At 37.2% G+C, this 68188-nt stretch overlaps 3 protein-coding genes across 16 annotated transcripts in view; 2 read left to right on the top strand and 1 right to left on the bottom strand.

Annotated features, from left to right (window-relative positions):
* The window catches only part of LOC127860067 (uncharacterized), a 27747-nt gene extending 24764 nt beyond the window's left edge, over window positions 1-2983 (top strand). For 10 of the 11 annotated variants that reach the window (XM_052397841.1, XM_052397847.1, XM_052397844.1 and 7 more), the window contains 2 exons: window positions 17-79; window positions 284-2983. In XM_052397841.1, the coding sequence (XP_052253801.1) occupies window positions 17-79; window positions 284-2091 (1871 nt within the window). In that variant the 3' untranslated portion in view covers window positions 2092-2983. The remainder of the gene's footprint in view (window positions 1-16; window positions 80-283) is intronic. The other variant, XM_052397852.1, reaches the window with a different exon arrangement.
* A 7191-nt stretch (window positions 2984-10174) lies between these two features.
* Window positions 10175-30444, top strand: LOC127860068 (cilia- and flagella-associated protein 91-like). The gene is made up of 15 exons (XM_052397859.1): window positions 10175-10350; window positions 11366-11442; window positions 12260-12417; window positions 12796-12885; window positions 13914-13970; window positions 14257-14438; window positions 15085-15262; window positions 16584-16741; window positions 17429-17751; window positions 21817-22005; window positions 23751-23897; window positions 24877-25098; window positions 26902-27050; window positions 28734-28825; window positions 29055-30444. Exons 1-15 carry the CDS (start codon window positions 10281-10283, stop codon window positions 29192-29194), a joined length of 2232 nt encoding a protein of 743 aa, XP_052253819.1. The 5' UTR covers window positions 10175-10280; the 3' UTR covers window positions 29195-30444.
* Window positions 30445-32636: 2192 nt separating this feature from the next.
* Window positions 32637-62930, bottom strand: LOC127860071 (homeobox protein PKNOX1-like). 4 transcript variants are annotated; one of them, XM_052397862.1, is made up of 10 exons: window positions 62869-62930; window positions 60317-60509; window positions 59037-59144; window positions 52418-52589; window positions 42572-42934; window positions 41248-41386; window positions 40545-40675; window positions 38102-38178; window positions 36669-36886; window positions 32637-36096 (listed from the first exon to the last, which is right to left on the bottom strand). In XM_052397862.1, the coding sequence occupies exons 2-10, from the start codon at window positions 60436-60438 to the stop codon at window positions 35927-35929; spliced, it is 1500 nt and encodes a 499-aa protein (XP_052253822.1). In that variant the 5' UTR covers window positions 60439-60509; window positions 62869-62930; the 3' UTR covers window positions 32637-35926. The 4 variants fall into 4 exon arrangements, with proteins under 4 accessions (XP_052253822.1, XP_052253823.1, XP_052253821.1 ...); XM_052397863.1 differs by lacking the exon at window positions 62869-62930 and adding an exon at window positions 62410-62430; XM_052397861.1 differs by lacking the exon at window positions 62869-62930 and adding an exon at window positions 61474-61621.
* Between the last annotated feature and the right edge of the window lie 5258 nt (window positions 62931-68188).

Below are 68188 nucleotides of genomic sequence, written 5' to 3'. Positions count from 1 at the left end.
ATGTTGATGCTTATAGTTTTAGGAGGACGTTCTGACTCGTGTGTTATTTCTGGACGCAATTCAGACCCAGGGGTCGCAGGTTCGTGCAACCAAGCAGTTCTAAATATGTTTAAACGTGCATTTACATTTTCATAGTTATTGTATAATCATGTAAAGTGCGTTCAAAGAAATCATTTAGTGAAAACATGCATGCATTAATTGTCATGTGTACTAAACGTTCATATATTGATGTAAGAAACTGCTGGAATAAGCTATTTTTTGTATTTTCTTTTATCTAAAATAGGAACTGGTGGCGATGTCCCAGACATGTATTTGTCCTTCGCAATGATGTATTGCCTTAAACAGCAGATTATTCAGCCTCTTGTTCAACAACAAATTCACAGAATAACGAATTTTTACCGGTTATATAATCTGTGTACAGACCACTCTGATGCTCTTTACGTCGGGATTTTAGGATCCAATCAGGAAACACGTTCTTTCAAAGAGGATCTGTTTATTATCCCACTTGAAACAGTTGTGGATGATGATTTCACATCTAGTGAATTGCACAAGAGGAATCAACTAAAAGCTGTTAGACAAGAGAATGGTAATACCATAAACCTTGTACCTGAAAAGCCTGAAAATTGGATGAGATGTCTTAACCAAGAACACTTTCTGCATCATTTACAAATTCCCTCTGACATGATGGATTCCCCTCGATGGATTGCATTCCAAACAAAAATGCCAAATACCGAAAGATGGCTCGAAAGAAGCCGCCGGCACGGTTGGCCACCTAACAGGGCAATATATGATTTATTAACTGGGGATGGATTTCTCGTGGTCCCTGAGCCCAAATGTTCTAAATATGCCTGGAAATACGATTTTAGATTGGCAGAAGATATTCTCCTCGCGAAGGCTTTTACAGATTATCAAAAAGATTGTTTCAAGATTATGAAAATCCTTTTGGACCAAACACAAGTCAGTCAGTACTTACCGTACGTTTGTGTAAAACACGCGTTCTATTATCAATGTCAAGAAACACCGGCTAATGTTTGGAAGTCGGATCCTACGCTCTGTCTTCGGTCATTGATTGGTCGATTCATATCCAACATAAATGATGCATGTTTCCCCAACTTTTTTGATAGCACGTTGAATTTGATGCCAAATAAGCTCTCACCTGACGAACGAAGTCAAGTTAACCAAGGACTGTTTATTGCACAAAAGCACACATTTGTCTGTCTGTGTAATGCGTTCAGTACTCCAGCAACGGACTTTGAGGATAGATGGTCGAGAGCATTTGCCGCCATGTTCCATCGACTGGTAGAAAGCATGCCGTCGAGCGATACTGAAAGAGTTCTCGAAGAATGCTTTATACCAACAGCTGTAGCCGGCATACAAGAGCTTGTGGAACGTGAAAGGTTTTCATTAGCATACGAACGATGCACAGAAGCTGTAGAGGAATTGAATCATGTTTGCAAGGCTGAGTTGGCTGTCAATTACATAGTCAACCTGGTCGTTTGCCCTGCTTCTTACAATGTGCGACATTGGTTGTTTGCATTCTACGTGGCCTTTGTCACGGGGCACTATTGGTTCGATGAAGTAAATAAGGATTTAGACTCAGTTATACTTGTTGATGTCTTTGGAGAAAATCTTTATCAAATTTTAGAAGATACATTTGGGAAAAAAGTAAGCATCCCGACTCATTTTATTGAGCCTGAACGTATTTGTCAAACAACCTTAGCTTTGGCAAAGGTTCTGGAGCAATGTGACATTTATCAAGGTGTCATAGCCAACGTAGAATTGGCAGCACTTGATTACGTAATAATTCAGCTGCAAAACTGCACATCAACTGTACGTGTTCTCGATATAAATATTGAAGATAATATGAGAGAACTTCAAGCGGATGTGCGAAAACGAATAAACGTGATGGATGACCAAAGAGACAGAAAATTGATGGAAATTGCTAACATCCGAAAGGAGTTTGAACAATACAAACGAAAAATTATAGTAATTGATAACATACGGAAGGAGTTAAGAAAATGCGAATTACAAAATGATCTGACGGGAATGAAATTGATTTTTTCAAAACTGCAGGATATTAATATGGAATAAAAAAAATACTAACCTGTATATAAAGTACATAAACTGGTAATTATGCCAGTGCAGCAATGTTGTCATCCTTTCTTACTTATTCCAGACATTAATTAGTAGGCTTGGACAAGAGTGTTTATATAGTGTTATTAATCGTTAGATGCGATTGGTGGATAACTGCTTCCCAACATAATCTTTTTTTTTTAATTCCCAATGTTTAATTGATGAGTCACAATTTTCAAATTGAATACATTCAGTTGCGTTTAACGTTTATGGACCATTATAACATTCTTACCATACATGATCTCTGTGTCATTATGTATATTGTAACTGTAAATAAATAATATTTTTCTTTCAAACAAAGGTATTATGTTCATAAAGCATGAAGCATATCTTTAAATTTATTGATGGTACACAATTGTAACTAATAATTTGTTTATTTTATTTCAACTTTCAATTTCAATTTTATTTATTTTTTAGTCTAAACGCTATGTTAATATAATAAGTGTTTCTAATTTACTTTTTAAAGGCGTTACAATCACCTTATAATGCTACCGATTTCAATTTATGATTATCCATAAAACAACCGATAGTGAAAAAAAATTCACGAGAAGTGCTATGTTTAGTGTTCGAATATAAATATAATGAAATTATTCTTTCAATATGTTTTTATTGCCATTGTCATTTCGAAAACTGTGAAAAAGTCCTTTTAAATATATTCACTTTCCTCTGCAATGTATGTATGTTGGATCAACATGTATAACCATGCAAGCAAACGCGCATGCATTTGTGTTTATTGCATCGATTTCATTAGAAAACAAATATGACTGCATCCAATATTTATTATACTGTATGTATGTGGTCATTTGTGCAGTTAAAAGTATCTCTAAAATTAAAAGAATAACGTTGACAATTGATTTTTGTATTTTCAATGATTAACTATATATTTAAGGCGCATGCAGAGTTTGCGCGTGTTTGTTGCATCGTTCTTGTATTTAAATCACGAACACAAAAAACGTAGCATCAATGAATCACATTCTATATTGTTTAAGACATTGCGAAAAACACACATAAGAACAAGTACGCATGAAAATGTTGCAGAAACTTCAGCATCAGAAACTTGGTGCTTAAACTTCAGAATCAATTTATATCCCAAACGTGTTCACTTTCTTATTGCTTGTTTTAATTAATATCTTAAAACAATTTAATTGTACTGTTAAGAAATGATATGGATATGTTTCCACTATCCAGACCGATCATACTTGTTGTAGCCGGCCCTACACTTATTCGGCATTGCAGATTGAGTTTTCGATTATGTTTCTATAATGTTTGCTACTTCTTATCCCATTTGCCCAATTAACTTTAAAATATAGACAACAATTTTGAAATAAACATTCTTATTGAAGTGAAATATAACGTATGTATAGGGCAAAATGTTAAAGTAAAAAAAAACGATGAAGACACTGTTATCCTCTATGATTAATCCATCAGCATCTGCAATAAGCAATAATAAAATGGCTTGGCACCACTAAACATAGACCAATAGACCTTAATAAAAGCGGTATCAAAATCCAACATGTTGAACAAACTTATTGAATCTGCTCCAATCCTTCGCCACATAGCCTATGGCAACTAACAAAAAGTTAAATAGAAACATCAATATCAATATATATTGAGGAGTTGACAAACTAATTACTGGACTAAGCAAGCTCAAATTGCAAGTTCGCGATAAAAACACAGATCTACACAAAGAAATAGCACTGATTCTCCGTATTGTATTATGTTTTGTTATGGTTAATAGACATGGCATTGTTTACATGGCCACCGTAACACCACTATACTAGTAAGGTTCACCATAAAACCCAAGGGATGGGTCCTTTGTCAATGTCCTTTTCTTGCTTACATCACTTACCTAATAGAAAGTGTCAGGATTATTTTCCGTCCGTTGAAACAATTTTTTTGTTTTAATATCACACAGATATCACAGGTTAGAGAAAATAATTTTTGAATATGTGAAAAATACAAGTAAATGGAGTTTAAACACATAATAAAAAGTTCGAAGTAGAAGGGAAACAAACTAACCAAAAGGTCAATGATCGAATGATGGCTTTAAAACAAAAACGCCTTATGTTTCACCACCAAACAAATTAATATATGACATATTAAATGGAAATGAAATCCTGGTTGCGCATGGTTCCTGAGTCAAAATGTTCAGTATATGCCTAAAAGAATTATTACAGGTCAGTTGATAATATTCTCGAAAACACTTGTAAATTTTCATCAAGATTGATTCGGTATTTCAAAAGTAATCATCGACTTGAAGTCAGTCAGTACTTATCGTACTTTTTTGTAAAGCACGCATGCTATTATCAATGACAAAAAATGTCAGCTGATATTTTGAAGTGACACAGCTGTCTGTCTTCAGTCATAGATCGTGCGAATCGTATATAACGTTATTCATTATTCCCAACGTATTCGATAACATGTTATATTCGTAGGATACGGTCTCATATGACGCACAAAGGAAACCATAGCTATTGCGCAAGAATAAACCTAAGTCATGCTTACAGCACGCCATCTACGAACACGTTATATTATGGATGCACATAAATGTCTGATATTTTGTCTGTGTTCAGTCGTTGATCGTTTGACTCGTATCTTACATCATTAGTTCCCCCAACTTCTTTTCTAACGTTTTGAATTTGTATGATACGGTCTCGTATGACGCACGAAATCACCTTCGTATGCATTTCCTTTCCTTGAGCACACTATTAACGGACTGAACATGCAATCAAGCAGCACTCCAACCGTTCTCTTAAAATGTTTTACACCTATCTCTTTAACGGCAAGTTGTAAAGGAAAGATATGCACAAGCGTAAGAAGCTGTAGAGGAATTTAATCATGTTGGCAGTTAATAATATTGTAAATGAAGTATTAGGTTCTGCTTTTTACAACGTCCTTATTTGACTGTTCACATTTCATGTTTCGTATGTCACCGCATAGCATTAACATGATGATATCAGATAAAACTTTTATTCAATCCCACGTATTGATGTATAAAAATCAATAACATAGTATATGATATATTGAAAAATCCGAACAGAATTCCGAAACAGTTTGTTGAATCTGAAATATTGTTTTAAATCAACGTCTGCTTTTCCAAAGGCACTAGATGTATGTGGTTATATGAATATGTTATTATGATGCTGGCTTTGCAGCAAGGAATTATAGTAAAATGAGACAACGATGAAGTCAACGTAAATGTGCGTTATATAAGGGTAAATGACAAGTTTTGTGAGCTTGATTTGCAGAGAGAATAATCTCACGAAACGTGGATTAAAAACAACGATATATTGATTGTAAAAATCATGCAAAACATAACCCCATTGGAAGACGTCGTAACATACGGGAAAAGTAACGAAAATGTAAGCAAAATGATTGATCACTAAAATACATTAAATAAATCCGCCCATACGGCCCCTTTCTTTTTTTCGGAGATTTGCGCAACAAATTATAATTGAGTGAAACTTAATTGGAAATTTAATCATCAAGAGGAGGTTTACACGATCACGGTCCCTATGTCCTAGTTAAATGTCACAGTAAAAGGTTGAGATGCCAACACATTCTCAACAAATCTCGTTAATTGACTTAACATCATAAACGTTCATATGTATTTAGAATTAATCACTCCAGATTTGATAATTATAAACTAATTGAAGACAGTCTGTCAGTTCCCAGGGCGGATGTGACAAGTTAGCTACTGAAGTTTATCCAGCGATCAACTTGGCAACAAAGGCAACAACCATAGAAACATGGAACGTAGGAAGACCGAATGCGTGCGGAAAGATCAAAGAACTGACGCACGAGCTGATGCGCTACCGCTATCATAGGACTAGCCAGGGCCAGGTTGCTAGGCTTCGGAGAAACATCAACAGACGAAGCGCACAATATGGTTCAGCGGGGAGGATTCAATACATCAGTACGGGGTTGCTGTCATCGTTATGAAGGCGGTAGTAACCACGTCATCATTTGCATCCCAGTCTCCCGTATGCTCACCTCCATCCGTATCTCAACGAGACCTCACAACACGACCATCATCTAGGTCTATTGACCAGGATCACACTACAAAGACGAGATCAACAAAAATATGAAGAGCGCTTTCATTACAAATGCCCCGAAGAAAGACATCCTCATCGTCCAATGCGACTTGAACGCCAAGGTTAGACCAGATGCCTAAAAGGCTGGATATGGACAGTATGTAGATTTGGCATATGAAAGATCAACGACAGAGGGCTCATACGTCTTGGGGTCGCTTGAAGCCTCCAACTCACCCTGGTCAAAACGCTTCCGCCAGACAAATCTTCCAGTACAACGACTTGGCATTCAAAAGGGAAAGTACACAACCAGATCGATTTCATACTAGTCTAGCATCACTAAAAAGAACACAAGACCGTTTCCTAGCGCAGACATCGGCAATGACCATGACTTAGTACTCACCATCATCAAGCTGAAGGTAAAGAACAAGCGCATCGCCAAGAACCCTCGCATTAGATTTGACTTAGCAGAGGCGCTTGAAACACGTATATGTTGTACGTTTGCAGCCCTATTTATCTCAGACAATGACATCGACACCATCACCATTGAATCCTTCCGTCATCGTTCGATGAAGCTCTCGGTGGTGAGAGAAGTAAGAACAGTCTATGGGTAACGACCGATATAATGGACCTATGCGACAAAATGAGCTAAGGCATAAAAGGTACACGAGACTCGACTCTAGGACAGAATACCAGAAAGCGAAAAGAGAGGAAATGAAGAAGATGGATGAAGCCAAGTAGGAGTGGATTGAGATGCAATGTATAAATATTAACAAAGAGACGACCACAGACAACAGTAAGAAAGCCTACAGCACTCACAATACCCTCACGAAGACCAGTTAGCCCAATGCCAGTGTTTTAGCAGGCCCTGACGGGAATCATCTGACCGAGAGTGCCGCAGTCCTAAACAGGTGGGTCGAATAATGCAGCAACCTCTATAACTACCCGCTTAAACAAGACCCAGTCCCCTTCATAACGATCACATAGTGACCAGAAGCCGACGACGCATGTCTTCCCATACTTAAAGCAGAGGTGAAAAAGGCAGTGCACTGTCTGAAGGCAAGAAAATCTCCTGGAGTGGACAACGTCCCTTGCGGGCTGATTAAAAATACGAGAGAGACATCGACGGCAGCAACTACATCATTAAGCCAGACGATCTGGGAGGAGACGTAGTGGACCAAGGTGTGGAGACGGTCTGGCTACCGGGAGATGAGCGAAAATTACCACACCATCTGCCTCATCTGCCATCCCAGCAAAGTCATACGACCGATTTAAGATTAAGGCCGATGAACAGCGGGCGGAATAGCAGGCTGGTTTTAGAGTTGGACGGAGCACAGTGAAAAAAATCATCAACTTTAGAGTCATCTTTGAGAAATACCTGCACCGCTTATATGAGCTCTTCAACAACCTAATCGACTTTAAGAAAGCGTTTGACGTGATGGCCTATGGTAGATTTTTAGAGGATTCAATAGTGACAAATGGTTAGTGAAAGTCATCCAAGAACTCTACGAAAACGCCAGCAGCGCAGTACTTCTCAATGAATAGATTGTTGAGTTCTTCAATACATCATTGGGCGTCAGTCAGAGATGTCTGTTTTACCTTTTCCTTGAAAGAAAAATGCACGAGACCCTCAAAGACCACCATTCTTCCGTCCCCATCTGTTTCAGATCTATCTTCAATTAGAGTTTCGCTGATGGCATTGACCTTATGGGTTGCACCAGCAGTGAACTGAAAGACCTCACCAACAGGCTTTATGAAAGAGCAGCCGCATACAGGATGGTAGTCGGAAATCAACAAGGTGAAGTCTAAGATCATGTTGAAAAGCACGAACAACACCAGTGTAAACATCACCATGAACGGCAAGTATCTGAAACAAGTGATCAGTTTCAAGTACATGTACTTTGAAGCAGCCCTGTCCAAAGAAGGTACCAATACCACTGAAGTCCGAAAAAGAATTACAATGGTGACTGAAGCCATGGTAAGACTGAGCAGGTTGTGGGTATTCGGCTTCATCAGCTTCCCCACCAAGCACAGGCTCTTTAAGTCCCTCGTAGTCTCCTTCTGTATGGCTGCGAGACCTACCTCACGCGGACACAGAATGATAGAGTCATTTAAACAAAATTGTCAACGCAGACTGATCCGCATCTCCTATATAGAGCACGAGACCAACGAGTATGTCCGGAACAAGACAGCAGCACTTGTTGGTCCACAAGAAACCATACCATAGACCATCAAACGGCGCAAGCTGGCTTAGTTGGGACACGTAAACAGGCAATATTGGGTTCCAGGGCACTCTAGAGGGCGTTTGCCGTCAGGCTGTCAGGACAAAAACTGGATCGACGATGTGAAAGAATGGACGTCCTAAACAAATGGTTGAGCTTCTCCCAGCTTTTCACAACCTAATGGGCGGAGGATATCTCTGACATCGTCCCTCCTTTCCCCAACGACCAACGGCCAAATGAGTGATGATAAGGAGGAGGAGTAGGAGAACAAAAAACACATTTTACACACTGAAAAACTAAAATACATGTAAACAATTCTTCTTAAAGGTACTTGACAGATTCAACAGAATTATTACATATTTGCACCGATCGTCATTCGGACAAACACAACGTTGGGCGTTTTGAGTACTCGAATACATCGCAGTAAGAAATCCCGGACCTGACAACAGGATAATAATCTAACGTATAGATGCTTTACATATATTACATATAGTGGTATTAGATGCGCATGTTAAATTGCAATTCTCTGAGTTGCTCGATAATAAAAAAACTTGTTAAACAAATGTTACTCTTTCTTGATTAAAACATTGTCCAAATGTATTCAAAAATTGTTTACATCAAATGTTGAAAGACATCTATTAGGCGAATGTTTTTGATAAATATGATGGACATGTCATTTTATTCTTTTTTGAGAGGAATTTGAGAAAATTTCACTGTGGCATGTTCATGCAATTTGTAGTTATATGAATACTTGAAAATGAACGTCGTTTATGAACGCGTTTTTGTCTATTTGTATCATGTTTATGCAATGCTTTATTTTTACAATGCTAATCTTTCAGGATTTGCACCAATTTAAATTAGCTGTATTAATAAATTTGTATAATACTGACGGAGATATGTTGCATGTTATAGTCTTCTACAAACCAGAAAAATATTGTAGAGCTCAAAAGACCTTGGACAAACATACGGGGTTTGAAAAAACAATCTATATTGGTTAGAATGTATGTATTCAACTGTCATACTCGAGTATTGACCTCGTGAGCGTCATGTGCCTTTAAGTTCTTTTGGTAGAAAGTAAGGTTTCTTTTTAAAAGTCTTCAGATGTATCAGATCTTCTAACAGATATAGGCAGATGTGTTTTACATTAAGATTGGTGTTGCATATCTCTTCGTTGATTGTATAGTTGTTGTTGGTTTTGGTTTTGGTTTCAGATGTTGACAAACAGCTGAAGCTCCCATCAGTTTACATTTAAATATATTTTACCGTCAACGAATACATATTAAACGATTCAAAGAATTGAGTTTGGTTTTTAACACCCGGACAAAGTTTTAAAAAATACGTACGATTCTGGAATTTTGATTTCAAATTAAATTTAATTGGGAAACGACTTACATTGTTGTCATCATCATGAACGGGAAACGGATAGTATCAATGTGTAGAGCGTTTGTCTAATATTATAAATAAAATGTATTTGATTGTCACAGTTGGTGATGTTTTCAAACAAAAGTTATGTGAATCAATTTAAATACATAAGAGTAATAGTATTTACTATGTTTGTGTCCATTTTTAGCGTGATAGCCCTTTAGTAGAGAGATGTCAACAGCCCTGAAAAGGTATAGTGCAGTGTAACCTACTGTAAAATAGTTTTGCGTGTTTGTTTATTTTTTATTTTTTTGTGTTATTATTATTTATAACATATTGTTCTCGACGGTTCAATATGAGATTATATACAACATTTGTTTGAAAAGTGGCTTTTAATTTCTAAAAGATTTGGTTGTCTCTATGGAAACCTGAAAACGATCGCCATATTGGATTAGAAAACAAACATGGACGACGGAGTTTAACAAACTTTATCTTTTTCATTTCCCCCAAATAATCGCGTTAAAGATCAAAAATGGCAACTCAAACACAAACCCTAAGAAAGGCTCCTGTACAATTGTCAAGAACACATGATTATCTTTACGGTAGGTGCTTAAAAATACTCTTTGCTTCTTGTTTTGCTTATTATTATTGATAATTATTTTACTTATTTCATTAAATTAATCTCATACAACCGAAATTCTTGTATTCATCATTGGTTGTTTTGTTGGTGACTTGTAATGTTGTTTTTGATCGTAAGTATATAAAAAGAAGGAATATTGCATGGTTTTGGTGCACTGATGTGTAGGTCTTCCTGAATAAAGCTTTCAATAGCATCATACATAGCCTGAAATCCAGTATTCTCGTGGTACTCAATGAATAAACATTTCTGCCTAAAATCTTCTGATAGATGATTGAATAGACAATCATATTTGACTTTTCTGCCATTCAGAATTACTTGTTTTAATGAAAAAACATAAATTTTAACTGTAGTCACAACAAAAACAACATCACTATCCGTCCAATATGATTTATATAATCAAATAGGGTATACCCACAGTAAACATTTTCATTGGTTTTAATGGACTTAATCTTATTAAACTCAGGCAAACATTTCATAAATTGTTTGATATCATGAAATCAAAACTTTCAAAAATTATATTTTGTAAACCATTAACATTGTGTGTTTATGCCCCCGAAGGAGGGCATATAGTGATCCCACTGTCTGTCGGTCTGTCTGTCCGTCACACTTTACGTTTAGGTTTCGAAAAATGCTCATAACTTCTATGTCGCTTCATATGTAACCTTCATATTTGGTATGCATGTGTATATGGACAAGGCCTTTCTATACGCACACAAATTTTGACCCCTTTGAACTTGAACTTAAGGTCCGAGTTTAGGTTTCGAAATATGCGTTTAGGTTCCAAAAAATAATCATAACTACTATCAAAGCGTTTTTCGGGGGCCATATGTCATCCTATGGAGACAGCTCTTGTTAAAATTACTGCTGCTTCAATTGTTTGAAGTTATGATATTTAAAAATTAGCAATAAATAGATCCTTTACTGTACAGACTATGACATTATGCTTTTGTAAACCATATTACGGTTTCATTTTGTAGATAATCTCCATGTATTGGCAAGTGAAAGGGATCATGCTAGGGCAACATTCAAGGCACACACAGGGACTGACAGAGTCGTAAGTACCTCTGTTTGCTTAGAAATGTATTTTTTGATAATTCATGTCCAGTTTTAAAAGTTTTATTTAAAGCTTTATTATGTTGATTGAAATGGTAGCATCTGGTTATTATTGCTCTATTGGTCATTGTCGGCTCGGGTACTACTTACATGTACCCAGGGTACTCAAAGTATACTTACATGTACCCTGGGTACAGTAAATATACTAAAACGTACCTGGGAATTTTGAAGCTAAATCGGTCGTTGTCGGCTTTTTTTTTTTAATTAATTATGTTCACATTTATGTAACTTTTCTGTTAAATGACCTCTATATTATCGAAACTCATACTCAAGAAGCATGTTGATGCAGTTTTATTAAAAGAAAAGTTTGTTTATTATAAACAATATCGTTTTTATGGTAATCTGTAGCGCGTTTTAAGACATAAAATTTTTGGCTGGAATACAACTCGGGAACAGTCTAATATCGACCGGGTACCTTTAAGTATTTTTACCTTACCCGGGGTACATGTAAGTATACTTAAGAGTACCTGGGGTACATGTAAGTAGTACCCGAGCCGACAATGACCAATTGAGCTTTATTATTTGTTGGTTAATTGTTATTACAAAAGCTTAAATTTAGAAACAATGCACTTATCAAGTTAGTATCATTGGTATGATTTTTATTATATGACCCTAAAGCCCTTGGTCATGAATATTTTGAAAAAAAATGTTACAAAGCCCACTTGCTGGCTGTGCTCATTAGTTCATTCAAAGTAATTTTCATACACAAAAGAAACTGTAAATCTTCCACTTTAAAGAAATATTTTCCCTTATTTCAGAAAAGGGTCCCTGTGTTCAACACGATGTTCAGTGAGCTACGCCATCACCCTCGCTTTCAAATGAGACTGGACGTGACAGACCCTGTTCCAAAGTTCATTTCCAGACAATGGAGAGGTTATGCTGATCAACACAGGGAACAACTGATACGATATACAACGTAAGATTTTTCAAATCATTTCTGTGAAAAGTAAAATAAACATCCCACAACTGATGAAGAAAAGTGTTAAATTTCAATGATACTTTTCTGCTTAAAAATGTATCAGATTTTTATGAATTTGCAGAATTGGCATCTGACTGTCTGTTTGTAAAATTTTGTATTGTGAACATTGGAATATTTATGTAGTCTTATTTGATTTTGTTTTTAAAAAGTATTAAAGTTCTGAAGTGTACAGTATTAATTTTAATATGATGTCACAACTCACATATAACTTTATGTGAACAGTAATTTCTGTTGCGTCGCCATTCTATATTGTGTGCAAATTGAGAGGTTCAAATGCCACTTAATAATTAGTATTCTACTTGTCTTTTTCCCCAGATTCAACTATGACCCCAGTGTGCAAGTTCCTTCCAAGGAATATTCCTCAGCACATGTCCGCGGTTCAGACAGATTTAAATTCTTCAGAAGGTGATAAAGTAGTTTTAGAATCGCAAGTGTGTAAGTTCGGGGCTTGCACTACGACAAGTAGTGAAATGAGTAACCATATTCGCAAGTTTGTCTGTATTTGTCATCATGTCACATCCATGTAAACCATAAATACCGGTAACAAACAGATATAAAAGTCAGAAAAGAACTAAGTGAAATAATGTTATACCTCTTTTTACCAATGTCTTTAAATATGATATGTTGATTACATTTGAAAACAAACTGACCAGAGACAGAGGTCTGAACTTTCAAGACTTCATCATCATCATTATCATGTACCAACTGATTGTTATAATATTATAGAAATAAACGGTTAGGAAATGTTTATAATCATTTTAATTATGTATTTGTACTATAAATAGTATAGATCTACATAATCCATTTTCATTAGGCATTGGTTAGGCAGGGTTTAGATTAAAGTTTATAATCACTTTTTTGGAAGTTATACCGAGGCTAGTTTAAAAACGTTAAAAACAACCTAACACCTGACAAATAAGGATTTTACTGAAAACTATAGTAACATTTTAAGGCCATTAGACTTTTGTGATGTATTATCAGGTTCAACACACAATGAAATCTTCTTTGTAGGGCCCACTAATGATATTTGCAGGCACTCATTATGCAGGACGTTTTCAGTTGGGGTTTTTTCACTTGTCCAAGTGTGATTTGTACTGCTCTATCTAAAAGCTGGATTTGTTTAATAAACAATGAGTGAATGTAACCTATTATATTTGGTTTTATTGAATATCACAGTAGTCTGATGCACTTATTGTTAAATTAGCAAAATGTTACTATTTTGTAACCCTGTTTTATTTACAATGATTGTTAAATACATTTTTATTAGAGTTCTTGTCCAATTCTCAAGCAGCAAGAATATTCAGCTTAATTAAATTGGAACAAAAAAACTTGCCAGGGCAATAGGACGAGGGGAATCTAAGTGCTGTGGTGGAATTTAAGTTTCTTCTAGGCTTAGTTATGGACACAATTTTAAAAATTGTGTGTTGTTTCAGGCCGATCATTCCATTCCTGCAGCAAGTGCCTCCAGAAGTCCTGCTAGCCACAGCCAGGTGAGTGAAGAGCTTGACATGGGATATGGAGGTTTCATACCAGGCAATCATTTCGTATCGTAAGGTTTTTCACCTCTTTTAAGGAGGTCATTTTCCGCAATTTGTATGCAAATCATTATTTTGGGAAACCTTTCATGTGGGAGGACGAAACATATCTGTAAAAGTTTTTTTTTATTGTATAATGCTTATCTCATTGATATTTTTCAGTATTTCTCAGCTAAGAAACAAAAATAATATTTGTATGTTTGCAATATTTTATAAGCACCCTTTTCCCAAAATGTTGCAGACATGACCCCCTGGCTGGCCCAGACATGCAGGTTGAGAGAGCTCCCACCCCGCTGCACCGTACTGTGCAGATTCAGACTGACTTCAGAGACTCTGAGGCCCAGACGGACCCGTATACACCAGAGTATGTTGTCCGGCCTGGGTCTGCACCAGAACTGCTCACACTTGCCACTTTGTCTTATGGTAAGTCCTTTATTTAGAAAATTTCATAATCAATCTGTGTCTATTTTAGACAGCATGATTTAATTTAACATTAATTAAAAAATTTAATGTATTAAAAAATATGCTTATTGCAACCCGGGTTTGGAACAATTTTCTTATTTTTTCAAAGTGATGGGGGGAATTTCAGCTACTTTTGCATTTCTAGAATAGACTCAGATGAACAATTTTCTTGCATTCTTATGGTAAATGATGAATTTATATACAGCCCAGTCCATACCATATTTACTTTTAAGAAAACATGTTTTTTATTTTAATAGCAATTTTTGTCAATTGGAAAATACTTTTTGTTTCAAACTTTAATTGGAGTATTATTATTTGAAAACTTAAATTTATGGCTCAGAATGCATCAAATTATCACATTTGGTACAAACAAATCTGAATGATACATTGTCTTCTGCCATGCTTTTACTTTAGTTGATTTTTTTCTCCATTTGAACAAGCTCTCTCTTTAAATTTCTTAACTAGAGCATCAATATTGTAAAAATCATGGCACAAAAATGATAACAGGTATCTGAACTACGCCACAAATTTTTATCATAAAACCAAAATCTGTTTTATTCATGGACTTCAAAATAAACACATAAAAAATGTTATTGTTTCGCATTAGGGCGTGGTCTACCGGCAGGCTTGGCGGAGGTTGAGATGATAGAGAGAGCGCGTGCCAAGCGTGCCTGGGAGGCGACGTTACCTCCCCTGAACGATATGTCGCAGCTGGAGAAACGTAAACGTATGATGGACGAGATGGAGAGGAAGGAGTGGGCGCTGAGAGAACAGGAGATTGAGAAGTAAGCAGGCTGTGCATTTAAAATAACACAATGTGTAAAACATAGAAGGAAATAAACAGGGACTGGCTAGGCAATAGCCCTTTAAATTTGTTCAGGTGTGGGCAATTGGCACTGAGAGAACAGAAAATTGAGACTGTGCATTTGAATAATAAGTCCTTTACCCTCTACTACTTAGATATGCATTATGACCTGTTTGTAGTTTTTTAGAAAATAAAATTGATTTTGAGACCTTTGATAATAGATTCAAGTTTTAAAGGCTTCATTTCCATCCATACGATACTGATGAGCAGCAAACAGCATTAAACCTGACCAGCCTGCGAATAACTAATAGGCTGTTCTGGTTTAATGGAATGGGCGTTTTAATAAGCCTAAGGCTTGCGATGCAATTGAGCTAAAATAAAAAGGTTTAAACTTAAACCAAACTGTAGTTTTTTTAATACCAAAATAGTTGAGCAAATTGTTCTTCACTTTGCTGAATCCATTTTTGAATCTTTTTGGATGTACCAAAAGAGCACATTCTATTAAAGTGGATATTATTTGCCTATAGCAGGCACATCATTAAGGAATGCTGTTCACTTTCAACAAAGTTCTTACAGATAAAACAATATCGTTCATTTTCCTGTTCACCATCATAATGCCCTGTTTCTATATGAGAAGGTCCAAAACTTCAGAGCAGAGGTTTTGCTTCCCTGATATGTTTCCAGATTTCCAGCCCTGTTTGTTGCCCCTTATTTTTTCTAAGAAAACACATCCTCTCAGTACAAAAAGTAAGTTATTGAATGAACAAGGGCAAAAATATAAGATTGTAAGCCCAGTTAAGGACCAAATAACTCTTGTTCATACTACACTGGAAAACAATGGCAGTAACTGTTGTTTTTGTTGTTGTTGTTGGCATAGTCCTAAATTTGTTCAAAACTCTACTTCAGAAGTTTCTGTACAGTTATGATGAAACTTTAGGCAAAGCTTTAGTTAATATTGGATTATTTCTAATGTTGGCTTTTGTTCATGTACTTCAATAATTCAATTAACATATCCAGAATATCTTAAGTCCATATTAATGTCCTATGCGTATGGTATCAAGCATGATATCTACCAATAGATTTAACCAATTGTAAGAGTTTGCAGGTGTCGGGTTCTTGTGGCTATTAATACCTCAACTATTTTTCATTGCTAACGGTTATTCAAACATATTTTTTTGCCTCGATTACATTGAAATCCCAATATTTATTAAGCACACATGAGTCCGTTTCCTGGGTAGAACCAGTTCTTGTTGTTATTTCACAATGGTATATGTTAGTTCTAACATTGGGTTCATGTTCAGACTGCAGGAGGCAAGGTTGGAAGTGCTGAAGCAGCTTCTGAAGCAACGTGAGGAGAACCACCAGGAGCTAAACATCAAACGTCTAGATAAGCTCTGGTCCAAGAAGCAGAAAGAAAAGGAGGGACGAATCAAGAAGATCAGAAATGAACACATTAAAAGTGAGCCTTAATTTAATTTTTCCAATCTTTTAAATAAGGAAGATTGCAATTAGTTTAATAACAACTGATTCTGTTTTCTTGTCTACCCTGCATTCTGATGGGATTAATCAGCCATTGTGACGTGCTTTCAGTTGCACTCACTATGTATGCAAATTAAAATGTAAATATTCACGACTGTAATACTTTTTATATACACAAGATGTATCAAATGATAAAATTGTTTTATGTGCATCTTATTGATGTTTATTTCCATTCTTTAATAGCAAAATGTCATAGTTAGGCACGACTGATATGCTGTTTGACAAAATGAAATTCAAAATAAAACAATATTCATTTGCCATTTTATGAAGTCTACTGTGGCCTTAAGAGTGTTGAATAACAGTCAATACTCTTATGTGTTATTTTAAGAAATTGATAGCAATTTTCTTCCTTTTATTTTAAATTTTCCTGATGGGTTTTACAGGGATAAAATGCTGTAAAAGGCTATATAATTCTTTAATAAAATGCTTTAGGAGTAACAATTTTTAGCAGCATTCTTAAAACATTTAGGAAATTATCTCTTTGAACCTTACCTATGCCTTTACATTGAGAACTTTAGTATCTTATTTAAATGCACATTATTTAAATATTTTAATTTCATTATTATGTAACTTAAAAATTCCCTCAACAAATTTTTTACGTTTCCAGCAATCAGAAAGCTCACAGAAAAGAGGCGTAAAGTGGAAGGCAAACTCGAGAGGCGCGATGTGATAGCCGACTATGCCTCGTTTTCCTCACAGTCCTATGCCCCGCTGACGAGGGTCGGAATTTTCCTGGACCGTGGCTCCGAAAACTACGTGGTGAAGAGCCGTCACCTGAACACATACCAGGGCCTTCTGGAGCTTGAGGCTTCCCTCCCGGACTTTGTAACGCAGCCCAGAATCAAGGGTCCGAAGCCAAAAACTGTGACCAAGTCAGGCTTTGTGAAACGGAAGTACAGGCAGGAAATTGAGCTGATGGACATGCATGAGGTGAGAATAGTTTAATTTTCTTTGGTTACCAGGGGTGTAAAAATCCTACAACACCTTACCTGTCCATGCGTTAAAGATCTTTTTGCCTGTTAAAATTGCCTCATGATAATTTTGCATAGAGCATTTGCAGTTTTGGTTCTTTTTCAGGGGTGTAAAATCTTATAAAATCTTACCTGTCCATGTTTGAAAGATCTGTTTGCTTGTTAACTTTTCCTTTTTATAATTGTGCATGAAGGATTTGAGTTTTGATTGTTTTTAAACAGTGTATAGCACTTAAAAAATCAATTGGTAATTCACATGGCCTTATTTGATATTGTTGCTTGTCTTTTCCACATTGTTCTGAATCTACTGAAATCTGGCAGTTTTAGCTTGGCTGTGCCTGCTCAGGGATAAGTGTCCAATAAGGACATAATTGAAACCACCACTGATCGTGTTGTGTTCTTGAATGATTATTGTGATATGTTACACTGAATCATTCAAATTAGTAAACTTTGTCAAATGCCGGCAGCTTTAAATTGTATGTGAATAATATTTTTAAATGCACACTGTATGTTGTATTTTGTTTTAGTTCATTTCAACTCAGTTAATATTTTGTTTAATAGATAAAACATCTGGGAATTCCAAATAGGCATATTTAAGCCATTCTCATTTTAAGTCTCCTATTATAACATACTTATTTAAAATTATTTCTGTTAAAAGAAATTGTTACAAGAATTGGAAAATGCTGAGGTATGCTGCTTATTTATGGATCTGGTTTGATTGATTTCAGGGGATCTTATTTCTATGGCAAAATGATTTTGAATCTTGATAGAGTTTTAGTTATTATATTGTCAATTTTTTTAATGGAAATATGCAAAAATGTTTTATTATTATTATTTTTATTTTTATCCATATCTTCTATTCATAGATGTACACTTTAGTTGTCGTTTAAATTAACATTTGGTGAAAGTCTCTTTATCAAATTTTCTTCATCTGTGTTTTTCTTTTTTTCTTAAATATCAACATGGGTTAGGGGTTTAAAATGTATGATTCTGAAAGTGTATATTAATGTGAAAAAACAACTACTTTATAATGTATATAAATATGAGGAAAAAAAACTATATAAATAATCTTACTGAATTCATCCTTGGATTATGCATGAAGATGAAATTAAAGAATAATTATACTTAGACAATTAAAATATTTTTTTTCTGTAATCATGAGTGGCATAATTTTTCTTCCTTGTAGCTTATTTTCACCTTTATTATATAATTGTTGATTTACACAAGTAGTTAAACTATAGGAAGGGAGCATGTTATTATCGTCACTAAGAGTTTTTATGTCCCCCACCACTATCGTGGGGGACATATTGTTTTTGCCCTGTCTGTTGGTTTAAATTGTTTGTGTTTGCGTCAAACTTTAACATTTGCCATAACTTATGCAATATTGAAGATAGCAACTTGATGTTTGGCATGCATGTGTATCTCATGGAGCTGCACATTTTGAGTGGTGAAAGGTCAAGGTCATCCTTCAAGGTCAAAGGTCAAATATATAGCTTCAAAGCGGCGCAGAAGGGGACATAATGTTTCTTACAAACACATTTCTTGTTCTAAAATTGCACCTGAATATATGATTAAAGACCTGTTCTCATTCTGAGCTGAGTAACTGATGGACCAAAGCCCCCAAAAATGAGTATGCATTTTTTATGCCCCCCTTCAAAGAAGAGGGGGTATATTGCTTTGCTCATGTCGGTCGGTCTGTCGGTCGGTCTGTCGGTCCGTCCACCAGGTGGTTGTCAGACGATAACTCAAGAACGCTTAGGCCTAGGATCATGAAACTTCATAGGTACATTGATCATGACTCGCAGATGACCCCTATTGATTTTGAGGTCACTAGGTCAAAGGTCAAGGTCACTGTGACCCGAAATAGTAAAATGGTTTCCGGATGATAATTCAAGAACGCTTATGCCTAAGATCATGAAACTTGATAGGTAGATTGATCATGACAAGCAGATGACCCCTATTGATTTTCAGGTCACTAGGTCAAAGGTCAAGGTCACGGTGACCCAAAATAGTAAAATGGTTTCCGGATGATAATTCAAGAACGCTTATGCCTAGGATCATGAAACTTGATAGGTAGATTGATCATGACTAGCAGATGACCCCTATTGATTTTCAGGTCACTAGGTCAAAGGTCAAGGTCAAGGTGACCAGAAATAGTAAAATGGTTTCCGGATGATAACTCAAGAACGCTTATGCCTAGGATCATGAAACTTGATTGGTACATTGATCATGACTCGCAGATGACCCCTAATGATTTTGAGGTCACTAGATCAAAGGTCAAGGTCACGGTGACCCGAAATAGTAAAATGGTTTCCGGATGATATCTCAAGAACACTTATGCCTAGGATCATGAAACTTGATAGGTACATTGATCATGACTGGCAGATGACCCCTATTGATTTTCAGGTCACTAGGTCAAAGGTCAAGGTCACAGTGACCCGAAATAGTAAAATGGTTTCCTGATGATAACTCAAGAAAGCTTATGGCTAGGATCATGAAACTTCATAGGTACATTGATCATGACTCGCAGATGACCCCTATTGATTTTCAGGTTACTAGGTCAAAGGTCAAGGTCACAGTGACAAAAAACTTATTTACAAAATGGCTGTCACTACAACTTAGAGCCCATATGGGGGGCATGCATGTTTTACAAACAGCCCTTGTTAGACAATATGGACTAAAAACAACACAATTTTAGTTCTAAAGACTGCCAGTGACTTATTTATTGTATTTTGCAAATTTGAACAGCCATTTACACAAGTGTTTTATCTTATTATGTTGATATGTTTTTATAAATGTCACACAACATCAAATGTATGGTTTCCTGATAAGACAACAATGAACATTAGTCTGACCAATACATTATTTTTTCTTTTATCAACTTTTAAAGATTTTTCACCTGTGGCTTATGTTAAATGTTGTCCCTTGATGCTCTCTTTTCAATATTAATGTTTAGAGATTTAAATGCTTAATGCTTATTCAAAATAACCTAAAACTAGAGACGATTGCAGGTAGAATTTTCAACAATATGTTGATAGAACTTTTAAATATATTTCCTCCAAAAATATCAATACCCAATGCGTTCAAGGCTGTGTACATTTTTATGTCCCCCACTATAGTAGTGGGGGACATATTGTTTTTGCCCTGTCTGTTGGTCTGTTGGTCTGTCTGTCTGTCTGTTTGCGCCAACTTTAACATTTTGCAATAACTTTTGCTATATTGAAGATAGCAACTTCATATTTGGCATGCATGTGTATCTCATGAAGCTGCACATTTTGAGTGGTGAAAGGTCAAGGTCAAGGTCATCCTTCATGGTCAGAGGTCAAATATATGTGGCCAAAATCGCTCATTTTATGAATACTTTTGCAATATTGATGATAGCAACTTGATATTTGGCATGCATGTGTATCTCGTGGAGCTGCACATTTTGAGTGGTGAAAGGTCAAGGTCATCCTTCAAGGTCAGAGGTCAAATAAATGTGGCCCTAATCGCTTATTTTATAAATACTTTTGCAATATTGAAGATAGCAACTTGATATTTGGCATGCAAGTGCATGTCATGGAGCTGCACATTTTGAGTGGTGAAAGGTCACGTCAAGGTCATCCTTCAAGGTCAGAGATCAAATATATGTGGCCCAAATCGCTTATTTTATGAATACTTTTGCAATATTGAAGATAGCAACTTGATATTTGGCATGCATGTGTATCTCATGGAGCTGCACATTTTGAGTGGTGAAAGGTCAAGGTCAAGGTCATCCTTCACAATGTCAAGGTCATCCTACAATGTCAAACATCATATAGGGGGACATTGTGTTTCACAAACACATCTTGTTTCTCTCTTTTTCTTAAGAACAAATAATGCCCCACATATATTTGTTGGGATTTACCTTTTGTAATTGTTATGCACCAGAAAGGCTAAGTAAAAGTATTTTTGTTTCAGCTTTTATATTTCATTATATACTGTAATCCCACAAAGGCGTGGCCCAGAACACTGAGTCGCAATCAAAATGTCCTCAACATTTCAGACAATAAAAGAAGCCAAGCTGAAGGAGGAGGAAGAGCCCAAGCCGCTGCGGTTCCTTCAGAAGATTGAGAAGCCAATCCCTCGACCTCCGACCCCGAGGGTGGAGGTGCCCTCCGAAGAGGAGGAGGAGAGGGAGCTAGCTGTCATCTTCCTGCAGCAGGTCATCAGGGGCCGCGGTATTCAGAACATGGTGAGTAACGAGAATGGCTCTTTAGAGCTACATGTGTAACACAGAACCTCATTCTGGGAAAACTGGGTTTAATGCATGTGCCTCAACAAAAATTCCATAAAATGGGGCAAGTGTCGTCCCTGATTAGCCTGTGCGGATCACATAGGCTAATCTGAGACAAAACTTTACGCATATCAATTGAGCCAAGTTTTCCCAGAAGGCATACAGAACATCGTGGGCACAGGAATTTTTATGTCCCCCACTATAGTAGTGGGGGACATATTGTTTTTGCCCTGTCTGTCTGTTGGTCTGTTGGTCTGTTGGTCTGTCTGTTTGCGCCAACTTTAACATTTTGCAATAACTTTTGCTATATTGAAGATAGCAACTTCATATTTGGCATGCATGTGTATCTCATGAAGCTGCACATTTTGAGTGGTGAAAGGTCAAGGTCAAGGTCATCCTTCAAGGTCAGAGGTCAAATATATGTGGCCAAAATCGCTCATTTTATGAATACTTTTGCAATATTGAAGATAGCAACTTGATATTTGGCATGCATGTGTATCTCATGGAGCTGCACATTTTGAGTGGTGAAAGGTCAAGGTCAAGGTCATCCTTCAAGGTCAGAGGTCAATTATATGTGGCCAAAATCGCTCATTTTATGAATACTTTTGCAATATTGAAGATAGCAACTTGATATTTGGCATGCATGTGCATCTCATGGAGCTGCTCATTTTGAGTGGTGAAAGGTCAAGGTCATCCTTCAAGGTCAGAGGTCAAATATATGTGGCCCAAATCGCTTATTTTATGAATACTTTTGCAATATTGAAGATAGCAACTTGATATTTGGCATGCATGTGTATCTCATGGAGCTGCACATTTTGAGTGGTGAAAGGTCAAGGTCATCCTTCACAAGGTCAAGGTCATCCTACAATGTCAAACATCATATAGGGGGACATTGTGTTTCACAAACACATCTTGTTCCTTCTTAAAGGATCAAGGATGTTTTCCACAATTTTGAGAAGTTTGCGTCTTAAATTTATACAATTTTTTAAAGTTTGTCATTGAAATTTTAACAAATGATTTAAGTTTGCTTCTCATTTTTTCACAATAGTCAAAAGTTTGTGACTATTTTTTCATAATTTGGCAAAGTTTGCGACTCATTTTTTGACAATGTTGGAATGTTCGTGACTCTTTTTTTTACAAATTGAGTAGCCGCTTCACAAAGACAGGAAATAAAGCATGGGTGAATAACTAGAGGGGCTTTATAGATGCAATCAAAACTTAGATACTAAGCTTTATGGCTAGTTTACGGTGCCTAAAGATTTTGGGAAATCATGGACTATGGGTCTGACTAGAAAGATCATTGATTGTAAAAAATGAAGTGTCCTTTTATATGCATGTTGAAGTTGGTTCAGAATAGCCTCTACCTTGGCGGCTTAGACCATGACGGCCAAAATTACAACAATCATAATATAATTCAAGTTTACTTGTAAAATTGAATTGCATTTTATTATATGGGGGATGCCCCCCTCCCCCCCCCCCCCCCATTACAAAATGTATACCTCAAAATAAAATATGTTTACAATTTATTTACAAATGTGGCTTTATAACCTAATTTATGAATGCAAGACTATTATGACGTTAAGTTCGAAATCCAGATATCTTCAAATTATTACCCAAATTTCTATTTGCAATTCATGTTCGTGTTCTTGTTTGCAATATTAACAAACTCATTCTCACCCCCTGCCTTTGTTTTCCACGTGCAGATGTACGAAGGCAAGGAGAAACGTATGGAGCTGATCCGAGAGCTGCGCAGCACACACGCCCTCCAGGAGGCCGAGCAGTCCATGAAGAAGCAGGAGAAACAGGCAACCCTGACGCTGCAGAGGCAGCGGAGGCTTCATGAACACCAGGTGAGATGGGGTGTTGCATGAACACCATGTGAGATGTGGTGTTAATTGGTGGGGTATGAGTCTCATACCTAATCATGGACAACACTTTCCGCTTGTATTGGGTTTTTTAGTTTGAAAGAAGCCTCTTATGGGCTTAATGGATGTGTGCACAGGCAGTCCCCACACGCTACTCAGGGATGACACTTTCTGCTATTATGGTATTTTTCTTTCAAGGAAGTCTCTTCTTAGCACAAATCTAGTTTAGGCCTGAAGGGTCATCCCTGATTAGCCTATGCAGACAGCGCAGGCTAATATGGAATGGCGCTTTTAGCACATGGATCTAGCCCAGTTTTGCAAAAACAAAGCTCATATGACATCTTACCAGTGTCATCTCTAGAAAGTGAGCAATTTTCATTTGTGCAATAGAGTAATTTTTCATTCTAAAAAAGTATTCCTGCATAGTGAGTTTCATAATCAGGGCACCCAGTGGCTAAAAATAGTATGTTTTCCATTTTACCATCCATCAATAGAATTCATTGCACTTTATAATATTTTATGGGGTTTATAAACAAAACGTTGTTGCCACATGCACATTTCTTAATATGAATGTTTAGTAATTGACTAATTTGGAAAATGTCTGAGAAGGCCTGATGATTTCTTCAGCCAAATTTAAAGAAAATGTAGTCATTTGCTTATTTGGGATATGCATGAGAAGGCCCTGATAAGATTTTTTTCAGCCAAATGTGCTGAAATGTTCAGTCTTTGGCTTATTAGGCATATACCAGAGAAGGCCCTGATAAAGTTTTAATATGCCGATATTTGTGGACATTTCACATCTTAACATAAATCTCCTTGTATTTCACTCCAGGAAATTTAACTTCTTATCATAAATCTCCCTGCATTTCACACCACAACATGTCAATTCTTAGCCTAAATCTCTGTGCATTTCATTCCAGGAAAGTACACTTCTTATCATAAATCTCCTTGCATTACATTCCAGGAGTCCCTCGTGGATGAAGCGCTGGCCAAAGTGGAAGGCAAGAGCCTGGGCGACATGTTTGACTTCCTCAGCAAGGAGCTCATACGGCTGCAGGAGGAGCGTCGTATCCACGCGTTCTCCATGCTGGCGGAGCGACAGAGACGGATCAGGGAGGCGGAGGAGAGTGGGCGGAGACAGGTGGAGGAGAGGCGGAGACGAGAGGAGGATGAGATCTTCAAACAGGTACGCATCCAGAATTGACGTTATATGTGTGTTTACATATATTCTGTTATTTGGAAATCTGTGAAAACTGGGGTGTCTGGTAAATTTAATATATTCTGCTATTTAAAAATCTGTGAGAACTGATTTTTCTGCTTATTTACATATAAAACATGTGTTCATGTTAACTAAAGTGATCTGAAGTCTTTTGTCATTATTTGAATGTTCATTGATACATGTTTATAATAGTAAAACGTTGTTTATATCAAAACAGTCTTGACTTCAAATATAGAATTGTCAAAAAATAGTGATTCTTATTCATTACTTTAAGTGTGATTGAAAGGGCTGGCGCAGAAACGCCAACCAGCATTTATTAATTGTTATAAAATAAAACAATAATGGAAATAAACCATCAAAAATGGGCAAAATTGTCCCATAAAGTTGGATGAACAACAAAGTCCAAGTAATAAATGTACATTGAAATAACAACACAGTAAAATGACAGTAAAAAATACACTGAAAATCATAACAACGTTGAGGAAGGGGTGGGATGGTGGTAAAAAATGCGATTTGATAACAATTGAAACTGCTTTGCTCTGAAATCCTGGAAGTTATGAAACTTCCGGTTTAAATTAGAAGGTTACAAAGCAGTAAGTTTATATGTAATCAAAGGTTGCAACCCAGCCACAGTGTAAACAGCGAGTGAGAACGCTTTAAATATAAATCAATTTATACTCCTGCGTCTTATAAATTAGGATTTTACAAATTCTAGTGCTAACAAATCTAATTTTAAAAAAAGATGTATTCTCAAACTGTGGATCTTTGTCTTAAGAACATGTATTGACAATTGACCATTATTAAACCACACCTGTGTTGGGCTGGTACAAAGACAGCTCCTTAGGCATGTCTTAATTTGTTCTTCATACTTTTCACATAAAATGTGCCATCAGAAATCAAATAATTTCTTCTTACAGAAAGATAATATATTGGCAATTTTGGTTGGACAGGTTTGTGGACTTTAATGTTCGTTCAACTTTATGGGACATTTGCAAATTTTTGATGGTTTTAATTCCATTATTGCTTTCTTATTTAGCAATAAATAAATGCCGGTTGGCGCTTCTGCGCTAGCCCTTTTCAATCCACTCATTTGTTGTAGTGTTTTCATGTCCTACAAATGAACTAGGAAATTTGGAGAGCGAAAATATAAAAATATAATTTATAAGACGCAGGAGTTATAAATTGATTTTAAAGCGTACTCACTCGCTGTTAACACTGTGGCTGGTTTGCAGCCTTTGATTACAGATTTATTTACTGCTTTGTAACCTACTAATTTATACCGTAAATTGCATCATTCTCCAACATGATTCAGAACAAGGCAGTTTTCATTGTTTCTAAAGCGCAATTTTAACCACCATCCCACCCCTTCCTCCTGCGTCGTTATGATTCTCAATCTACTTTTTGTGTTTTATTTGTGTTGCATAATATACATGCCATGTTGATATAATGTCGGACTTTAATGTTCGTCCAACTTTATGAGACATTTGCAAATTTTTGATGGTTTTAATTCCATTATTGCTTTCTTATTTAGCAATAAATAAGTGCCGGTTGGCGCTTCTGCGCCAGCCCTTTTCAATCCACTCATTTGTTGTAGTGTTTTCATGTCCCACAAATGAACTAGGAAATTTTGAGAGCGAAAATATAAAATATATTGGCAATTTGTGCAGTATTTGCATGTTTAAAACATGTCCAATTTTTCGAGACAAAAACTCTCGAGCCTGTATGAGTTTAAAGACTTTGGGAATACAGGTATGGGTTTCTGTTTTCCAGGTGGTTAAAGTGCACCAGGACAGTGTGGATACATACCTGCATTCGATCATTCTCAACTCGGTGGATGATACGGCAGACGCCCAGGCACGCTTTGAGATCTCAGAGCTTGCGGAAAAGATCAACGACGTTGCTTACGAAATTGAGGATAAGTGAGTATTTTTATTTCATATTTATCTTCTTGTTTTACTCAAATTTGAGTACTGGTAAGTCATTACAGGTATATTAAAAAAATTATCTTCACATTTTTATGCTCCCCCAAAATTTATTTTGGGGGGAGCATATAGTCGCCGCCTCGTCTGTCCGTCAGTGTGTCCGTCCGTTCAAAAAAAAAATCCGGGCTATTTCTCAGCAACTAATGACCGGAATTCAATGAAACTTTATGGGAAGCTTCACTACCAAGAGGAGATGTGCATATTATCAGCGGGTTCTGGTCGGATGATTTTTCACAGTGTTATGGCCCTTTGAAATTTTTGAAATTTTCCATTAACTGTACATATAGTGCAATTCTTGTCCGGGCTATTTCTCAGCAACTAATGACTGGAATTCAATGAAACTTTATGGGAAGCTTCACTACCAAGAGGAGATGTGCATATCATCAGCGGGTTCTGGTCGGATGATTTTTCACAGAGTAATGGCCCTTTGAAATTTTCTATAAAAAAATCTTGTCCCCACAACTAATGTGCCCTCAAGACGCTTCCTTTTATCTGAATGCAATATTGTGACAAAATAAACTTTTGGGGAGCATCACCCGTCTCTGACGGTTTCTTGTTTTTCTAATTTATTACTAGTTGATTATTATAAGGCAACAATCTATCATGTTATACCTATATGTAATTCAGTAGTATTGAGTAATTTCAAGAGAAAATTTGAAAGATAAAAACATAGCTGCCACAGTTTTAATCAGTCTGACCTGCTTGTTAAATAAGCAAAATATGATTTTGTGTTTGCTTGATATTTTTAGGGTTATCTGTGTGGCTGTTAATTCATTTATTAAGTACCATTATTTAGGATCATCGTCGGTTACCCACGTTCGACCCATTCCCCTACTCTTCATTTATCGACAGTGGGACATAACAAACTTTTTTCACTGTTTTAGGGTGTGTCAAATCCAGTAATTTGATTGGATCCCTCACAGTTTCATGAGGATATGTTTTACCAATGATACAACTCGTACTATAGAGACTTCGGGTTTGTTGTCAAAATGGCCGCGTCCACAGAAATGGAATTTGGTCATTCATGCAAATACTTTAAAATTGAGACTTAAAGAGTAAAAATATCTCTAGTCTCTTACATGGGCGCGATGTCTTTTTAAGCACGCAGACAGGTGGAGGGAAAAGCTTGGTGTATCAAATATATCAATTTATGAAAAGAAATCAGTATTCTTTTTGTAAACTGCGATTTCATTGGTCTACTGAAAGGTTACAGTTAAGTTATAAACAGCGTGTATTGCTTATATTGTTACACGGCTAATGCTGAAGAGTAACGGAATGAATTAGTCATGGGTATCAGACGATGTATTTAGAATATAATTGACAATGTATTCTCAGAGAGCGCTCTGAGAAAACAGGGTTAAATACATGTTTGAAAGTCTCATCCCAGATTGGACTGTGCAGTCCACACAGGCTTATCAGGGACAACACTTTCAGCTTTTCTTAGCATCTATCCATTTTAGGCGGAAAGTGTTGTTCCATATTAGCCTGTGTGGACTGCACAGGCTAATCTGGGACATCATTTAACGCACATGGATTTAGCCCCCTTGCACGGAGGGAGGCTGATTTCTCTTTCTTTTAATACAAATTGTATCAACCCGATTCTGCATGGGTTTTTTTCAGACGAACTCAGCTGGAGTCAGAGGAGATTGTAGCCGACCTTGTACACTGCTTCCTTATTCCTGAGGTCAAGAAGCAAACCATCAGAGACAAAGGTTGGTACCTGAACAAGTTTTTTTTTTAAGACAAAAATTTGTTAAATACATGTTCTTGTATATTGCCTATGTACAAGAAGCTTGCATTTTGAAAAATGATAATTTGCCAGCATACTTACAAAACTATTACATTTATGATTTAGTAAATACTATGTGATAATAATATCACACAGACATGTGAAAAAGGCCTGATATATTTGATACATTTTTTATGTGTTTGTCCATTTAGTGCGTCAAGACCAGAGAAAGTTCTTAGTGGCTGCACACAAAGAGATACACAAGGACAGTGAGGCTGTGATTTCAATGTACCCACGTGCATCAAAAACAGCCAATGATGGCACCACACCGACCCCTGGCAAACAATCATGAGTAACCTAGGAAGAATGTTTGTATAAATGTGACATTACTATATTTGAGATGCCCTAGAAAATACCTACCTTTTGAATTTTCTTGACAGTAAAAACTTCATATTGTGAAGTATTTTTGTTTTCAAATGAATAAAAAAGGAAATTAACTTTCTTTTATTATTTTCTCATATAAAATCGTTTTATTCCATGTTCACATAGTTTAAAGAAAGAATCAATGTACTGAAAGTTTTTTTTATTATCTGTGAATCTTACATGTTATACAAGAACAGGATCAAAGCTTCACAGCATAATTTCATATGTAATGCCTATGAGTTGATTTTTTTTTTTTATTCTATTAACATTCAAGAAAATGCATTAATTTTGAAACTCTATTGTCTGAGTAGGTTCAAAGTTCAGTGTAAAGCCATTGTATGCATGTTTGTGAACATTATTTTGAGTGAGGTCATTACTAGCTGTTGTCAATTAAACATATTCACAAGAATGCATCAAGGTGTTCTTCTGTCCTTCAAGTGTTGTTTTATTGTAAATTGTCATGGCTGAAGAGTGAAATATTGCAAGTCATATATAATTTGCATAAAAATCCATCTTTACAATTTCAAATACAATAGGAAAGTAATAAGATCCACACCGAATATATATTTTGGGATTTGTAAAAAAAATTGCAGTTCATGTACATCATACATGGTAGTGCTTTAGCGATTCATTGTTTCTTCACAATCAACAGTAGGCACGGTTGCATAAATTGTATGATGTGTAGATATGGTAAAAATCTGTGATATTATTATATGCTGTGTTATAACTTTGTAAATACCTTGCAATTTTGTATCGTAAGACATTACATGTGTTGTGGTAATTTATTGAATTGACTAATATATAGTTCATTATAAACATTTAAGTAAGGAAAAAGTAAGGCAAACATGTCTTGGTATTTTACCAAACATTTTACTGAATAAAGATCAGTTAAAGTTAGTTTCAATGGACATTTTATCATACCATAATATTTTTGCAATGATGAACTATATTGATTAAATTGCTTGAAACAAAGATCGAAAAGTTTTAAATTTGAGTATATTGCAGATCAAAATATCTCCTTATACATGCCTGTTCTGATAATTATGTTCAGTATTTTTAGAAGTTTATTTATATAACATACTAGTAGCATTGTTATTAAGTCTGACATTGCATCTACACTTGTTTATTATTCTTGTACTTTCAAGATTTTTGAATTGATAAATAAACCTGAAAACCCAACTGTCTTGTATGTTGCTAGGTTTGTTAGACACAGAAGTCAACTCATTTGAACACTGGAATCCAAATTGTGCTTGTGTAATTACCGTACAATTTGGTGTAGACATCTGAGTATAAGAAGGATTGTTACCAAAAGTATCTGTATGCCTGTACCCAATCAGGCTTCCTTAAATGTGTAAGTACGTGTCATTTTAGATCAATTATTACAGTTCTGTGAAATATATATGCCTTTGATGTTAGTGCTGTTTTGAAAGGTTGGACAGTTTATTAGAGTGTCAATTCTTACATTTAACAATTACATTTAAAATGTTGACTCCAGGGGCCCGTCTTATCAAAGATCGTACGACATTCTCACCTTACGATGCAATTTTCGAAGCGCCATAAATACGTAACCGTCACATTTATAATTACTTTTGTTGAACATTTCCATTCATTTTCAAAGTAGCTGTCAAATATCCTTTATATTTGAAACATACAAATCATTTTCACTTACATTTTAAAATTACAAAATTCAATCGTAAGTTAACATTGTCGTACGATCTTTGATAAGACGGACCCCTGATTCCTGTCCTTAGTACAAGGTGCTTGACAGGAAGGTACTTAGTCCCAACTGATTTATCTAGCTGCTGGCTATGCAAGTGGTCCTATTAGAACTGGCCCAATGAGTGTATTAAACTCTGCTGCAAACCAATACTCTACCACTAGACCATGAACGAGTGTCTCAACAAACTCCACAACTACAAAGGTTTTTAAAATTAATTGTTCAATATTACGAATGAAAATACAAGCACATATGAGCTGGGCTCTGGAAAAAAACTCCCGTAGCATAATGCATGTCTGTAAAGTGTGCTCCCAGAATAAGATTAGCCGGTGCAGTTCCATTGGCTAATTAGGATTGACACTTTACAGTTAATTGAATATAACAGGAAGTCTCTTCTAAACAAAATCCTATAGAGGCGAAAAAAGTGTCGTCCCTGATGACTGCACAGGCTAATCTGAAATGCTCTGGGCACATGCATACAGCCCAGTTTTCCCAGAGCAAATCTTGTACTAATTACTTGTACAGCAGGGTTTTAGTAGTCCTATGAGGTTAATCATTTTGGATGTTGCCGGGTCAGTTTAAGACCATTTCTAATTGATAAACAGAACGCCAGGACTGCGTAAGCCATTTTTAGACCTCTAACGGTCCTAAAAGTAGTACAATCATATCACCAAGTAAGACCATTATGGAGCAAACTTAGCCAATCTTTGTTCATGGGAACGAACAGATTTATTAACACTAATTGTTGTGGGTCAGTTACAATATAAAACAAATGTTCAACAAATGGCGATGTCTGAAATATTGTATTAAAGATAATTAAAAAATATACGCATTTAATGGCCAACAATTTAGGCCTATCAATCCACAAAACTTCTTGTCAAGGAAATAAAACTAGATACAACTTCTGACCAAGTTTGGTGAAGATCGGATGAAAACTACGTGAATTAGAGAGCAGACAATATGGTGATGTTTAAAATGCACTAAGTGACCCAGTGACCTAGTTTTTGACCTGGCATGACCAATATTCAAACTTGACCTAGACATCATCTAGATACAACTTCTGGCCAAGTTTGGTGAAGATTGGATGAAAACTACTTGAATTAGAGAGCAGACACTTAATACGGACCGACCGACTGACAGACCAACAAGTTCACTCCTATATACCCCCCTAAACTTCGTTTGTGGGGGTATAATGAATCCACAAATTTTACAACTACTTAATGCACACACACCAGGAATAGACAAACATCCTATTTGAATCAACAGTACAGTGGAGAAACAATTTAATTGCAAACACCTACAAAGATCTTCGACTAGGGTTGGATTTGAATGCATGAACCCTAAACTTACAATTCAGCCCAATAGCAACTGATATAGAATGCCTGGCAAGAAGTAAAGAATTGTTAAGCCCATTACTAAATACCTATTTTGACGCATTTGTAAAGGTAAATTTAATTAAAGACCTTTCTTACTAAATTCAAGTTTTAAAGGTTTCATTTCTAACCCTTAGATACTTATGAGCAGCAAACAGCATAAAACCTTAACAGACTGCGAGTTACTCCCAGGCTGTTCTGGTTTTATGCTGTTTGCACATAGCCATTTTAACTTCGCTTCTGAGTGGGAAAGGGTTAAGGACATTGCAAAACAAGCCCAATTACAGTTGTATATATATATTTTTGTTTCAAATACCCTCCCAACCAATGCATAACAAAGTTGTATTATTGCATAGCAATAAAACAGATACCACAACACTAACACATATACCGTAAATATCAAAGTTTAACAGCTTTTCATTGTACATACAATTACTAGTATTAAAAACAAAAGCTTAACAGCTTTTCATTGTACCACGGACTCTAGATGAGATATACGCTCCGTGATTGTACATACAAGTACTAGTATTAAAAACAAAACATATATTATATGTCATAACTGGGTTAAAAGTTGTAATAAAATTATTGGCCTTGTGTTCTTTTTACATCAAATCAAATGTTCAACACTGAAGACAAACTTGCAGAAATTCCGTGTGACTTTCAATTAGAATCCAATATATTCATATACATGTATTCACTATGTAAAGCACAGCAATTTAAATACCGGTACATATCTGCTTAATCAAGTCCATCACATTTTGGTGATGTTAAATATATCCATTAAATATAAACATAAGGCACTCCATTAAACTTTCATTTAATAAAATTAAATGACAAATGCAATTGATATAAGCATTCTTTTCTAATAGTTAGACAACTTGATGGAATTATTCAATAACACTTGACATAACTTTCTATGATCTTAATTAAAGCAAAAATAGTAACGATACAAATGCTTCATTGATAAAAATTTAAAAATATTTATTTAACAAATTTAAAACGAGCTTTTGTCACAAGCAAAACTTCTACCTGATTAATGCGGTTGGAGTAAGAGCATTGTCTCAATAATTTTATCAATTCATCGATTAAGTAATGGCAGGATCACAATTTCATTTTTCAATTATTTGTTTAACCATAGAAACCACAAATATGGATTTTAAACCCAGTTTCCTTCACTTGCCTCAGTACTTTTTTAATAAGCACAGAATCCAGATTTTGAATACCATAGCAATCAGAAATTTGTATTTTAAACCCAGTTTCAACATCCTGCCTCAGTGCTTTTTTAGGTAGCACATGATCCAGATAACAGTTTTCAATTACATGTATTTCTAAAATCATTGCAAACAAATGTTTGTCAGACAAAAAAAAAATGTGCATATTCCCCATTTGACACTGTAACTTCAAATATAGTTTCGTGAATATATCTCTTGTTTTTTAGAGTAACTGCAAATAAAAAAATTTCAGACAGACATACAGAAGGCCAAATAGTCATAGAAACTGATATAAAATGCATATTACTATAAATCCACATATGGCCCCTAATCCACAATACTAGTACCAAATTTGATCAACCCGGCTTTATTACTTTTAATTAAAAGCGTGATAAAGATTTTTTGCGATGAACAGACACAGACAGAGGCTGAACTGATAATTACCTCCCATAAAACCGGTAGGGCACTAAAAGTAGTTACAAATATTTCAACACTAACCTGCAACAAAGACAACTAACCTTTCAAAATTACAAAACATACAGCTTCAAACAATAGTAGGATAAGATAAAAGGTAATGTTACGCATAAGAACAGACTTTGTCTGAAAAAGTTTAAAATATTATTGCACAAGATTTTTACAAATTCTCTTTTTAGAGTTCCACACACTTATTGTAAATTTGACACAAAACAAATATATATACCTGCATAGAATATACAATAGCATATAAAAAATCAAAAAGGCATATTACACTTAAGACCATCTCCAATACTAGTATGACAACATCATAACTAATTAAGAAGGGCATTGGATATTTGCAAAATCATAGCAAAACACAAGCCATGTACTTACATCAAAATCCAGATACTCATTAATCTTAGTACACATTGAAGTGAAAGAGACAAACTTGCATAAGCCTCAATAGCTTTTGTCGCATTAGTTACATTTACAATCTGGATTAACATAATAAATAACAAGAAACCGTCGGAGACGGGTGATGCTCCCCAAAGTTTTTTTTGTCACAATATTGCTCTATATATTCAGATAAAAGGAAACGTCTTGAGGGGCATAACTTTGGACAAAATAATACGATGGATGGTTTAGCAACTTAACAATTTCAAAGGGCCATAACTCTCTCAATAAATCATCTAACCAGAACCCACAAATAACATGCGCATCTCCTCAAGGTAGTTAAGCTTCCCATAAAGCTTCATTTAATTCCAGTCAGTAGTTGGGGGGACAAGAATTGCACTATATGTACAGTTAATGGAAAATTTCAAAGGGCCATAACTCTGTGAAAAATCATCCGACCAGAACCGGCTGATTTTATGCACATCTCCTCTTGGTAGTGAAGCTTCCCATAAAGTTTAATTGAATTCCGGTCATTAATTGCTGAGAAATAGCCCGAACAAAAATTGTGCACGGATGGACAGACAGACAGACACACACACGGACAGACAAATAGGCGACTATATGCTCCCCCCAAAAAAATTTGGGGAGAGCATAAAAATGATAGAACTACCATGTTCTCATACAAAAGTTTTTCCCAATCACAGCACAAATATAGCACATTAATGTTTTGTTTATAACTCTTCAGCATGGTAACATTAAATCGTAATAAATTTACCCTTTAAGCAAAAAAGTTTGTGTAAAGATAAAGTTTAGCATGTAAAGAGCAAAATAACAAGTATAATGTTCCAATTGATCACATCAATATCTTTATATTGATGTGTTACAATGTCTCTAACTCTACATGAAGTACAATCATCAAAGACATTTTGTTCTATATTTTCCTTAATTTTGAACTGAGAATTTTAAATAGACTGATTTACGCTTTACCACTTACATATTTGGACACATTTGTAGTGCCTTAGAAAGTTAAATTTAAATAATGACTTCTTACTAGATTCAAATTTTAAAGGCTTCATTTCCAACTCTTAGATACTGATGAGTGGCAAACAGCATAAAACTGAACAGACTGCGTGTTACTCGCAGGCTGTTCTGGTTTTATGCTGTTTGCACATAGCCATTTTAACTTTGCTTCTGAGTGGGAAAGGGTTAATTTATTGCTTTTAAATCATAGCCACAAAACACTGAATTTCAGTAAGAAACTAAGCACACATCATATTTGAGCCACACTCAATGAAAACACAGATGTTTATTAAATATTCATCCTGTAAATTAGTTTAAAACATTTTTTTGGATTAAAAAACAAATCCTGCAATAATGTAAGAATAATTTGACTGGGATCATCGTTTGTACCATACTCATTTAATGGACAAAAATATCCATTTAAATGAATAAATATAAATGAACATGATGAAATGTCAACATATAGTTTGAATGCATGTAAATACAGACTGTCATGATTTGTCATTCTCATTTGAATCATTGTCTGTACTATGACTGTTGTTGTTTGTGTCACTAGAGTCTTTTGTTTCGTCAGACGTGAGATACGACGGTTTGATATCGCCCAGAATGCCTGAGAAGTTAATTCCTTGGAAACTAACAATCTGACCATCAGCTGTGATCACTGAAAACAAAAAATAACGAAATTAATCTTACACGCAATACACTGGAACTTATAGAAATTGAATATGTCTATATTTGGACCAAGACTACAAAAAATTAAAAACAAATTAGGATGACAATGACCTTTAAGTTGACAAAAATAATTGTTTGTATGTTTTTAGTGAAGAAACCATTTTTTAAATTCACTTAGAATTGGTTCAAAACGTACTTAAATAGAATGATGCCATAAGATGTGCAACACAATACAAGATGAAAAAGTGCAAGCCTGAAGAGACAGATACCACTTGAAGCAGCAACTTGTTATGTGTAATAACTTATTTTGATAATGTTATAGAAATTCTCAGTCAACAAACGGGAATGATCTATGCAATGTTTAATTTACACAACTTCATATCATAAGGAATAATTCTTGAACGTTTGAATGTAGTTCATTGAAAAGTGTGCTTTGGCAGACAAGTGTATTGCTAAGGAAAGAAAACAAAACATAATAATGTCAATTGTCAATCCATTATACACCACTCAACTTCAATGCATGGGCTATAAAAAAAATGGCCTTAAACAAAAGCAACATACATGGCCCTGTGGGCACAACAAGTGTGGATGAGTAGCTGCCAGGGGATGCTGTCACGGTCTTCTGACCGGAGGTCAAGCTCGAAGCTGAAGACGTCGTTCCAAAAGGCCAGAACCTTTGGGGAGGTTTGGTCTGGGGTTTTGGCTTCTTTGTTTTCGACTGGTCTGGGTTGCCAGCCTCTAACATGGGTTGTAGAATTCGCCGTCGAGCATTGATAAACCTGCATAGTAAAACACTTAACAGAGCAGTTTCTTTTAAGGCAACATCCAATGAATAAACAGATGCTAAATAACAGGTTTATACAAGAAACTGTCGGAGACGGGTGATGCTCCCCAAATGTTTTTTGTCACAATATTGCACTATATATTCAGATAAAAGGAAACGTCTTGAGGGCACAGTAGTTGGGGGGACAATAATTTTTTTATAGAAAATTTCAAAGGGCCATAACTCTGTGAAAAATCATCCGACCAGAACCCACTGATAATATGCACATCTCCTCTTGGTAGTGAAGTTTCCCATAAAGTTTCATTGAAATACGGTCATTAGTTGCTGAGAAATAGCCCAGACAAGAATTGCACTATATGTACAGTTAATGGAAAATTTCAAAGGGCCATAAATCTGTGAAAAATAATCCGACCAGAACCGGCTTATAATATGCACATCTCGTCTTAGTAGTGAAGCTTCCCATAAAGTTTCATTGAATTCCGGTCTTTAATTGCTGAGAAATAGCCCGAACAAAAATTGTGCACGGACGGACGGACACACGGACGGACAGACGAAGCAGCCACTATATGCTCCCCCCAAAATTTTTGGGGGGAGCATAATAATTAATCAAATAAGTTTAAACAATTTTCCAATAAACGCAATCTGAAATTACATGTTTAGCTTTAAGTTTTTTTATATAAATAAGCATGCATATTTTTTGTTAGTGATTTTTTAAAGAACCCATTAAAATTTTTGTGATGTTCAATGATTGGAAATTAAACCTTTAATATAAGCTGGGAAGAAGCTGAACATTTTTGACACAAAAACCTGGATCCATCTATAATTGGTTTGCAGTGTCATTCATTGAAGAACAAAAGGTAGTTAATGTAGTCATTTTAATTTATCAGTCAGTAAATAACTCATTTTGGTGGGGGGGGGGGGGGGGAGATGGGCATGAATCACTGACCACATGACTTTCCCCATAAGAAGCAAAGTGAAAATGGCTTTTGCAACCAGCATAAAACCAGAACAGCCTGCGAGTAACTCACAGTCTGTTCAGGTTTTATGCTGTTTGCTGCACATCAGTAACTCAGGGTTGGAAATTAAGCGTTTTAAACTTGAATTTAGTAAGAAAGGTATAAAATTAAATGCAACTTTCCTTAGGGAGTACACATGCGTCAAAATAAGTATCTAAGTGGTAAAGGGTAAAAATGTTCACATTGTTACGTACCAGTTGTTCACTTGGAGAAGAGTAAGGTTGGTCTGTTGAGCGATCACTTTCTTCTCATCTTCTGTGGGGTAAGGGTGCTGGAAGAAACACTCAAATGAATTAGCAATCTTCTGTGAGGTAAGGGTGCTGGAAGAAACACTCAAATAAATTAGCAATCTTCTGTGGGGTAAGGGTGCTGGAAGAAACACTCAAATGAATTAGCAATCTTCTGTGGGGTAAGGGTGCTGGAAGAAACACTCAAATGAATTAGCAATCTTCTGTGGGGTAAGGGTGCTGGAAGAAACACTCAAATGAATTAGCAATCTTCTGTGGGGTAAGGGTGCTGGAAGAAACACTCAAATGAATAAGCAATCTTCTGTGGGGTAAGGGTGCTGGAAGAAACACTCAAACAAATTAGCAATCTTCTGTGGGGTAAGGGTGCTGGAAGAAACACTCAAATGAATTAACAATAATTTTAGACTAGTCCTGGGAAAACTGGGCTTAATGCATGTGCGTTGAGTGTCATACCAGACACTTTGCAAAGTGCACAGGTTTATGGTAAAACACTTTTTGCACATGCATTAAGCCCAGTTTTACAAGACCAAGGCTAATTATAACAATCATCATAAATCTATGGGATTTATAAGCATGCTGTTTGGTAACAGTCTCTCAGTCAATGTTGCCAATACCAGCACACACTTTTGTACAAGACATGTCTGACATGTCTGACAAAAAAGACCAAATTTTCTGAATAGCACTCACTGTCAAACAAATCTTGTCTTAAGATGAAATGATAATAAGTAAATTACTGTTTAATATCAATCTGTACATCCCATCAGAACAGCTGTACCATACGTAAACCATGAAAAATGATGTAATTAGTAATTATACTTGCTACTGACAAAATTAATCATCATTATACTCTGAAACTTCCCTTCTATAGGCATAAACAATAAAGGCAGTTTCTGTGGCAGGACTGTTGTCAGTGACTAGCCACTTTTTGGCAGCCAACATAATGACAATAGTGAAGAAGGTTTTGTGTTCAGAAATGATATTAAAATTTAAAACTTCCTATGAATTGATCCAGGCATATGAACTATGATAATGTTTACTTACTTACCTGTAATCCTTTCCCACTCAGAAGCAAAATGAAAATGGCTATGTGCAAACAGCATAAAACCAGAACAGCCTGCGTGTAACTCACAGTCTGTTCAGGTTTTATGCTGTTTGCTGCTCATCAGTATGTAATGGTTGCGAATGAAGCCTTTAAAACTTGAATCTAGTAAGAAAGGTCTTTAATTAAATTAAACTTTCTAAGGGACAACAAATGCGTCAAAATATATAAGTGGTAAAGGATTAAAAGTGTTAAGGGGTTCAAAATAAGTCATGCCATCAAATCATCAAATTTTAAGATAAATTCTCCAAAAACAAATAATGTAAGAGGCCTTGACCCTGCCTTTGTGGGGACAGTGGTCTAGTGGTAGGATGCTGGTCTAGGGATCAGAAGGTCCCTGGTTCAAATCCCGCTCGAGGCATTGGATTTTTCTGAGCAAAAAATTAATCCCACGCTTGCTACTCTCCACCCAGGTGTATAAATGGGTACCTGTGAGGGAAATAAGTCAATGTGCTGTGCTGCCTTGTGCGCCATATGTAAACGGACGACTTAAATCCCAGTGAATGTCGAAGTTGGCTGAAGATGCATATCGAAGCAGACTATAAACCGCACAATTAACCTTTAACCTCTCTGGTAATTGCATCTTATCTCTAATCTGACTGAACAATAGACAGTGAAATGTTTCAATTGCAGTATTGTACAAGATTTCAGTTTAAATGTTGCCAAACAATGTCAACACACAAAATAACATAAAGGAGTAAAATACATCTCATAAGTAACAGGAGAGGGATAAATTATTTAACTTTATTTTCATTTTATACGTAAAAAGTACTCGCTCACTGCTATATCAGCTTTGTTAACCCTTTACCACTTTGATACTTATTTTGACGCATTTGTAGTCGCTTAGAAAGTTAAATTTTATTAAAGACCTTTCTTACTAGTTTCAAGTTTTAAAGGCTTCACTTCCATCCCTTAGATACTGATGAGCAGCAAACAGCATTAAACCTGAACAGACTACCAGTTACTCGCAGGCTTTTCAGGTTTTATGCTGTTTGCATATAGCCATTTTTACTTTGCTTCTTATAGGATAAAGGGTTAAAGGGCAAATAAAGGAATATGTGAACCACTGGGTATAACGTGTCTTGTACATCTTCACTGTATGGTGATAACATATTTGACATTTTAATTAAATCGCTTAGAAAATATGTGAGTAATTAACTCAACACACTTTAAAATGCTTATGGCCTGCCCCATAGCTACTGATCAATTGACTTACACAAACTTAAATTGCAGATATATAAAAAAAGCCTTGCTGGCAAACAACCCTGTATATTGATGCGTTTTACCCACCACGATGTGCTGGAAGAGCCAGGTCTTCATGATCTGAGTTGCCGCCTTGGGTAGAACCCCTCGCTTGCTCTTCTTGTTCTTGCCGTTGTCTTCATCATCCGAATCCAGGCCGCTCAGATTGGTCAAAGCACCTTGAGGTGAAAAATGTCACATGGATATTAACAAATATTGATTGCAAACAACAGCTGCAGGATAAGGTTAGCATCTGTTTCCAGGCTGCTCAGATTGGTCAAAGCTCCTTAAAGAGAAGCATTTTACATGGATATTAACAAATATTAGTCACACCTTTTAGCCCGATGCATGTAAAATTAGCAAACATTATGTGCTTAATGGTTTCTGATCTACTTCTATCCTCAGTCTGTGTTTGTGTGTCACTAGTTTAACGATACCATACAAGTACTTTCTGTGCAATAATTTCCCAGCAATTAAAGTCGAGTTGAGTACACAATCATTTTTTTTAATTTAATATATTAATGCATTAATGTCAATTTTTTGTTCATATTTGCAAGATATTATAACTAGCAAATTATGATAAAAATCACAATACATTTGACCATGTCTTTTGAAAATCGCTAACCGCCAGTTTTGTTTAGCCTCAAATAAAATCTACTTTCCTATGCATTGAGCGGATTAATAATGACAAAGACTACTAACAAACAGTAGACTTCAAACAAACAATAGACTATCAACAATGCATGCTTACTAGTAGTATGATGAGCAGACGAAGACACAAGACTGGTCGGCACGGTAACCCCGATTTGTGACAGGGGCGTGCTGCCATGTATCAGCTGACCCCCAGGACTGAGAGATGTGAAAGTGGGCTGGATCTGAAATGGATAAACCTAAACACACTCTACACCTTTAAAGGCTTGTAAAGCATTTCCAGATACATAAATGGATAAACCTAAACACACTCTACACAAGTAATGGCTTGTAATACATTTCCAGTTACATAATTGAATAAACCTCAATAAATTCTACACCTTTAATGGCTTGTAAAACATTTCCAGTTACACCATGTACATAAATGAATTAACCTCTACACACTATACACCTTAAATGGCGTTTGAAGCATTTCCAGTTACATAAATGGATAAACCTAACACCACATTTAATGGCTTGAAGCATTTCCTGTTACATAATGGGATAAACCTAAACACACGCTACACCTTTAATGGCTTCTAAAGCATTTCCAGTTTATACATAACTGGATAAACCATTTGAAAGTTAATGTCCAGCCTTTTTACTATATGTCTCTGCTTGGGGGCTTAAAAGAGATATAGGTACTTGTATAGCCATTATGCCCACTGAATGTTCAAATAAATAGTGTCACTGTGTGATATATTATCAATTATTTAGATGATTTAATTAAAACAGTTGTATATAGGAAGGGGAAAAAGAAAAGCATGTTTGGATCACCGTACATCCAAACATCCTGATATAACAGAGGACAGCTATCTTGCATTAAGGAAAGTTTTCAAGGAGCTCTCATACAAGCACAAACATCCACATGAACTCTAAATTATTATTTTTGTCTATAACATATTATTGTCAACTCATTCATCTATACCCCTTATAATGTCATGATATGATACTAACAGAAAGTTTGTAAGGTATGAACGTATCCCGCCCACAACCATATCATACATATTGAAAGACAGAATAAAAGTTTTAGAGAAAACAAGAGATGTGTTTGTCAGAAACACAATGCCCCCTATTGTGCCGCTTTGAAATAAAATTTCACTATATTATTTGGCAGGTTCAGAAATTAACTCCCTTTAATAGCTTATTACTTCCCTTGGATTGTATTTGTTTGACATTTGACCTTGAAGGATGACCTTGACCCATCACCACTCAAAATGTGCAGCTCCATGTGATACACATGCAAGCCACATATCAAGTTGCTATCTTCAATATTGCAAAAGTTATGGCCAATGTTTAAGTTTTCGGACGGACTAATGGACTGACAGACAGTTCAAATGCTATTTGCCACCCTACCGTGGACATAAAAAAAAACAAGCACCCACCTGAACTGGCTGGGCTACAAGGCCCTGTGGGGTGTTCACCATCTGGTAAATGGTGCCACCCGAGAGTATTTGGCCCGGACCCAGCGTGGGCATCGCAGCCATTGTGGTCTGGAAGGGTTGCTGCAGAATGACACTGCCCCCTGCCGTTGATGACGTCAGCGTCTGGACTGGTTGCATATTTTCCTCCTTTGGGGGCTCGTCAAACATTGACTGGTCGTAATCCGACTCTGTTCTCAACAGGTTTTCACTCTGCAGTTTGCCCTTCAGGCAGCTTGTGTACCTTTGACAGAAGTCTTTGCACAGTTCATTCACTTTCTCTAGTTCCAGTAGGTGAATTCTGAGCACCTGGATAGCTTTTATCATCTGAAAATAAAATATTGGCTTTTGACAAAATAATTCTTTGCACATGCAAGCTAAAGGCCCTGAACTTCATGTATTATTCTCTGACCCTTTATGATGAACTTGCTTACAGTGTGTAATTGCGCTACTCTATGTTGTTGTTGTTTTTATTTAAAGCAGTCAAATTAGAATAAAATTAAACAAGAGCTGTCAGAGGGCAGCGCGCTCAACTATTCGAGTGCTTGACAGTATAACGTAAGCCATCATGGGGAAATTGTTCATATTCAATAATTTATTAGACGATCTTTCAAAAATAAAAAACAGGAAAAAAAAATTGGGGGGGGGGGGGGTAGGGTAGGGTAGGGGGGGGGGGGGGGGGGAGGGGGGTATAATGTGGGGGGGGGTAGTTTATTAGATGTTTAAAAAAAGATTGGGGGGTGGGGGGTAAGGGGGGGTTGGGGGAGTGGGGGGTGAGAGGGGGGTATAATGTGGGGTGTGGTAATTTATTGGATGATGTTTAAAAAAAAAAAATTTGTTGGGGGGTGGGGGGGTAGGGGTGGTGGGGGTGAGAGGGGGGTATAATGTGGGGTGTGGTAATTTATTAGATGATGTTTAAAAAAAAATTGGGGAGTTGAGGGGGGCAGGGGGTGGGGGGGGTAGGGGGGCTGAGAGGGGGGTATAATGTGGGATGGGGTCATTTATCAGATGTTTAAAAAAAAAAATTGGGGGGTGAGGTTGGGGGGGGGGGGGCGGGGGGAAGGGATTCTCGTAGGGGCGTGGGGAATTGTTTGGGTGGAATCCATTGTAGTATTCAGGTAAGTGTTGTTTTGTCAAAGTAATAATAAAATGCGATCATAAATAAAGAAGTTATGGCAATTTAAGCAAAACGTTCAATTATCTAAGTGTAAAAGGGGCCATAATTATGTCAAATGCTCGATACAGTGGTCTGCTCTTGTTTATAGGTTGGGGTCATGTTGGTAAACAAGTATGCAAAATATAAAAGCAATATGTCAAAGGATACAGGAAATATTTGGGGTAGTAAGCAAACTTTAACATAGATTTATCAATAATATGCATATTCTAAGTATAAAAGGGGCAATAATTATGACAAAATGCTTGATAGAGTTGTCTGCTCTTGTTTATAGGTTGGGGTGATGTTGGTAAACAAGTAAGCTATTACAAAAGATGCTATTAAAGGTCTATTTTGCCAAAAATATGCTAACTAATCCTTTTGTCCTCCGCTTGTTTTCTTTTACACCTTATCTAGGATTGATTTCCTCCATAATTAGCGAGAACAAAAAAAAAGGGACGCATTTATCAAATCGTAGGCAGTTACCACAATCAGATTCTTTTGCCGCAAAATGGACGCAAAAAATACACTATGACATCAGAGGTAAGAGACAAGGGCGCATATTGAATTGCGCTATAGCTAGGTGACTGTAATGCTCAGGTGACAGGTGATATATACAAGAGCTGTCAGAGGACAGCGCGATCGACTATTCGAGTGCTTGACATTATAACGTAAGCCATCATGGGGAAATTGTTCGTATTCAATAATTTATTAGATGATCTTTCAAAAATAAAAAAAGGAAAAAAAAAATTTGGGGGAGGTGGGGGTTGAGAGGGGGTGTGGTCATAAATTAGACGATCTTTCAAAAAGAAAAAAAGGAGAACAAAAATATATTTTGGGGGGAGGTAGAGGGGGGGTGAGAGGGAGGTATAATGTGGGGTGCGGTAATTTATTAGATGATAAAAAAAAAATTGGGGGGGTAGGGGGGGATGAGAGGGGGTATAATGTGGGGTGGGGTAATTTATTAGATGTTTAAAAAAAAAAATTGGGGGGGTTTGGGGGGGGAGGGATTCTGGGTAGGGGCGTGGGGTATTGTTTGGGTGGAATCCATTGTGGTATTCAGGTAAGTGTTGTTTTGTCAAAGTAATAATAATATGAGATCATAAATAAAGAAGTTATGGCAATTTAAGCAAAATGTTCAATTATCTAAGTGTAAAAGGGGCCATAATTATGTCAAAATGCTTGATACAGTGGTCTGCTCTTGTTTATAGGTTGGGGTCATGTTGGTAAACAAGTAAAGTGAGGTCGTCAGTTCCGAAAAGTCGCCAGTTCAGAAACAAATCGAAATTAATTTAACATTTACAAAAAAAAATTAACACTTTTAACTAAACAAATTATTCAGTCATGAACAATAACATTTGATGTTTTTTTTCCTCAAAAACCGGAAGTAAACAAAAAACTCTGAACAGTCACCATCAATGAAACGCTCACAGACGTTTTTTCGAATGGCGCGAATACTCTGTCTGCGGGCATGGTGATGCGTGAGAAAGAAACGATTATTTACCTAATCCATTGTCAAAGGTAAGTGATCGTGGTATCGATGTGAAGGATATTAATCACAGAATCAGAAAACAACTACATGTGTACATTTACAGTTGAACTGTTGATTAAAACAGGTGAAACAGACAGTCTGGTACAGATGTCAGTTTCGAAACACCCGTTTCGCGTAACGGGGGTTGTCTCAAATGTATTTATTAACTTTCACACAGCTATTTAAACGGGTCAGTGTAACTGACATTTGAATCATTTGCGTAAATTAAAGTACACGGACAGTTTAAAATGCATAAAAAGATTATTTTTTTTATTTTCATTGAAATTAAATGATAGTTAAATTGTATAATATCGTGTCAACGAAAAAGTTAGACATCGATCACATATCAAATATGTTTGCAGTTAATCTTCATGGAATAAAACAACTCAAAATGGGAATATCTTGTGTGCACCCTTCATGAATATGCATATCTGTATTATTTTTGTAAAACAATAAGAAATTGTATTACTTCATACTACTTGAAAATTGAAAATAACTAAAGTTTATCTAAAAACTGACAAATTGCTAAATCATATATATGTGATTGGAGGCGGGCTTTAGTGCATAGCGGGACCTCTCATCCAAACGTCACGTCATTGGCGTCCACAGTCTTCTCATATTCCACAGTCCCAGGTACATTTACTAGAATTACTAGTTTTTATGCCCCCGGATCGAATGATCGGGGTATATTGTTTTTGACCTGTCTGTCTGTCTGTCATTCCGTCTGTCATTCTGTCCCAAAACTTTAACCTTGGTAATAACTTTTGCAATATTGATGATAGCAACTTGATATTTGGCATGCATGTGTATCTCATGGAGCTGCACATTTTGAGTGGTGAAAGGTCAAGGTCATCCTTCAAGGTCAAAGGTCAATTTATGGCTTCAAAGCGGCTCAATAGGGGGCATTGTGTTTCTGACAAACACATCTCTTTAAACTTTCTAACTTTAATATATGCTCTTTAACAATAGTAGACACACTGCAAAATTCATCATAGATTTATAGACGGTTTTGTGTTGGGATTGTAGTTATATTCCAATATTATGTAAGTTTATCTTTGAAACCTATACAAAAAACTATACCATATAAATGTGTTAATATTACAAAAACGTGCGGGGACAGGCGATTGGAGACAGGACCTCTTGCCTAGTCATCACGTTCCTGTGGTCCACGCGGCTGCTGTTGATTTCTGGTAGAAGTGGACTTCCTCTTCCTGTTCTTGTTTAACACTGTCCCAGGTACATAAATTATACTTACTAACTTTGTATTACTTTGTATTTATGCAAAGAAACACTCACATCCTTAACTTTGGCATTTTTTCATTTACCGGCAATATATACCCACATTTTTGTGGTATTGCAAATAGAAAAAAGATTAATAGTCAAACTTTTGCATGCATAAAATATCTATTCTTGTAGATGTGTTTAAATTTTGAATACTGAGTAGATAAACTCGTTGTTCAACAACATTATATTGAGTCAGTTTATGTATTTATTCCCACCGAAAAAAATTGGAGGTCTCAACACTCAAATGGAATGATTATACTTAAATATGATATATTACTTTAACAGACTGCAAGCCTATGCAGATACTATTCATGTCTAAATATGTACTTTTTAAAGAAAAAACAGTGTCTCTGATTTGCATTTATGTGTGTCTCCATCCATTTTGCTGCATATTAGTACCCTTTGTTTAACTAAATGGGTGAAAATTGTAATTACTTGTGTAACCCATTTAGACCATTGCACAATCTGTATGGGGTTGTGCTGGATCAATGGTAAATGATTTACAATCAGCATGAATTGATATGTTAGTCATATTGGCTTGGCAGATTCATTGGCATGCATCAATGTTGAGAAAAAAGAAACCTCTGTTTTTATTTCAGGATATGGGTCCAAGAAAGAGACCTTCACATGTGAGCAGTCCTGCCCAATCAGAGGCAAAGAAAATTTCCAAGAAATATCGTGGGAACCGAATGCGTCCCGGGAAAAAACAACGAGTGAGGAGGGCTCTCTACAGTCTGACTGTAAGTAAAGATGTGTTGTTGCGGAAAGCTGCAATGGATAATGATCTGTCTTATTCAATGCTATACAGACGATGGAACGGAGAAGTTGGCGTTTTTAAATTAAGTGGATCTAGCTCAATTTTCAATGAAGCTGAAGAAGCGAAAATGGCGAGATGGCTAAGTGAAATGGCACAGAGAGGGATGGGCCTTCGAATGGTTGAATTTCTGGACTTTGTACAAGATGTTGTTAAGAAAGAAAAGCGAAAACCTCCCTTCAAAGATGGAAGACCCGGCAAAACCTGGTATTACTCATTTATGCGCAGAAATGCCCACATTATTAGTTTACGCATTGAGACACCGTTAGAACTAAAAAGATTTAAACTAACGGAGGAAAAAACAGATTTGTGGTACAACAGTTTTAGAGACTTTCTCATAGATAAGAACTTGGTTGATAAACCAAGTAGAATATGGAACGCTGATGAAACAGGATTCAACATGGGAAGCAACAAGTCAAAAGTAATTGGACTTGCTAAAAGAGACCTGTCTGTACCACACATAACCAGTGGGAAGCAGCGCTTGACTGTGATGTTCTGTGGAAGTGCAACAGGTCGAATGATGCCACCCTTTTTGGTTTACCCGGAGCCAAAACCAAGAGGATACAATCCATTAAATGGATCAATAGAAGGGAGTGACGTTGCATTCACAAACAAGGATGGATGGATGCAGATACCTTTTCAAAATTCATTGACAACTTTGATAAGTTTGCAGGAACTTACCATCCAGTGGTGTTAATAATGGACAGTGTCAGCAGCCATGTGGATCACTCAGTTTTCATGAAAGCAATAGCTAGGGGCATTGAATTGTACCGTTTGGTTCCTAATGCAACACACCTGATGCAACCCCTGGATAAGGGAGTATTTGGACCATTAAAGTCAAGATGGCACATGGTATCCAGGAAGTACATGAGAGAAAATCCCGGGAAATGTATTGGCAAGTTTCAGCAGAACTGAGAAAAGCAAAAGGAGCTCTAGAAGTCTTTGAAGAAACACTATCAACACCGTCTCGTGACCGTTACAGAAAAAAATACAAGAAGGTTATAATATTGAAGGGCAGTCTCCATGTTTACCAAAAAATTTATCACAAAGCAAACCCAACAATGGAAACATCAACATCTACCTTAGAGTACAGAGTTCCATCTTAACTGGATTGGATATATTGGCACATGCAGTTGTAACTGTGACTACTGCTAGTGTAGCAACAAGTCAACCATCACCAATCAACGAAGAAAAAGCGACTGAAAATGCAACTGAAAATACGGTTTATCACCAGTTTTGACCGAGTCCCTGAGTTTTTCAAAGGATACTGAGGATGCAAAGCCAATGAAACAGACACTGTTATACAGTTTACCAGACAATCTAACATCACCTGAATGTATAAGAAAAATGTCTTTAAAACAGCTTGAAAAAGTCAGAAGCTATGCCCAAAAAGTACACAGAGCTAAACTTTTTTTTCTCAAGAAAAAGAATACAAGCACAAAATCAGAAAACGAGAGGAAACAACTAGAGCCAAATTCAAAAAGAAGGAAAAGGTCTATAATCAAAAAGCTAAAAACTTCACACCAGAAGGACAAAGTTCCTATGGACAAAAAAGGCAATGACAGTCCCAAAGCATTTTGTAAAGCATGCCATATGACTTGGGAAGAAGACCATGAACTGGATCTGGAAAGTGTGTGGGTTCAGTGCGACAAGTGTGATGGCTGGTTTCATTCTGAGTGTTTATCATACTCATTGGAAGAAGACGAGCCTTTCTTTTGTCCTGAATGCCTGTAGATACACATTTATTTCATCAGGTCTGAATATTATGGTTGATGAATATTTGTATTTTATCCTATTACCAGATGAAAATCAATAGTATAACAACGATCGTATAAACATTAGCTTTATACTATCACTATTTTTAGATCAGATTTGGGTTTTTCCGAAAATTGGAGAATCTGTTTTTGTCAACAACAGAAAATTAAAATCGTCAAAAAATGCGATATTTTACAATTATTAATCGAAAATAGGGAGGAAATAATAGGATAAATAGAATATTATGTGAGTTTGGGATAAAGATCAAGTTTATCGTGCTCGGCACGAACCATGATAGCGCTCGGCAAGCCTCGCGATACATCGGTTCTAAGCCTCGCATGATAAACTTGATCTTTATCCCAAACTCACATAATATTCTATATATACATGCCACATGAAAGTAATTTATTAGATGACATTTGAAGCCATCTCAATAACTTTTAATACTTACTTGGTGTCTTTCGTAAGAATTCTCCCGCAGTGGGGATCAAACACGTGTCATAAGAACATAGTGACAAAAATAAATTACTTGTAACTATTACATGCATTTTTTATGCCCCCAAAGGTGGGCATATAGTGATCGCATTTCTGTCTGTCTGTCCGTCACACTTGTGTTTAGGTTTCGAAAAAAGCTCATAACTGTTATGTAGCTTCAAATGTAACCTTTAAATTTGGTATGCATGTGTATATGGACAAGGCTTTTCCATACGCACACACATTTAAACCCCTTTGCCCTTGACCTTGAACTTAAGGTCCACCTTTAGGTTTCAAAATCTGCATTTAGGTTTCAAAAGCGTTTTTTTAATGCATATGTCTTACTATGGAGACAGCTTTTGTTCATTTGTATGTATGTCATCTTTGTTTAATCAGCAGATAGAATTCTTTCATCTTCAGCCCGACATGGAAACGCCTTCAACATCGGGTAACATCAGTGGAACCAACATCCATGAGAACAGGACTACAGACTGTTACCCTATCCCCAACATTACAACTTTTGACTCAAACAAAATGACACTGAAGAACTCTGTGATAAAAGGTAACCATGTGTTTAAGATTAGACCATTTATCACTAGTCCACCAACATAGTTGATTGTTGACAGAGAATATAGTAATAAAAAGGATCCAGATGCATGTTTGGTATGGTTGCCAACGTTTGAAACATTTCCTAAAAGTGTCCATGATACAGTTACAGATGAAAAGCGCCAGCTGAAATTATCAGATGTAGCAGGCCTCCCAATAGGACATGTTCCTAAAATCTTGTCAAATTTCTTTTCTTCAATTATGAACGAGGGTGGAACCATAACAGCAGAGGTAATGCGGGAATCAGTGCCAAGTTTTCCACCATGGCCAGCCCCAAATGAAGAAGGGGGTGGTGTTGTGTTACCTTGAAATTATGTGATAAATCACTCTGATATCAAGGCTAGCTTTAGCAAGCTGTGTTTGCTTCTGGAAAAATCACCCGAAGGTTCTGCTATGGATCTGTCAATTGAAACCACACCAAAAGCATAAATTAAAAGCATGGGTGATTTTTGCTTGCCTACTATTGTTTATAAAATACAGTTTGTTTCGTGGTCATAATATTAGGTCATATGCCCAACTGTGTAACTGTAATCAAAATTTTATCTGAATTACTAGCATGAGCCTCTTTTTACTTTGACTTCAAAAAAAATAAAAATAAATTATTTTGGTGCTCACTTGAAACTTAACCAATATATTTAGGGTTATCATGTAAGATTCTATGCAAATTCCAATAACTCTGACCAGTATTTTCGCCAAATGATGTCCCCTTTTGAAGTTGGAAAATTCTTTATTGACATGAAACCAAATAGTCCATGGACAGTTTTTGTTTCACAACATGAATTTTATTTATTTATTGTTCATTGCCAATGGTACCAGAAAGTGCCATTTCTTTCAGGTCTGTACAGACAACTCATTTAATGGCCATTTTATGAGAAAACCGGGTATGGTGCATCTGCATAAATTGCATTATGTTATCTAGATCAGCCTGTGCAGACAACAAAGGCTTAATCCATTACCCTTTCTTTGTATCTTCTTTTTTTAGAATCTATTTTTTGAACTGAAACATTCATCACATAACAGCCTGTGTGGACAGCAATTGCACAAGCTAATCTGAGATAACAATATATGCACTGCACTGGGATTTCTCTTGAAAGGGCCCGTTTGTTTTTGTTTTCTTTATTGTGTATTTTTGTTTTCTTTATTGTTATTGTTATTACACGTTCTGTGATTTATACATACCAATCAGGTTATGTTGCTGATTTTTAAAGAATGATAAATAAAAAAAATTGACAATTAAAGTTTGTTTTGAGACAACCCCTGTAATGAATATGCACTTGCTGTCACGTGATTCGCTATTGGAAAATATTAACCAGAAATAGAGAAATTGTACGATCCAGGAAAACCATAAACACACATTTATATTTAGAAACTTCATGTAAATCAAGGTGAGCACATGATCGAGGTTGAAATTATCTGACAAAATCCCTTAATTCAAAATCTTTGTCGGATGTTGTTTTAAAGTATACATTGATAATTTCGTTAGTGATTCGGAACTGACAACCTCACAGTATGCAAAATATAAAAGCAATATGTCAAAGGATTATAGGTAATATTTGGGGTAGTACGCAAACTTAAACATAGATCATTCATCAATAATATGCATATTCTAAGTATAAAATGTATAACAAAATGCTTGATAGAGTTGTCTGCTCTTGTTTATAGGTTGGGGTGATGTTGGTAAACAAGTATGCAAAATATCAAAGCAATGTGTCAAGGGACAATGAAAATAAATTGGGTAGTACGCAAACTTTAACATTTGCTGCATATTCTAAGTGGAAAAGGGGCCATAATTATGACAAAATGCTTGATAGAGTTGTCTGCTCTTGTTTATAGGTTGGGGTCATGTTGGTTAACAAGGATGCAAAATATGAAAGCAATATGTCAAGGGACAAAGAAAATATTTGGGGTAGTACACAAAATTTAGCATTTGCACGCTAACGCTGACACAGACGCCGGGGTGAGTAGGATAGCTCCACTATATATATTTTATATATAATAGTCGAGCTTAAAATGATTTTCATCTGAGGGAATCTAGACTGACTGATGTATGCTGGTGATAGCTGTTCTCAGGTGAGCACTTAATCAGGTTTGACTGTAATGTAAAACACCTCTAGACTGGGCCCAAAATGTGAATGTCAGAAAGGTGTTCCGCAGTCCACACTACTACTAAATACTAAAGTTTTAACACATTACCAAGTTATCCACGTCTGCATTTCCCGACAACAGGCCGGTGTTGTCTTTCTGTTTGTGCATGAGGAACACCTGCACGTCCTCGTTGATCGAGTCAGGGGACGCAACCTCTGACACATTAGACGCCTGCTCGCACTTCTCAAAGAGAAGGGCCATGAGTGGGAACAGGGGATGGCTGGAAAGTCAGAACATTGCTGCATTGTTGTTTATGTGGCATAGTAATATTTTGACAAGTTCATACACAATTATATCTAGAACTTGTCACAATAGTGATGAATACCATTGACACCACATGTAGTGAAATGTAAAATATTGTAACCATGAATAACTGAAGTTATTGAAAATCTGAATCACTCTTAATCATCATTCAGTACTCCAAAGGTTGATTGTTACTGACATAGCCAACACTTTGCTGTCAATCATTCATAAATATAGTGAATAAGCAACTTTAAAGATTAAACAAACAATTTAGTACAAGTAAAACATGGCTATAGATAACAAGCATACTTGCGTTATTACGCAATTCAAATAACCAAAAACGTAATTAAATTCAAAATAAAGCATACAAAAACGCAAATACAAATTAATTCCCATAAAAAACCTTGCGTCACGTAACGCAATTCTTACGAACATCAGGCGTATGTTTTAGACTGGTTGTTTTCCGTACAAAAATGTACTGCATAGTTTATATGCCGTCCTATGAAGAAAAGAAGGCAGTCTTTCCAGCGATTATCAATCTTTGGGGTAGTATTGTAATTATTCATAGACTGGTCCGATTTCTACTTTCATCTTCAAGGTATTCAACTCAAAATGACCCGAAAACGAGGTACATCGCTTTGAACAGCCATAACTTCATCAATTGTGCAGCGATTTTCACGAACTCAGTCTTATTCAATGCAAAAATGAATAACTTTGATAAAAAATTCAGTAATTGTTTGTTATGTAAAGGTAACTTTTTTAATTCCATTTGTATAAATAATACAGTAACCTTAGTAGATTTTTATTATGTTATATATGTCATTCCCTAAATTACCCAATTGAGTTAAAAAAACGGGGGTGAAAACCCCGATAAAGCTCAAAAGTAGGGGGTGATATTTTTTGCTAAAACTATTGAATTTACAAAAACCCTTTTGTTGTCAAAAACAGGGGGTGAATTACCCAATATACCCTAAAAGTTATCTATAGCCCTGCAAGTAATATCATAACAAGAGGGCCATGATGGCCCTGAATCGCTCACCTGACTAACCAAATACAATCCCAACCCAGTTTCATCAAGATAAACATTCTGACAAAATTTCATAAAGATTGGATGAAAACTGTGACCTCTATTGTATACATGAGATTTTTCTAATGTTTGACCTATTGACCTAGTTTTTGACCCCAGGTTACCCAAATACAATCCCAACCCAGATTTCATCAAGACATTCTGACCAAATTTTAATGAAGATTGGATAAAAACTACGACCTCTATTGTCTACACAAGGTTTTTCTATTATTTGACCTAGCTTTTGACCCAAGATGACCCAAATACAATCCCAACCCAGATTTCAGCAAGATAAACATTCTGACCAAATTTCATAAAGATTGGATGAAAACTGTGACCTCTATTGTCTATACAAGGTTTTTCTATTATTTCACCTAGTGACCTAGTTTTTGACCTAGTGACCTAGTTTTTGACCCCAGATGACCCAAATACAATCCCAACCCAGAATTCATCAAGATAAACATTCTGACCAAATTTCATAAAGATTGGATGAAAACTGTGACCTCTACTGTCTACACAAACACATTGTTGACGGTTTTTCTATTATTTGACCTAGTGACCTAGTTTTTGACCTCAGATGACCCAAATACAATCCCAACCCAGATTTCATCAAGATAAACATTCTGACCAAATTTCTTAAAGATTGGATGAAAACTGCAACCTCTATTGTCTACACAAGGTTTTTCTATTATTTGACCTAGTTTTTGACCTAGTGATCTAGTTTTTGACCCCAGATGACCCAAATACATTCCCAACCCAAATTTCATCAAGATAAACATTCTGACCAAATTTCATAAAGATTGGATAAAAACTGAACCTCTATTGTCTACACAAGGTTTTTCTATTATTTGACCTAGTTTTTGACCTAGTGACCTAGTTTTTGACCCCAGATGACCTAAATACAATCCCAACCCAGATTTCATCAAGATAAAATTCTGACCAAATTTCATAAACATTGGATGAAAACTGTGACCTCTACTGTCTACACAAACAAATTGTTGATTTTTCAATTATTTGACCTAGTGACCTAGTTTTTGACCCCAGATGACCCAAATACAATCCCAACCCAGATTTCATCAAGATAAACATTCTGACAAAATTTCATAAAGATTGGATGAAAACTGCGACTTCTATTGTCTACACAAGGTTTTTCTATTATTTGACCTATTATGTGACATAGTGACTGATGCAGTGAAACCACTGTATTACACACATTTCTATGTCAGAAAAGATCTGATGGCTTCTAGGAAAGACTGGATGGCAACCGAGAATAGAACGGTGACGCTGGAAAGACAGATGACCACCAGGAATAGACTGGGACGGGACATAATGGGTTGGCACCCCAGAATGTAGCCTTCGTGAGAGGGCAACCCACATACAACAGCAACAGACTCACTAATAGAAGAATACCCCCAGAGTCTTATGAGAGTAGGGGAGGATGAAAGACTCAACCGGACGGATAAACCAATGACGACACGGCTAGTACAAACGACACTGACTGGAACACCGGCAGAAGTTAGATGTAAGTGCGGGAAAATCTGTAAGAACCTCAGGGGTCTACGGATTCACCAGGTAAGATCGGCATGTGGTCAAAAGGCATCCCAGAAGCAGCGCACAAGTTTAATCCTTGGTGAGACGCAGGAGGACACTAGTCAGGAGGCTACCCACAGAACTAGAGACCTCTCTGCAGATGAGATGCCATCTGACAGCACACAGATTTCTGATGAATCCCAGATTGATCCTCTCCTTGAGTTACTTCAAACCCAAGATGACCCTGAACCAGTAAAAGAAGTACCGCATAAGACCCCACCAGCAACACCTGAGGAGGAAAAGAGACCAAGAATAGAGTGGCCAAAGACTTCGAATAAAAAGGCATGGACAGACTTTGATCACGAGCTAGATCTTATCCTGGAAGCAACTCTACAAGGGGCAGCTGAGAGAAAACTAGTGGCCATGACAAGCCTAATTTACACGGTTGGCAAAGAACGATATGGAGTCTATGTACCAAAACATTCCAAACCGTCAAGTCAACCCAACAGGAGAGAGAGGCAGATACAGGCCATTAGACAAGAGCTTAAGAAACTGAGAAAGGCATATAGAAACGCCAAAGAGGAGGAGAAACTTGGATTGCAAGAGCTACGAGACTTGCAGAGAAAGCAACTGAGGGAACTCAGAAAAGCAGAGAAAGCAAGAAAGAACAGACGAAAGAGAGCACAACAAAGGACTTCATTTATAGCCAACCCATACAAGTTCTCCAAAAAGTTGCTAGACAAGGAGAAATCAGGCATCCTCAACAGCTCAATGGAGGAGATACAGACCCACCTGAGGGATACACACTCTGACACCAGAAGAGATGACCCTTTGGGCCCATGTGCACACATCATGCCTGAACCAGCTCCAACTATAGCACTTGACAGTAAAGAACCCACCCTGGCTGAGGTGAAAGATGTAGTGAAGAAAGCTAGAGCTGGCTCTGCCCCAGGACCTAATGGAATACCATATAAGGTCTACAAGATGTGCCCAAGACTGCTTCGTCGCCTTTGGCGCCTAATTAAGGTGGTATGGAGAAAAGGACAGGTACCCGAGTGCTGGCAGAAAGCAGAAGGCCTATTTGTCCCTATGGAAACAAACTCGCACAACATTAGCCAGTTCAGGACAATATCACTTTTAAATGTGGAAGGCAAGATCTTCTTTGCTGTTCTCGCTAGAAGACTGACCACATACCTTACTGCTAACAAATATGTGGATACTTCAATCCAAAAAGGAGGTGTGCCTGGATTTTCTGGTTGTGTAGAGCACACAAGCGCTTTAAGCCAGCTGATACGTGAAGCGAAAGTGAACCAACAGGATTTGACAGTAGTATGGCTAGACCTAGCCAATGCATACGGCTCCATACCACACCAGCTAATACGAAGAGCGCTGGATCACTATCACATACCAGCACATGTACAGAGGATTGTCCCATGGTACCTAGACAACATTCAGCTGCGCTTCTCAGTGAGAGAGAAGATAACAGAGTGGCAGAGGCTTGAGAAGGGAATCATTACTGGCTGCACCGTTTCCGTTGTCCTATTTGTCATGGGCATGAACCTCATCCTGAATGCTGCCAAGAAGGAAACCCGTGGACCAAAAACTGCGTCAGGGATGTACCTACCAAGCAACAGGAGCTTCATGGATGACTTGACTATAACAACCCAGACACATGTGCAGGCTAGATGGGTCCTCTCAGCTCTTGAGAGTACAACATCTTGGGCAAGAATGAAATTCAAGCCAAAGAAATCCAGAAGCCTTATCATCAAGAAAGGACAGTCAACCAAGAAGTTCAACCTCCAGGTACAGGGAGAAGACATACCATCTATCATGGATAGTCCAATCAAGTGCCTGGGCAAGTGGTATGATGCCAGCCTCAACGATACAAATAATGTAAAGCGCATCAAAGTCCAGCTAAATGAAGGGTTGAAACAAATAGACAGGTCTTGGCTACCAGGAAAATTCAAGGCATGGTTGTTTCAACACGGACTACTACCTCGCCTGATGTGGCCCCTTGTGTTGTATGAGTTAGCAACATCAACAGTGGAGGGCCTAGAAAGAACCATAAGCAGGCATCTTCGAAGATGGTTAGGGGTACCACCAAGCTTTACAAACATAGGTCTTTATGGAAGATCCAACCAGTTACAACTCCCGCTCTCATCATTAGTGGAGGAGTTCAAGGCATCAAAGGCACGGCTGGTGGTAACTCTGAAAGAATCCCGAGATGATAAGATCAGGAAAGCTGGCATAGAGACAAGAACAGGGAGAAAGTGGTCAGCCAGCCAGGCAGTGACCCAGGCAGAAAGTAGACTTAGGCAGAAAGACATTGTTGGAACAACCACTAGCGGGCGCCAAGGTCTTGGAATCTCAACATGTCCTAGATGGAGCCAAGCAGCCAGTGGGGAAAAAAGGAAAATGGTAGTAGATAAAGTGCGGAAGATGGAAGAAGAAGAGAGAAGATCTAGAGCAGTAGCCATGGGCTCACAGGGAGCATGGACAAAATGGGACACCACACCAAGGAAGATGACATGGGGCCAGATCTGGAAATATGAACCTTTGCGAATCAGCTTCTTACTGCGGTCGGTATATGATCTGTTACCCTCACCAGCTAACCTACACAGATGGGGAATGCAAGACAGCCCATCATGTCAACTGTGTAACAGAACTGGAAGCATGGAGCACATACTATCGGCATGCAGCACAGCACTCACGTAAGGCAGATATAGATGGCGCCATGACCAAGTGCTTCGAGATATGGCAGACATTCTTGAAAGACAGCGAATGAAGAAGAGAAAACAGCCACAGCCAAAAACCATCCACTTTGTCAAGGAAGGCCAGTCAGCACCTAAAGGCAAAAGAACAACATCTTCAGTACTTGACGAAGCTGACAATTGGAACATGGCTGTTGACCTACAGAAAAAGCTTGTCTTTCCGGAGGTAGTACAAACCAATCTCAGACCCGACATTGTCATCTGGTCCAACACTGCAAAGCACCTGGTGATGATTGAATTGACAATCCCATGGAAAACAAGGTGTGAAGAAGCCTACGAGAGGAAGAAAACCAAGTACTCTGATCTCATGGACCAATGCAGACAACAAGGATGGAGAACCTGGCTGTTCCCTGTTGAAATAAGAGCAAGGGGTTTCCCAGCCAATTCACTATGGAAGATGTTGGGCGCCATGGGACTCAAGGGCCATGAGAGAAGGACTGCTGTGGGCAGACTAGAACAATCAGCTGAAAGGGCATCCAGTTGGCTATGGTCTCGAAGAGATGAGAGGAGCTGGAAGCCAGTCACCAACACGTAGTGGACTGATCACCACTGCGGACCCACCACCCGGAGAGTGTACCAGGATTAAAGGGTCGAAACACTTGTTGATGGGTGGATCCTGGCTGATGATGTTGGTGACTGATGCAGTGAAACCACTGTATTACACACATTTACCTAGTGACCTAGTTTTTGACCCCAGATGACCCAAATACAATCCGAACCCAGATTTCATCAAGATAAACATTCTGACCAAATTTCATAAAGATTGGATGAAAACTTTGACCTCTACTGTCTACACAAACAAATTGTTGACGGACGCACGCACACACGCACACAACGGACGCCGGACAACACACGGTCACATAAGCTCACCATATCACTTCGTGACAGGTGAGCTATTCACAATACAAAAGCTTCAGTATACTGAAATCCACATATGGCAGCATACCATTACAGCCATGTTAGGCTCATTTATTTCTATTTGTCCAATAATTGACAAATTTCAAGCAGTTTCAGATTAACACAGTGACAAACGGCACACATGTTTAAATAATTTTACTTGTAAATGGCATTTTTATCCCTGTCCAAGTTTGGATCTGAAAGTAATGGCTGGATGGACTGCACTGTAGATGGTGTAAACATGGGTTGTACCAACTGGACTGACTCACTGAAACCAATCATTAGCAACTCACTACCAGTAGGTATCGTATGGTACATATAACAACTGAAGATCCACAAATTTAATATCAGCATTTCTTTCAATCAGTTTACTAAGTTATGCTAATGTTATGGTAAACATAGCGTGTTTAAGTGATTATTCATTTTGGTACAATGACAATCAATACACAAAAGAAAGCGCTTTAGTGGGCCCAGTTTTGACCACATTAAGCTGTATGTATTATTCCCTAAGCAATATTTTAAAATTCACCTGTCAATTAAAGGTTCATCTGTACAGAAAATAAATTCATTTGGGCAAAAATTGACAAAGTTAGGGGCAGTGTTGTATTATGTTCCACGCTTTTTTCATCAAGCATTTGTAACAAGTATTTGATGAATGTTTCATTACAAATATAATATAAGTCCCAGCGCTTTTCCTCAATAGACGAATACAAATTAAAATTGTCACAGTCAGACTGTTGCATCTGTTGCTTAGCTGTGTTTTTATCACCATTTTGGGAATGGGGCCCAAGTCCCTTTGGATTGGGAAATATCTCGTCCTTTTGACTAAAATTGTGAAATTAATGTTGTTCATTTACTGCTTACAATTACTTTAAAATTGACAATAAAAGTGTTTTCAATATGATATTTATAAGGTCAAACTTAAAGAGCTGGATTTGGAGATGAATGACACGTTTAAACTTATTTTTTTTTAATCTTCTACGGAAACCTTCAACTGGCAATTTTTTGGTCCCATTTGGGAAAAATATATCCTTTCTTCCATTGGGAATGGGTCCCCTACTGGACCAATATTACAAAATTTGAACAAAAACAAGAGCTGTCACCATAGGATGACTTATGCCCCCTACATGTATAAACGCTTGATAGAAGTTATGAACTTATCTCGAAACCAAAACGCAGATTTCGAAACATAAACGCGGACGCTAAGTTCAAGGTCAAGGTCACAGGGGTCAAAATTTGTGTGCGTATGGAAAGGCATTGTCCATATTCACATGCATGCCAAATATGAAATTGCTATCTGAAGCGACATAGAAGTTATGAGCATTTTTCGAAACCTAAACGCAAAGTGTGACGGACAGACGGATGGACAGTCCGATCACTATATGCCCTCCTTCAAGGGCATAAAAACAATGCTCAGAAGACCAAAGTGATCATAAATACCTTAAGCGCACAACCGACCCATCTTGTGCTACAGACTGAAGTGTTACAGTAGGGGTCACTAAGTTAATTATCTGACCATCAGTCACAAAGGACTGTGGTATCACGTGTGTTACTGATGACATCTAGAAGGTGCATCCCATACGACTTCTTCACCTCAGTGAAGTCGCATAGTGTTTTTGTCTTCTTTGAGGAACTGAAACAAATAGGCATATTATTTTACCACTATTTTGAAGCATTTGTAGTCCCTTGGATTTCCCTGCATTTCACACCCTTAGATACTGATGAGCAGCAAACAGCATCAAACCTTAACAGACTGCGAGTTACTCACAGGCTGTTCTGGTTTTATGCTGTTTGCACATAGCCATTTTCACTTCGCTTCTAAGTGGGAATGGGTTAAAGTATTAATTATATTTTATACGTACAAAAGTGAGTTTACACCTGTAAGGCAAAACAAGAGCTGTGTTTGTGAAACACAATGCCCCCTACTGCGGCGCTTTGATGCCATATATTCGACCTTTGATCTTGAAGGATGACCTTGACTTTTCACCACTCAAAATGTGCAGCTCCATGAGATTCACATGCATGCCAAATATCAAGTTGCTATCTTCAATATTGCAAAAGTTATGACCAAGGTTAAAGCTTGTGACACATACAATGACAGACATACATACATATACAATGACAGACAGACAGATAGGCCAAAAACAATATACCCCCGATCATTCAATCTGGGAACATACAAAGAATCAAAGAGTGACATACCAGTACATTGATTTATCTACACATAATCAAAAATTATGCTATTCAGTGTAGTGTACACAAATTTAAACTCTTAAACAATATTAAAGTAATAATAACTTCATAATCATTTAACTCAATAATTATTGTTCACAATTATTGAACGAAATCATTATTTAATCTGACTTTACTTTATTTTTTTTGTTTCTATGCACATTACATCTAATGAACTATGATCAGATTGCTTCATAATTCATGGTTACATTCAGTGACATAATTATGCAGCTGACAACACAGAAATAAAAACACGTCTGGCATGACAAAAGCAAGTCTATACATAAAAGATAACAAGGCTATTTTGACATAATTTTTAATTAAAATGTTTCACCACATTTTTAAAGCTATTTAATTCTACTTACCGTAACAAAAAAGAAATAATATACATTTGTATTTTTCAAATGTGTGATGTCACACATGGCCTGAACCCCTGACCCCCATGTCACAAACTGTCACACTTGACTTTCTTACACCCCCTCCTCTCCAGTGGATCGTGACATAGTCACATACTTTATTGACGGTCCTAAATATATTATAACAACAAATCAAATACACCAATTTCTGAATCTGAAGACTTCACAATGCAAATTTTTCCAAATTTCAGGTTTTTTCACGCTAAAATTTCCAGTACTTTTCCTATTTCTGAAAAAAAAATTGTGTTGTAAGGGCTCGATTACTGATAATAGGGGTCATTAGGGGGCAATAAAGATTTAAGTGATGTTGACTTCTAGCAAAATCCAACTTGCATACTTGTTTTAAAGGAAATTTGTAGAACCACATCTCAAATCAGGAAAGGGGAACAAACAGTACAAGAAAAGGACTATCCGACAGAAATGGGGACGTACAGCAGCATGCATGTGCATCTTATTTACCTGAAAGAGTATGGCATTGGGTTTGCACATAATTGCACCAGTTTCACCTTTTTGCATTTATATGCATTGCAAATAAATAAGTTTGCTATCTGAGGTGTATATTTGACAGGAATACGATATGGTCACGTGGGAAAAGGGGGGGCTCATGTGTAGATTTTAAATATACTCGCATTTAAGTTAATTTTCAGTTTATCCCTAGTTCATGTCAGAAGGGACCCTTATATGATTTCTTTCCATGGTTGGAGATGGATGTTGCATTATTTACAAATGCATAGACTGGGGCCCCAATTTTGAGTGAGAATGAGGATTTCACACTATTTTGAAATTAGAGAATAACATGTTCTAATTATTATTTATCAATGTTTGTTTTATTGTCAAACGGCTGGCAATTACAACTAATGATTAATTCAAACTTTTTTTTCATACTTCAGTCAAGTTCAGAAACTGTTTCGTCTAAAATCTAATTGGAACACAAAATTAACTGCCCTCTAGCTGTTTACACACGATAATGCAACAGTGAGTCTGCTGTCAGTGTATTGAACCATTTAATTTTAATCATTGAATTTTTTTTAACTATATCTGGAGTGAAGTACGAATGTATGGCAATTTATTTATAACCCCGTCCAGTCTACTTTCACTTTCTATATTGACAGGTCAAACTTGACTTTGGCACGCGCCACTTGGCGGTTCATTAAATTCGTAAAAAATAGGTCAACATATCTGGAAATACAAAAAGCACGAGCGAAAACAATTAACGGTTCAACGAGCCATTCTCCGACCTTTTTGTAACATGTTGACAAGTGTTCATTTAAATGAATGGCATTACAAAATGAAAAGCATTTACTACTCTCGGAAAAAAAGCTCCAATTGCAATTGGTAGCTTACCTCCATTCGCGACAGTGTCACTCTTCGTCAAAATGGCGGGCGTCTGCTCATCGATACTGCCCACATTCCTCATGATCTATGACGTCAAAGGAGCGCTACAGGGAAAAGAAACTACGAACAAATCACTTTTGTTTACAAGTGTTAGTTAAATAATTCAAATAGCTGAATTATAAGTTCTTTATTTTTTTTCAATTAGTTTTCAGTTTTAAACGAGTAAGATAACAAAAATAATGTTTAATTGACAGCTGTCAAACCAATAGGTACCCTTTAGGAACCTCCCAGTGGAAACTGACATGTACATTCGACCTAGCAATCAAGTAACCGACAACAAAGCGGCTGTACGTCAAAAGCTGCAATGAGCTACTTATTGATTACTGCCCACGCCCTAAAGTGCAAGTGACATTTGAGTAGATAGTATGATGGTATAGTAGTGGTGGTCACTGTTGGAGTCAGACGACCATCACCACGTGGTGTAATATATGATACGGCGTTAAAACATTAAATACAAACGTAGCAATTGTAATCTATTGGCACAGCGACTGCGGAAGCGCGTAACTTCAATGAGTGCCACGTGTTATTCAACTTATTTCAAAAATCGATCAATACAAATGTGTTGATAAATCTTTGCTTATGACAGAGACATAGAGTTAATCAAAATCTCTGCCAATGATAGTACAATTGGTATTTAATGCGTATAATTATTATGGAGCATTGTTTTGTGCGAATGTTCTTTGTAATGGCTTTTCTATTAATAGACTGTCTTTAAAAGTTATTTTGGATAACAATTATCATTTCTTTGAATGTTTCATATTGTGAATGTTTGCAAAACGCATTGAATTCTCAAAGATATTTAATTTTTCAGTGTACATGTATATCAGCCAACGAGGGTATAAAGCCTGGGTTAATGATGCTATGTGTACGGACGTGATTTTACAATCCCATGTGCATGAACATATACTTTTTCTCTTTTGATTACTGTTCTTTTTCTCTAATTCAATAAGCTTAGGCATGTTTGTAAGTACGGCAATAATTTCATGATGATTCCGGATCGAAAGTGGGTATGAGCACATAGTCGTAAGAGCACTTGAATACGTGAGTTCGCCCATGAACACATTGTAAGGTTAACTAAATCTCCGCGATATGACCTAATATGTGTTTAAAACAGCAAACAAAATCCAACAAACGAATGAATTGTCAAACATAGTATGTGCACTGATGTGGCTCTGTAGTTTATGTTTGAAAAGTTTATTAAATATGTAAAAAGAGAAAGCACGCAGAAGAGCGAGTATCATAAATATGATACTTTTTTTTGTTTCAGAGTTTATTTACAGGTCCTACCGGCCTCTTCATGAGGTTATTGTAGCCCGACCTGCCCCTGTGACCTATCAGGGGATAAAGGCATTGTGTCACACCGGTCTTTACTGACAATAACGTAGTGACGTCACCATCTATGTATAGAATGGGGATAAAGGTTAATTTTGAGCCAGAGTAAGTCAAATTTACCCCGTCTGGCCGGTGTACGCCAAATGATTTTTATTTTTAAGAGAGTTCCGTGCACGTTGACCAATGAGACCTTAATGTGCTCTCTACCGTATGGTGATGATGAGGTGCGGATCCCGCGGAGTGTCCCGCACACTACTTATGTACAAGACACTCAACGCGACCCACATCCCATCACCACCCGGTAAGTAAGATCCGGAATACACACACATAACACTCTCACACCTCCCGCTCATATCGAGTGATGTGTATGAGAGTGCCATGCTCGTGTGTTCCGGGTCCCTTGATGGTGATCTGTATATGGTTGTGTATAGTATGTGGTATGTGATTGTTGTGCATTTGTCTGGAGCGGAACAGCAGGTGTCTGTCGGTTATTCACGGTCGTCGGTCAGTCGTGAAGGGCTGTTTATCGTTGCAGTTCCCAGATCGCAGAACCCGCCGCCCCCGCACGAGCGCACCCACGCCGAGCGAGCCCGAGCCCCCCCCCCCCCGCGCCCGCATACGGCCCGGCCCGAGCCCCCAACCGCTGAAGCCCCTCGAGACAACCACCCTCATCCACCCTCTCGCCGCGCCCGACAACAGATCAGCCAAGAACCAACCATGGAGACCCCCAAAGCCCCACCCGAAGTCACCATCGTTCTTTCCCACCCGCCTGCCAAACATCCAGACCATGTATCAAGCTGGGCTGTATTTATTTTGTAGTTATGTTATATTTGCTATTATAATTGGATAGGTGGATAGGTAAAGTAAATAAATGATCTAAGAATGCCGTTGTTATATCATATGATTTATTTATGTTTGATATTATGTTGTAAAACTCATAGTATTATAGTTTATGGCCTGTATTTTAGCTTTCATTTACCCAAGTGTGGTTGTTGTGCTCTCCGCCCCAGGAGAGGTGTTAGTGGGGGTTCGAGCAGGATACAGGAAACGCCCCGATTCCAGAGGCGCCCCTGGTTCTTTTAAGTGCCCAGTGTATAGCACCGATACACTGCACCCCCGTTTAACGTCCCTCGCGGAGGACATATTAGTACATAGTGTTAGTATTGTTACTTATATATAGTTCTGCTGTCTTGTGTCATACCTTGCGGTGACGTTGGCTCTCTCTATTGCTATTTGGTATATAGTTTGAATGGTATTGCGAAGGGCAGGCTAGTTTTTGAAAGATCATGTATTTGATGATAGAAGAGAGGGACTACGTTTGTTTGATTGGGCCGAGATGACTATTTCGTTGGGGGGGGGGGGGGGGGGGGTAGACAATTTCTTTGTAAATTCTTTCTTTTTGTTGTGTTAAGTATCTTGTGAGACTGTGGTGTTGTAAGGGCCAGACTAGTTTTGATAGATCATTTATTTGATGAAAGAAGAGAGGGGCTGAGTTTTAGATGATAGTATATTTGGTATTAGGGAGAGCTCACACGTAAGTGTTTCTGGTTATAAAGGCAAAGGCAGCATTCCTATGTGTTTTTGTATTATGCCAGGTTAGTATCGTGGTCTGGTCTGGGGCATGTCGAGCTATGGGCTCGATCCGGCTACATAGGAAAAAATATTGGTTAGTGTACAAATGAACTGCAAACAGTGATTCTTTTCAGTACCTTTCAAAGAGGAACGGCATTTAGCGTCCCCCGCTGAAGACATATTAGTATATAGTGTTAGTATTGGTACATACTAGTATATAGATCTGCTGCCTTGTGTCATATTTTATAGTAACTTGGGCACTCTCTGTTGCTATTTTTGGGTATTGATTGTATGTTGTTGTGAGGGTCAGACTAGATTTTTGACAGATCATGTACTAGACGATAGAAGAGAGGGACTGAGTGTGTGTAATTGGACCAAGATGACTATTTTGTTTGTGGGCATAGACAATTTCGAGATTTTCTTTCTTCTTGCTGAGGTGGTTGTCTGTGGCACTGTGGTGTTGTGAGGGCCAGACTTGTTTTTGATAGATCATTTACTTGATGATAGAAGAGAGGGACTGTGGTTATGATAGTTTGGTATTAGGAGAGCGAGCACTTTACTGGTTCTGGTTATATTATATATGGTATCAGAGGCAGCAGTCCTATGTGCTATTGTGGCTATTACAATGGTTAGTAACAAATGAACTGCAGTTAGTTATTCACATCAATACACTGACGAACAAATAAAATAATTATCTTCACTTTTCTTTTTTTGATAATCTTGGGTGGGTCGTGTCGGCAGAGACATAGTGCGCGGGGGTGCCTCACCACCCCAGCCGACACGCTCCATCCAACATTTTTTAATATAATGCATATAGAAAATACATGATTGTGATATTTACATCTAAAGGGGTTGCACTGAAGGTTTCTCTATTGTGTTACCTGAGTGCCGCTTAATGCGGCTTCCGTCTCTGTGCGGAGGTGTAGTGTCTGCGTGCTTTCCCCAATACCGTCGTCGTCGGCTGCTGCATGCTGGGTGCAGCGGAAAATATTTAAAATAACGAGGACCAGCACAGGGGGGGGGGGAGCGTCTCGCGGAACCCGGATACTGTTAGCCCGATTTTTTGGTAAAAAGCGTACCTTTCCGTCATTGATTCAGATAGCGTGCCCTTAGGGTTAAATTGTTTCTATGTTGTTAAGTCGCGGTTGTTAACGAGGCAGGTGGCCGATATATTTCATGGGTTGGGTGTAAGTTATATTTTGTACCGTAATCCCTTCCGTCGTTGTATTAAGAGAGTGTTGTTGTTATACTGGGTTAAAATGTGTAGCCTGTCAGCCCTTGCCCGTCCGTGGCGTCGTCACAGGGCACAGACCAGGGGGCCCCATTGACAGTACAGATGTGACCCGTTGGCTATGCCCTGCGACGGGGTAGCTAAATGGTTGAGATTTCGAACGCTTATGGGATAGGGGCAGGTCGGGCTACCATAACCTCGTGAATAGGCCAGTAGGACCTGTAAATAAACTCTGAAACACACACACTATACTGTCAGTTTTAAACTGGTTTTAGTCAGAAGGGGTATTTAGTACTGATACCTATTTAAATCGGTCTAGATTTGTGAGTTAAAACTTTTAATTTGCTCGGTTTTACTATCGCTATTACTTGTAATTATGCCCCCCTTCGAAGAAGAGGGGGTATATTGCTTTGCTCATGTCGGTCGGTCTGTCGGTCGGTCTGTCGGTCGGTCTGTCGGTCCGTCCACCAGGTGGTTGTCAGACGATAACTCAAGAACGCTTGGGCCTAGGATCATGAAACTTCATAGGTATATTGATCATGACTCGCAGATGACCCCTATTGATTTTGAGGTCACTAGGTCAAAGGTCAAGGTCACGGTGACCCGAAATAGTAAAATGGTTTTTGAATGATAACTCAAGAACGCATACGCCTAGGATCATGAAACTTCATGGGTAGATTGATCATGACTCGCAGATGACCCCTATTGATTTTGAGGTAACTAGGTCAAAGGTCAAGGTCACGGTGACCCGAAATAGTAAAATGGTTTCCGGATGATAACTCAAGAATGCATACGCCTAGGATCATGAAACTTCATGGGTAGATTGATCATGACTCGCAGATGACCCCTATTGATTTTGAGGTCACTAGGTCAAAGGCCAAGGTCACGGTGACCCGAAATAGTAAAATGGTTTTCGGATGATAACTCAAGAACGCATATGCCTAGGATCATGAAACTTCACAGGTAGATTGATAATGACTCGCAGATGACCCCTATTGATTTTGTGGTCACAAGGTCAAAGGTCAAGGTCACAGTGACCCGAAATAGTAAAATGATTTTCGGATGATAACTCAAGAATGCTTTTGCCTAGGATCATGACACTTCATAGGTACATTGATCGTGACTCGCAGATGA

Source organism: Dreissena polymorpha, chromosome 15 (genome assembly GCF_020536995.1).
Source record: "Dreissena polymorpha isolate Duluth1 chromosome 15, UMN_Dpol_1.0, whole genome shotgun sequence".
Taxonomy (NCBI): domain Eukaryota; kingdom Metazoa; phylum Mollusca; class Bivalvia; order Myida; family Dreissenidae; genus Dreissena; species Dreissena polymorpha.
This window is presented reverse-complemented; position numbering and strand designations above follow the sequence as displayed.

Excerpts from the sequence above, each read along its gene's own strand:
- LOC127860068 (XM_052397859.1), top strand. The coding sequence starts at position 10,281 with ATGGCAACTCAAACACAAACCCTAAGAAAGGCTCCTGTACAATTGTCA. Across the intron at positions 11,443-12,259 it reads ACACAGGGACTGACAGAGTC|AAAAGGGTCCCTGTGTTCAA; the intron begins GTAAGTACCTCT and ends CCCTTATTTCAG. Across the intron at positions 16,742-17,428 it reads CAGAAATGAACACATTAAAA|CAATCAGAAAGCTCACAGAA; the intron begins GTGAGCCTTAAT and ends TTACGTTTCCAG.
- LOC127860071 (XM_052397862.1), bottom strand. The coding sequence starts at position 60,438 with ATGTCATCAGTAACACACGTGATACCACAGTCCTTTGTGACTGATGGT. Across the intron at positions 59,145-60,316 it reads GGGTCGGTTGTGCGCTTAAG|TGAGTCAGTCCAGTTGGTAC; the intron begins GTATTTATGATC and ends GATTGGTTTCAG. Across the intron at positions 40,676-41,247 it reads GTCTGCTCATCATACTACTA|GTGCTTTGACCAATCTGAGC; the intron begins GTAAGCATGCAT and ends TTTCACCTCAAG.